Source organism: Olea europaea, chromosome 10 (genome assembly GCF_002742605.1).
Source record: "Olea europaea var. sylvestris chromosome 10, O_europaea_v1, whole genome shotgun sequence".
Classification (NCBI taxonomy): domain Eukaryota; kingdom Viridiplantae; phylum Streptophyta; class Magnoliopsida; order Lamiales; family Oleaceae; genus Olea; species Olea europaea.
In genome coordinates, this window is record NC_036246.1 from 17,011,800 (window position 1) to 17,083,888 (window position 72,089).

Here is a 72,089-nt window from a genome sequence, read left to right on the forward strand (position 1 = left end):
TCGGTTAAGGCTAAAATAAATAAAATTGAACTACTCTTTCTCTGTGGGACGATACTCGGACTTCTAAAGTTCACTTTATTACTTGTCACGACCCGTACACTTGTAGTAATTTAAATCGAAAGAAATATTTCGCGAATAGCGTCTGAGAGAGATACACCTAAATTTCACTATTTCTTCTACTTGAGAACATTTAAATGGATGAAGATATTATGACTACTACCAGCGAAAGAAATATTTCTATTTTTCTTAAAATTCTAGGTCTAAGGAATCAAGTACATACCTCTTTGATCATATTCATCTCGTTCCTTCAAGAACGTGATAATTAATCGGATAATAAACACGATACAAAAAAAAAAGATGATTGGATATGCACAACACTTGAATATTAGCGGGATATACACAATTAAGACAGATATGCAAAAAAAAAAAAAAAAAAAAAAAAAAAAAAAAAAAAAAGATGATTGGATATGCACAACACTTGAATATTAGCGGGATATACACAATTAAGACAGATATGCAAAAAAAAAAAAAAGAAAAGAAAAGAAAAGAAAAAGTATCTACTATATGTTGTGGCGATTGGATATTAAGACATCTATGCTGCGATGAAAATAATTATGCAGCTAGGTAGAAATTGCATGTAAGAATATCTGTCACCAATAGCATGTATATACTTCAAAACAAATAGCTAGGTAGAAACAAAATTTGGTTCATTCATTATTTTCGACATTATAATGCATATGCCTATAAAAAAAAAAATTTCACATGTCACCAAATTAATTTCAGCATACGTGACAAATGATTATGCTTGTAAAAATTATTACCTTCTAACTAATTCACTTTACTTTTGATATAATCGTGTTGTCAACGTGTTATGAAAAAGAGAGAAGAATGAAGAAGTTAATGGACTTGTGTGCATTTTATTAAGAACCAAAACCTCATATTTATAGGAAAGAATTAGAGTTGTAATAGATATAATTGTAATAATAATTAGGACTGTAGGAATATAGTTGTCATTCATTAATAAACATATTATTTACAATACTTCTGATGATTTTTTAAAGGGTAAACATATTCACACCACATTTTTTATTAACTAAACCGTGTTATATTTAAAATGAAGGTCCTTAACTTTTGTACTTGTGCTTTCAACTTTTTTTGTCGTATATTATTTTCAACCTTATTTTAATTAATACATCTTATTACAGACGATGACCAAAAAATATGTTATGAAGAAGTAAAAATATTTATTTATCATTTGCATTTTTAAGTACACTAGATGAACAACACTTACATAAGTTTGACAAAATATAAATCCCATTTTAGCATGAAATTTGAATAAAAATTTGTTATCAAGTACTAGATGTAATAATTAATTGAAGGGTAAAAATAAAAATGTAATGAAAAAGTTTATAAGTGCACAAAATGAGCAACATTTAAAGACTTTAATTATAACTAAAATGTAGTGCAATTCACAAAAATTATCGTGTGACTATAATTACCTTTTTTAAATGTAGACGATTTAAATGTTCTGTTGTCACACATTTTTTGGAAGATTAAATCGTTATTTGGTGGAAATTAAAACCAAAATTTTAATTCAAGTCAAAATCGACAATTACTTTTTAATTATACATTTCACGAGATTTATAATTTTTTAACCACATATCATATCAACTTATATTAAAATCAATTAAAAATTAGCCCTTATTTGTGCTCTATTTTTTCATTAAAATGTATTCTTGAATAGTGATTTGATCTTCTTTTAATCACACATTCTTTAATAAAATAATATTATATGCCAACTCAAAATATTTCTTTATTTTTAACCATATATCATCCATCATAATATTATTTTAAAATACATTTTTTTTTAAAAGAATTGGGCTCCAACTAATTTTTATCCCCCATAAAGAAGGGGATGGACGCGTTTGAGATTGAACTCCTGCGCAGATTTCCCTAAAATTTTAAAGCTTAGCTTTCCTTTTTCCACCGTCAAAAGCATATAGTTGACCGCGTGTCTCAAGTCAAATCAAAGCCCATTCAAAAATCCGTAGTACATGTAATGCAACGATAACTTTGGCTTCCGCGCTGTCTCTTTGCGTATTTATATGCAAGCAATTTAGGGCTCCCTCTCCCGCCGCCCGCTCCATTAGTTTCCTGAAGCAACTCCTATTGATTATTATTTGGTGGTAATAATCTGCTCCTGTACATATTTCTGTAACATTATTCGCATTCTGTTTCTGAATTTGCTGTTTATTTTTATGCTATGAAGAATTACTGCATTTTCCTCTTTGAATGATTTTCTTTTGTCGAAATTCCATATTCAGAGTGGTGCTGGAGGGAAGGGAAGTATATTTATTGGATGGCTCTTCGATTTGAGGTAATCTTTTGACAATTCTCAGCACACTATGTTGGTTAATTTAATGCCGAATTTAACTTGCATCTCATGAATGAGCTTATATTATCATAGTTGTTTTGATGCTTATTTCAATTAAATATATTTAAGAGAATTTTGGAACGAGAGATGTGCTCCGCGCATGCTTAGCCCACGTTTGACATCTTTTAATTTAATTTATTTCACGCAATGACTTTCAACCACATCTTCATGTTAGTTGGATGCCCTTCTTTTGAGTAGTATTTTGTAAAACGACATTGTGAATTGACGTTGGATTATTCGCATTTTACAATTTGAAACGTTTATCTAAGATTCCATAATCTTATAGAATATCACAAATTATATACTCGACAATTCGTGATGTGATCAAAAGTATATCGTTCACAATCATTACATAAAGTTGGACGCTTTATATTGATAAGATTGCATTTTTCTTATTAAGATTTGTATAGAATTTGGAACAAAAACAATAACGTGTTTTGATTTACATTGAACGGAACCGCGTAGATGAAAGATCATATACTCACAATAGTGAAATTCATTAATCATTGAGATGAGAGGATCGTTACTCTAAGGTATCTTCTATAGGCAAATTGAACTTGAGCTCAATAGTCTGATGATGAGATTGTTGGACTTTATATTGTGATTTGATCTCAATGAATTCGTCTTATGAAAATGGAATTTACAGGGTAATACATGTTGGACGCTTTATATTGATAAGATTGCATTATTCTTATTAAGATTTGTTTAGATTTCGGAATAAGAACAATAATGTTTTTTGATGTACATTGAACGGAACCACGTAGATGAAAGATCATATACTAACAATAGCGGAATCCATTAATTATTGAGATGAGACGATCTTTACTCTAAGGTATTTTCTATAGGCAAATTGAACTTGACCTCAATAGTCCGACGATGAGATCGTAGGACTTTATATTGTGATTTGATCACAATGAGTTCACCTTATGAAAATTGAATTTAGAGGGTAAATACATGTTGAAGGGCAAAACGGTCGTTATGCCAATTTCAACATATTGACGGTCAAATGGGGTTGACTTGTGGAACGATAATCAGAGGATATTGTTATTGAATCATAATTTGCTTTTATAACTATCACACGATTTGAGATTACAATCTCGATTTTTTGGTAGAATGAGTCGGGATTAATAGATGTATTTCATTTGGTCAAGAGTTGACTCAATTAGAAACATCTATTAGAACTTGAGTCATGTGAGTCCAGTTAAGCCCCTCTTTTGGTTCCAATAAAGGTGTGTGACTTAATTGGTCTACTACAATAAAGCCCAAGGAAATTCGTGCAATTTACAAACCCTAATTGAGTATTATAAATATGCCCTTTATGGACACATTTTCATATGCTTTTAGGGTTGGCCAAATTTCATTTCCCAATAAGGGGGAGGCACCTAAAGGAGAACAAGTGAGAAGATTTAAGGGAGGAAGCATTTGGTTAGACCATTAAAAGCTCCTTCAAGGTTATTCCCTTTAGGTGTGAGAATTTAAAATATCCAATGATGTCAAGCTGATCTAACATCCTTATTCAAATGGGTTTAATCTTTGAAGGAAAATTAATTTCCTATTGTGACGATTAAATTCAATAACCAACAATTCACACAATAAAATATTCTACACGTAAACAAAAAACTTCCAAAAAAATACTATTCAAAACAATATTTTTTGAGGTTTTTGGATATCTTATATTCAAAACGATATTTTTTAAATTTTAAGGATGTCCAACATGGGCTTAGTTTGGTTTATCAACAGAGAGTTATTACCATTTTAATTATTTTGGGCCTTGTTTTGGATGGTAATTCAAATCTAATTTTGCCTTTTGTCTATGGTCATAAAGTGGACAATATCAATTTATTCAATGATCTCAGTTTTTTCTTTTAACTTACCTCGATTTAATAAATTTATAAATCATTTACAAAGAGGAATAATAGTGTGTTTCACGAATTGTGTGGTAGTAAATGATTAGTAGTTTTGAATATGTGATTAACTTTTTTGTGTTGTTAAAATTATTGTTTAATTTTGACTAAATATATAAGCCATTTATGAATTGGTTTCCAAATGGAGGCTCTCTTTACATGCAATTAGTATATAGTAAGATTACTTCAACTGTTTCCTTTTTTACTCATATTTGATACCACATAAGCTTTAATTTTGTGCTTTCTATGTTAGATTCTTGGAAGATTTAATCGTGCTCGTGCAGCTCAACTGACACTTCCTCACTTTGTGTGCCAAACACCTCTATTCATGCCCGTCGGTACACAAGGTTAGAACTTCTATTATTCACATATTGCTTAGCAATGCATATATCTTCTCTACCACTTAATCTTTTACGTCATCATCACTAGACGAAAAAATAGGCACCTTTAATTGGTTATTATATATATATATATATATATATATATATATATATATTATTTTTATTTTATCATTTTTGTAGAAGACTTGGGATGATTTTTGTTGTTGTTTGGGTAAAAAAAGGTCAAGGAAAATACATTGGTTTGGAATATTACAAAAATAAGTTATATAGAGGGAGTGGATATTGAACTCTACCAAGAGAAGATTCCTAGACAGTTTTTAACTTTGCAAATTTTTCTTCGAAGTGTGAGGTTGCGACAGTTCATTTGATTAATGAAAATATTTGAAAGAAAAATAAATACAAAAAAAAAAAAAGACAGAAAAAGCAAGATTAACAAACTGTTTGGAATGGTCAAGTCCAACTACACCTATATCTACTACCATAGGTCACCTTTGGATTTACATAACTGCAATACTATTAACTTTCAACACCAATGCCCCTTTTGCACTAGTGGATCAGGACAACCAATTTATAGCAAAAAAAAAATACATTTTTTAAACAAAACTTGGTCATAAAACAACTATATTTACGCATCAGACATAGCTGCTAGGGCTTACACTAACTAAAATGCCTCTAACATATGCTATGTAACAATGAAAAGTGAAGACACAGGGGTTTATTATCTCTCAAAGTGAATATAAGAGTAAGGTTTGAGTTGCAGGTCTTAGAAGATTTTTGAAGAAAGCTCATTTATTCAAATTAAGAAAGCTATTTATATGAAGACTTGAAAGATTAAACTTCAAACATGAAATATCATTTTATAGAAAAATAATGTAGTTGAAATCAGAGATGATTACTTTGTATTTCGTAGTGGTAATACAACTCTAATGCAACCTATTTATAGTACATACTATGAATAAGAGAAGGAAAGAATCAATTAACTACGAAAGGAAAAAAAATCATCCTAAAACTTAATCTCTAATTAACAATAAATTACAACTTTCCATTCTTAGTATTTCTTCTCATTCTCGATTTTCTACACTCCCCTTGAAGTTAGCTACTGATGTTGATCATGTTCAACTTGCTACTAAAGCTGTGTAAAATGTCGAGACAATTCTTTGGTGAAGATATCTGTAGTTTGTTCTTTTGTAGCATCATATTTCATACAAATAATCCCATCCTCCACATTCTCTTCGATAAAATGTTTGTTCACTTTGACTTTTAGTTCCTCCAAGAGATTCTTTATCTATAGCCCTTCACATATACCTTTCGCAACAACTTTAAATTTAGCTTCAACACTGTTTCTTGCCACTACATTTTGCTTCTTGCTCCTCCAAGTTATCAATTTTTCCTGTACAAATGTACAGTAGCCGGTGGTAGATCTTCTGTCTTGAATTGATCCAGCACAATCTGCATCTGTGAATATCCCTACTTCTTTCCTTATATTTTTCCAAAGAACAGTCTTTTCCTAGAGGTGCCTTTTAGATATCCAATGATTTTGTACACAGCTTCCAGGTGAAACTCTTTAGGATACGTTGACTTGCCACGTTGACTGCGAAAGCGATGTCTGGCCTAGTATGTGATCGATAGATCAACTTACCAGCAAGCTTTTGTTATCTATCTATTTTCACCGGTTTTGGTGTTCGTTGTTATTTTTCTTGCTTCAATAGGCGTGTTGCTTGGTTTGCACCCCTGCATGTCGATTTCAGTCAAAAGGTCAAGAATGTATTTTCGTTGCGAAACACTAATTCCCTTCTTTGATTTTGCAACCTCCATCTCTAAGAAGTACCACATTTGTTCCAAATTCTTTACTTCAAATTCGATTGCTACACATTTCTTTAGTCTTTCCATCTCAGTTGTGTTGTCCCGAGTTAAGATCATATCATCAACATATACAATCAGAATTATCTTTGCCCCATCTTTGGATTGTTGAAAAAACATGATATGATTTGACTATCTTTGCTGGTATCATTGACTTTTCAATACCTTTGCAAATCTATCAAATCATTCTCTTGGAGACTGCTTGATACCATAGGGAGACTTCTTGAGTTTGCACATTTGATTTTCTTCATTCCTTTTGTTGAAGATTGGTGGTATGGTCATGAAGACTTCTTCTAACTCTCCATTCAAGAATGCATTCTTAGTAAATAGCTTTGCCGCCGGTGCAAGTGTTTCTATGTGGTCGATGCCATAAGTTTGTATATATTCTTTGGGAACCAGACGAGCTTTGTGCGTTCTTTTGTGACATGATATCAGCCCTGTACTTCATATTAAAGCCCTATTTGCACCTTACAAGATTTGCCTCTGCTTCAACATGAGAACTTTCAAAGGTTTTTGTTTCCTTGTTGGCAGTGAATTCTGCCATTGATTTGCTAGGTTAGAGGAATCTAGGCTTTGATATCATATAGTTGAAATCAAAGATGACTACTTTGTACTTCGTAGCTGTAATACAACCATAATGCAACCTATTTATAGTACATAATATGAATAAGAAAAGGAAAGAATCAATCAGCTACGAAAGGAAAAAAAAATCATCCTAAAAGTCAACTCTAATTAATAGTAAATTACAAATTTCCATTCTTAGTCTTTCTTTCCATTCTCTGTTTTCTACAAATAAATTTGGTGGTGGATTGTTAGCAGAAAACTGGCTTAAATTGGGCTCTTATAATGGACGGAAATCTGTGACATGGTGAAGATTAATGATTTAATAAACTGTCCTTATATTGATCATTAAAATCCATAATAGAAATGGTTAGGTGAAAAAAAAAGTGTCACTTCATATGTGAGTTTTAACAAAACGACCAGGTTTCAAAGAAATGCGTTTTTCGAGATTGTAACTGATTCTTGATATCTGGAATTGAGTTTCAGACTTGTGAACTAGTTTTACTTTAAAGTCTTTATGCAGACTTTTGAACCTTAAATACGTAGCTACAGGTACGAGTTTCTTACTTCCAAATTATGATGCAACTTCTGAAATGTACTCTCAAAGTAACAATTTAAGATGAAATGGCGTGGAAAAGTAAGGAAGAGAAATCGATGGTGAAATGACTAACCTACGTTATCCATCATAAATACGATTTCAGTTTTCAACCTCTGTTGATACATCTTCATCTTATTCTTCAACAGTCTACGAGTCAGTTCTCCAACTTCTTGCACCATGTTTCTGACGTATCTATATTTGGACCTGTGAAAATTATAGCACTTAACACATTGTTAAGACTAATTACATCTGAACTCTAATTTAGACATCTCGTTGGTTCCTTCGGCACTTCAGTTCATTTCATGAGTTTGGAGTCTGGTCTTGATTATCAATGTTTGTCCACATTTGAATTTCCTTTTACCTAATCAGAATATTTGATTGAAGTGCTATGATACATGCTATAAAGTCTGGACATCTTATTGTGATTGTAGACATTTGGGTCTGATTCTTACTACATTGACTTTTTAGACATTTGGACTTACTTATAACTTCAGTCTGGATGCTTGGTTGCATCATTTTAATGTATGAAATTTGGTCGTCAATCATCTACTTGAGGTTTTGAGTGATTTGATGTGTCACAAGTAAGATCTTGTCCAATTGATGGAAAGTATATGCCTTTGATTGGTAATTTTAGGATTTTTTTTTTCCATGGAATAGCTGATCAGCTATACCATGTTTTTTGTATAATAAGAGGTCAATGAAGCACTTACTATTTCTTTGCACCGATTTTGGACTGGTCCGCCTCCCTTTATTAGCCACACGTTTTAAGGTAATTGAATAACTTGTAACTCTAACCAATTTCATGGTGGTTTTAATACACCTGGGGTGGTATTATTGAATAAGATAGTTTGTTGAACATAAACCAGGTCAATGGTGGATCATGCCATATATTGGTCCACAATAACCAACAATATGTTGCATTCACAAATCAGATCATGCAGCATTTGGATTCATTGACATTATAAGTTGGATTTTCATGGTTCAGGGACTATAAAAGGTTTAACAAATAACCAGCTAGAGGACATTGGTTGCCAAATTATTCTTGGAAACACTTATCATTTGGCTCTCCGTCCTACTTCTGAGCTCATTGATGAGATGGGAGGTCTCCACAAATTTATGAACTGGCCAAGGGCGCTGCTTACTGACTCCGGTGGTTTTCAAATGGTTTGTCAATCATTATTTACTGTCTTGAATTTAAATAATCACTGTAATGGTTGTTTTACTGTTATTCTTCATCCGTCTCAGTTCCCATTCCCACTCAAAAGATTAAAATAAAATTCTCACTTTTCTATAGAACTGCAGTGTCCTCTTACTATTGATTTCTGAAATAAACTGTCTAATCTTTTATTATTATATCTTTGGCCAGTCACCTTTTTGGTTTGCTTTATGATATATACGACATTAAATGCATCATGGGTAACCATTTGTTGTCTCCATCAATTCTGTTTGTTTTGTGAAATTGAGTATTGTTGCATCATACCAAAACTGTCAGGACCATTTTATTTGTTTGTGTCTTCTTATGGCATCCCCACAAATGATGAAAGTGAATTTTAAGGAAATTTCAGGTGGTATTTGTTTTTTTTAATCACCAGAAGATGAAGGAAGCAAATACTACAATGAGTTAGCAATGACAGACACATTAAATTGTGACATTAATATGTAAGTAGTGGTAACTTGCTCATCAATAGGGGGAGATGATGGGGTTGTTGTCGATAAGAATATAATTAAAATAGTCTCTATTTTTTTCTCTGTGCCTTGCACTTGATTGAGCAAGCATTGGTATATAGATATTGATTTCCATAAGAGATTTATTAAAGAGAAATTGACTTATATTATTTTTCACTTAAATTGTACAATGAAGAGAGTCCATATATATATATTACAAAGAAAGCTGAAAAAGGAATAAAGATCTAATCCCCTATATTTAGTAAGATATCAAAAAATATATGATATACAACACTAATTACGGTAAGAAGGATCTCCTCCAATTTTCTTCAATCAATCCATCTCCTTCTTGCAGTAATTTCGGGATTTTAACACTCCCCTTCAAGTTGGATCGTAAATGTTGATTATATCCAACTTGCATATGAAATCATCGAATTTTTGTCGAGGTAGTCCTTTGTAAATATATCTGCAGTTTGTTCTTACGTAGGAACATATGTCATGCAAATAGTTCCTTCCTCAACCTTTTCCTTTATGAAGTGTGTGTCTACTTCTATGTGTTTGGTGCGATCATGCTGAACTGGATTTAAGGAAATATTGACCGCTGCTTTATTATCACAATAAAGTTTGATTGGGAACTTTATTATAATCCGCAATTCTTCTAGAAGTTTTCTTAACCACAGTCCTTCGCATATTCTTTGTGCAATAGCTTTAAACTCAGCTTCAGCACTGCTTCTTGCTACTACACTTTGTTTCTTGCTTCTCCAAGTTACAAGGTTTCCCCATACATAGGTACAATACCCAGTAGTTGATCTCCTGTCTTCTACTGAACCTGCCCAATTTGCATCTGTGAAGACTTCAACTTCCTTTCTTTCACTCTTCTTGAAAAATAGTCCTTTTTCCTGAGGGCCCTTGAGATATCTGAGGATCTTATAGACTGCTTCCAAATGACTTTCCTTTGGTGAATGCATGTGTTGACTCATGTGACTTACTGCGAATGCAATGTCAGGTCTAGTATGTGACAAATATATTAGTTTTCCTACTAATCTTTGATACCTCTTTATTTCCACTGATCCCCAACATCTTCAGATTTCTTTCCCGCTTTCATGGGTGTGTCACTTGGCTGCATCCTAACATGCCAGTTTCGGCTAGAAGATCAAGAATATATTTTCTCTGTGAGACACTAATGCCCTTTCTCGATCTTGCAATCTCCATTCCCAAGAAGTACCGCATTGTTCCCAGATCTTTCACTTCAAATTCAGTGGCAAGCCTCTTTTTTAGTCTTTCCATTTCCACTACATTGTCTCCTGTTAAAATTATATCATCAACATATACTATTAAGATTGTCTTAGTCCCGTCTTCAAATTGTTGAAGAAATATAGTGTGATCTGACTGTCCCTATCGATATCCTTGACTTTTCAACACCTTTGCAAATCTATCAAACTATGACCTTGGTGAATGCTTGAGTCATCCGATTTTTCTCATTCATTTTACAAAAATCCAGTGGTAATGTCATGAAAACTTCTTCTTCCAGTTCTCCATTTAAAAATGCATTTTTAATGTCTAGTTGTTGAAGTGGCCAATTCAAATTTGCAGCTACTGATAGAAGAACTCGAATTTTATTCAATTTTGCTACTGGTGCAAATGTTTCCGTGTAGTCGATGCCATATGTTTGTGTGTATCCTTTTGCAACCAACCGAGTTTTATATCGTTCAATAGTCCCATCAGCTCTGTATCTCACATTAAAAACCCATTTGCTCCCAACTAGTCTCTTCCCTTTTGGTAGGTCCAATACTTCCCAAGTTTCATTTTTCTCCAACGCTCTCATTTCCGCCAATACTGCATCTCTCCATTCAGGAATCTCCAAGGCTTCTTGGATATTTTTTGGGATTTCTGTACTGTCCAGATGAGATGTGAAAGCACGAAACTCAGTAGATAAGGTATTATAAGACATGAATTTTGAAATAGGGTGGAGAGTACATGACCGAGTTTGCTTTCTAAGAGCAATGGGTAAATCTGAAGTTTCTGATGCTTCATGAGGTTGTGGAGCTATCATCGGGTCTGACTCTTTTGGTGCTTCGGATGTGAGAGTCTCCTTGTACTTTGATTTTGGCTTTCGTGAATAGACTAGTATCTCTTTATCATTTTGTTTTTCTACATCTCTCCCTGAGTTTAAGTTTCCTTCTGTAAATGGCATATTCAATGGTGAAATAGGTTTTATGGGTGGTGTAGGTTCAGGAGGAGAAAGATTGAAATCTAAGAACCGATCTTCATATAAGTTCTCCCCTGAAGAGAGGTTTTTTCAAAATATGGTTTAGTTTCGAAGAAGGTAACATCCAGGTTGACAAAGAGTCTTTTTGTAGAGGGATCATAACATTTGTAACCCTTTTGAGTAGGGGAATACCCAATCAATACACATTTAATAGCTCGAGGATCAAGTTTACCTCTGTGATGGGAGTGGATATGGACAAAAGCGGTACATCCAAATACTCTTAGTGATAGATTAGAGTTGAGACGAGAGGTTGGAAATAACTTTTGAAATTTCTGGAGGGGTGATTCGAAGTTAAAGAGTACGACTCGGCATTCTGTTGATTACGTAGGTGGATGTCAGGATAGCATCTCCTCTGTGAACATTTTGGGCATATTAGTGGTAAACATCAAAGCACGAGCAACCTCTAAGAGGTGTCTATTTTTTCGTTCGGCGATCTCATTTTGTTGGGGAGTGTCAATGCATGAGCTTTGATGGATTATTCCATGTGTTTGAAGGAAATCTCCCAAGATGTTATTGAAGTATTCTGTACCGTTATCAGTTCGCAAAATTTGGATTTGTGTTTGAAATTGTGTTTGAACCAGGGAACGGAAATTGAGAAATACAGAGCAAACATTTGATTTCTCCTTTAGGAGGTAGACCCAACAAATTCGACTGTGATCATCAATGAATGTAATAACCACTTTGCATGATTACGGTTAGGGATTTGTGAAGGGCCCCACAAGTCACTATGGATTATAGTGAAAGGTTTAGATGGTTTATATGTAGACTTTGGAAATGATGCACGTTGATGTTTTGCAAATTCACATTTTCACATTGCAAATCAATAGGCTTTTTATTCAGAAAAATAGAGGGAAATACACGTTTCAAGTACTGAAAGTTTGGATGACCCATTCTAAAATGCCATAATATAATATCACTATCTCTAAAGACAGATGTAGAATCACAAAATGTAACTTGACGTTGTTTACTCACATCAGCCTTTTCAAAGTAATAGAGTCCTTCTCTTTCCTTAGCATTGCCAATCGTCTTCCCCGATAATAGGTCCTGAAAAACACAATGAGGTGGTAGAAATTTAGCAGAGCAATTTGAATTTTTGGTCAATTGACTTATGGACAGTAGATTGCATGATAAATTTGGAACCTGGAGGACATATTTTAAAGTTATAGAATCAGAGATTTTTATATTCCCTTTTCCTGCGACTGAAGAGAGTGAGCCATCCGCAATTTTAACTTTAAGATTACCGGCACAAGTGGAATATGTGGAGAATAGATGGTAGGAGTTTGTCATGTGATCAGATGCTCCCGAGTCAATAATCCATGGAGTTTTAGATTGAGTTATAGACTTCAATGCTCTTAAGAAGTTACCTCTGTGATCTAGCGAGCTCGTCGGGTTGTTTGTAGAGGATTGACTCGATGATTGAAAGCTTGAAAACAATTTGTAGAGTTACTCCATTTGTTCAGAATTAAACGCACTACTAGACTTGGATTTTTCCGTTTGATAATCAACTGATGCCTGGTATCCATGATTTTTATTATTTTGCCTCGGTTTCCAATCGCTCGGTTTTCCATCTATATCCTAACATGTGTCTTCTCCGTGCCCTGGTTTTCGACAATGCTCACACTAGAGCCGACCCCTTTGCTGTTTTGGACCCGATCTACTTGCTGGCCCTTTAGAATATAGGCCAATCATTCCCGGCCCAATGCTGGATTTATTTTGCCCATGATTAAAACCAGCTCCACCGTGCAAATTAGTAGGCCCAGTCATTCTAGGCCCGTTACCAAACTCATTTGGCCCATGATTGAAAGTTGCTCCTCTACCTGACTTAGTAGGCCCGTTATTAGAAGACCCAATTCCTTTAGACATCAATCCAGAGACTTCAACATTTGGAGCCCCAAACACACTGGTTTCACTCAACATTATCTTGCGTTGGATTTCTTCTCGTCGTACCTCTGCGAAAACTTCTCGCGGCGAGGGAAGGGGTTGCCGGCCAAGAATTCGCCCCCGAACGTCGTCTAAGTCGTGGTGGAGTCCTGCCAAGAATTCATACATGCGTTCGTTTTCCAGTTTCTTCTTGTACCGAACATTGTCTTCAGCACACGTCCATTCTTCTTTAGAACTTTGGTCGAGTTCTTGCCACAACCCATTCATCTCAAGGTAGTAGTCAGTGACTTCTCGTTCTCATTGCTTCATTTGACACAATTTTGATTTGATTTCGAAAATTTTGGAAGAATTCTCGGAATCTGAGTACATCTCTTTTACGGCCTCCTAAACCTCTTTTGCGGTTGGAAGGAAGAAGTATGTCTTGCCGATGACAGGTTGCATAGAGTTCACGAGCCAGGCAGACACCGTCAAGTTCTCTGACTTCCATTTTTGAAGAAGAGCGAGGCTGGTTGCGGCTGGCATCTTAGTTTCGCTTGTCAGGTACCCCAATTTCCATCCACAATAAGTTTAATCGATGGGGCCCACTCACGAAAATTCTTCCCGTTCAATTTTTCTACTGTAAATTGGAAGGATGAGTTTTCAATTCCTCCTATAGACGTTGCTTCAGATTCACTGTTGTATGACTCAGAGGTCATTGAGCCTCTGTTATTCTTGGTTGCTTCAGCCATACTCTGACTAGGCTAGAAGATACTGTGGCTCTGATACCATGAAGAGAAATTGACTTATATTATTTCTCACTTAAATTGTACAATGAAGAGAGTTCATAAATATATTACAAAGAAAGCTGAAAAAGGAATAAAAATCTAATCCCCTATATTTAGTAAGAAATCAAAAAATATATAATATACAACACTAATTACGGTAAGAAGGATCTCCTCCAATTTTCTTCAATAAATCCATCTCCTTCTTGCAGTAATTTCGGGATTTTAACATTTATCAATATCTCTTGATTCCTTTTTGAAATGATGGAAGACACTCATATTTGTTGATCTTTGTTCATTTCTCACGAACAAACTGCAAGCTGTTTAAAACTGGTCCAATATTCAAAATATTGGGATTAAAAAGCTGTCTTTCCTCAGTAATTCGCTATAAAAGTGAATGAATTCATCCGCTACCTAATTTTGAGAAGAGGTATAAGTACCATTTCTCCCAAGGACAGATGCAATGTAATTCCTTTTAGTATTTCTCTTTACTATCAAGTCGAAGAACTTAGTGCACTTGCTGCTATACTTAAGTATTCACATATGGCTTGTTGGTAGTAAAAGCTCCTCTCCGCTTCGTGTAAACCCATGGCAACTTTCCTCAACCGAGCAACCTCACTTTGTAATTGAAGATTGATTGGATCATCATGCAATTCCAGCCGAACCAATTCCAAGGACTTAGTAGCAAATTCAGCCCTAGTAGAAATATGCCCATAATGCTTATCATTTAACTCTGTAAGCACCCCTTTGAGACTTTTAAACTTTTTACAAAGTGAAAATTGCTTTGTTCCAAGTACCTCTTGATTCCAACAATTAAGTACAAGATCCCGAAAATCTTCATGGCTGGTCCACATATTGAAGACTTTAAATGGTTTCCTTTTACTCTCAACATGTTCGAAGAGTGAAACAATACAAGGGGAGTGGTTGGAAAGGCAACCAGAGGGAAGAAATTCAGCGAGGCTAATAAATCCCATGTGCAACCAAATATCATTTACTGGGCCCTATCAAGTTTACCATAAACCAAGTTATTAGTCTAAGTGTAAAAGCATCCAATAGATCTCATATCCGTAAGTCCAACATTTAGGGACAATTTTCAAAATCTTTCACCTCATACAGGGACCAAGGTAACATCTGCTCCATTACTTTTTTCATCAAACCTAAGTACATTGTTGAAATCGCCCATGATCAACCAAGGCGTAGAACAATTCAATACAAACTCCATGACGTTATTCCACAATGGTCTCCGATTCACAATAGTATGAAAAGCATAGACAAAGCTAACAAGAAATGTAAGTGAAGTTACCTTACAAGTGATGGTACAATGGATGATTTGTGGTGTAGTCTCCACCACTTCAAAGTTGACTTTCATGGAATTCTACAAATCCAAAATTCGGCCAGCTTTGGGAGTGGCAAAGTTGTTGATTTGCTTCAAATCACCAAATTTATTCCGCATAATCCAGTCCAACTTCGGCTTCCCCAATTTAGTTTCCAAAATACCCAGTGCATCCATATCGTGTTGCTTCATAAAGTTACAACCCCGTTTTGTTCTAGGGACAGGTTCAAGCCCCTAATGTTCCAAGTTCCTACCTTCATGATGATGAAGGTAGGGAGATTCACTTCTTCTTATATTTGACGTTAACACTTTTCTTTTTCTCGTTGAGCTTCCCCCTTAAGCTTCTCATTGCTAGATGCCTTAGAAGTCATGCCTAGTATGTTTGTGGACCCATCTGCCACTGACTTTGCCCTGCAATTGCTGTTGTTACCCACTGTATGGTAAGGAGTTCGTCTCCCATTTTTCTACCCATTGCTCAAGTTCTTCTTGCCAATAAACTCAATGAATAGTTCATCAATCTGTTCTTCCAACTGTTGTTCCTGTGAGACTGTTGTGGATTATTTTGGCCACAACTGCCTGAGACTTCCCCTCCACAGCATTCTGACTTTGTTTTCCAGCCTGAGTTAGCATACCATTAGCCTCCACATTCTGATTTTGTTTTCCAGCCAGCTTCTTAGAGTTGCATACAGCTGTCATGTGCCCAAACATCTTACAAGTTGCACAAAACTTCAGTTTGTGCTCATATACAACAGATTGTACTCTCAATTTACCTGTAGGCAAGATCATTTCAACAGTGCGTATCAGCTCCTTAGATGCATCAATTTCCACAAGGACCTGAGTGTAAGACAATCTCCCTTTGGTTTGAGTGAGCTTTTCCATTGAAATTGGTTTACTGATCTTCAAAACAATCTTTCCCAAAACTTTTGGATTCCAACAACCCAAAGGTAGGTAATTTTACCCGAGTAGCAGCTGAAGAAGAAGATGTGGAGAAGAAGCCTCGATATTCTTACCTGGTCCAAGAGACAAAGCAGCAGACTTTTCCATTCATGGCCTGGACAGCCCTGGTAGTCATGTCAGGAACCTGTTCCTTCCCGGGTATTATCCTGTCAATCTCACTTGGAGTAGATGAAGAATGATGACCGGATTTTTTCTTGCCCATACTTAGAAGAAGAGAATAGTGGGGAGAAGGTGAAAAACTCAGCCAGAAACGGCCGTGTGAGCTGGAATGAGGTGTAGAGTTTTTAAGTATAGTTCAGCCTATAGATACAAGGCTGGACAGATAGTGCACACATTGGGAAATAATTTAAAATATGGCTAAGCAAAGTTCAAAATATTTTTTGTAAACAAAATAGGGAAGCTACCCCTGCCAAAGCTGGAAAAATATCTGGAAAAGGCTAGGGAGAGTAAGTGAAATTTGAAAATTCAGACAAAAGGAGGGGGAATCAAGATTTGAATACTCTACCCAAAAAGGCAAAGAACACTATGTAGATGAATATGAATCTCCATAGACTAGCTATAGGCATCCTGCCAGTTTACTCCACCATGAACTCAACCTCAAAGCTTCAAGAAAAAACACAAGTCTTACACCAAAAACCACAAGGAAACTGGGCGACACAAAGCAAGAGGAGAGTAGTGAGGAATGAAATCACCTGAACACTGCTCCACAAAACTACCAAAGCTGATTGACTGGACTCAAAAACCAGCAAACCAGGCTGTCAGCCTGTCACTGAATCTGGCCGAACAGAGCAAGAAATTGAAAATACCGACTTCAATTTTCACTAAGAGAACAAAGTGAAAATCGAAAAAAGATGCTAGCAAACAACCAAGTAATCGAGAAATCTCAAGAATGCAAGAGGCACTAAAGTGAGTTTTCTCTCACTAGAGTTGAGAGCTTCTTTCTCTACTTGATTATATTTGTCATGGGGGCCTGTTAGTAAGTATCATGATTTCTGAGTGAAAGGAACTTAAGCTGCTCGTGTGTGGTATTAGGTTGTTCTCCCCTTATGGTATATATGTTATTCTTCAATGAAGTCCTAGAAGTTTACAACGACAAGAATACTTTTATTACCTATATTCATTTCATTCATTGTTTATTTCCTCTTGCACATTTTCCTTTGTTGAAGAGTTTTTATTATGATTTTCTTCTGCCTTTTCTGAGCGTTTAACCTGCTTTTCGTCCGTATAGATCGTTTTCCAAAAGCTTTAAAATTTATTTTAAATGGACTGTAGAGTGATTATATGACAACTAGGTTGCCAACTTCTCTAATGCTGTTAGGTCTCCTTATTGCATTTGGCAGACATCACAGAAAAGGGAGTCACGTTTCAGGTAATTATTTTCGTTTCAGTGTGCTGTTCTTTTATATCAATACACCTATTATATTCAAAGTTTTCCACTTCCAAGTCATGATGGTTTAGTGATGGAAATCATGTCAGTGTAGTGCTTAAATACTGTAAAACTAATTTGTTTCACATTTAATCTCTACACAAAGTAAGTTTCTTTATTTTGCATTTTTGCATATAGCAATATGTGGGAAACAACAATGTGCAGCGTCACCTCTCCGTTTGAGCTTATGCGTTCTTATAAGCATAATTTCATCAGAATGGTATTTGGAGAAGGGAAAATGGAAATCCTACACACCACTTTCATGTATCCCCTCTGCCCATGGCACCGGAGAGAGAGAGAGAGAGAGAGAGAGAGGATGAAAAGACATTGTTATCTTTGTTTGACCCATTTTCCTTTAATTAATTTGACTCAAGTGCAGAATATTTACGCTGCTTGTAATTAGTACATCATTTGCATTTTTTGTTTTTTTCCCTTTTGCAGTCACCGGTTGATGGGAAGCCAATGCTACTTACACCTGAAGAATCAATACAAATACAAGTAGGAATTCTTTCAATATATGCATCTCATCCTGTAAATTATTTTGTGTAGGAAGTATGTGTTTGCCTGTTTCAATTTTACTTTATCTTGTATTCAATTCACAGCTGAAAAATGATCCAGCTATTATATTGTTTAGAATTACTTTTCTGTTATCCTCTGCTGTCAGTCTTCATTTAATTTTCTTTTATTTCCTTGAATGTAATAATTGATTGAATCACCTCATTTATTTGTATTATACACATTCCCTCAACTACTGGATATGCTACCCAAAAGTTATGCAGTTGGCTGATCATTATACCTTAGTTATAAACAACTTTACACCCCTGCAAATTGTTAAATTAACTAGGATTCAAGGCAGTCTTGGGTTGATTTGAATTTGTTGGATCACAAGGGTTATTCTATATTTTATGCAAAGGTCTTTGACTTTCAGCAATTTCTGAGCTTGTATTATCTCATCTGGATCTGAATGTTCCAGATTAAAGAGAGAGTCAAGAAATTTAGATCATTGAATTGAATTATTTTCATTTTTCAATTGATAATACTTTTTGAAGGAATAGAAGGAACAGTCTGTTTAAGCAAGCCATTGCTATCATTTTGGCTGTGGAAGTGTTTTAGATCTGTCTCTCCACCTCTAGTTATTTTATTAGTTTCATTTCTAGTCCATTTCAAATGAGTGAATTGCTATGTAATATTTTCATCTAATCTATGCTATAATATCAACCTACGCAACAAAACGTTTACATGCACAATCACTTAAAGAGTTAGAAAATTGCTTCAGACAAAGGGTAATATCCAGGCGATGAAACTGACTTGATTATGTGGTATGTAATAGTTGCTTTCTTAAGCTTATGACTGATAGAAACAATACCCAAAATGTATGTTTTTCTCTGTTTCTGTGTTTATACAAGAGATCTCACATCCTACCCTACCACTTGGACTAGTACTCGATAAAAGTAGGATTTGCTTGTTTATATACCATTCTTACACCTCTCTCTCTGTTTCCCATGTGCAGCTTTCCGATAGAAAGATTCCATGTATTGTGCATTATTTTGATGCATAGTTTGAAGTTTATAACTTAAACAATCTTATGTCTTTAATTCTGGTGGAAATAGTTGTGCTATTTGGCTAGAAAAATATGATTTGTTCCACTCTTGCATTATTGTGCTAAATAAAACATGGAAGACAAATTTTCAACTTCTGTAAATTGGACTTCTCTTTTAGAAAAAAAGTAGGATTTGATTTGTTTATGCACCACCATCTCATCTCTGTATTTATTTATTTATTTTTTTATATTGTGCTGGCAATGAATTGGATAGTATTGTTGTACTACTATAACTTGAAAAGAGTCTTATTTTTTTACTCCTGGTAACCTTAACTATGTTATTTAGCTAGAACTATAACTACGTAGGAGTGTATATTTGACAATGAACAATTAAAGATTAAGAAATGAAAAGGGTGCAAAGAAGAAAAGTATTGAGGGCAAGAGGAAATCTGTTTTATTAATATAAAAAAGGGGTTGTGAATTACAATGAATAATCCCTTTATAAATAGAACAAGAAACTCGAGAAACTAAAATTAAAGACACTTCTAATAAACTAGAATCTTATGGAAATATCAAATCTAATTTAATCTAATCTAAACAATCATAATTATAATTAAACTCTATTTTAACCTTCTATCTAAAATATATCTCTATTTTGATCATTTCTCTCCGGCTGAGAGACTTGACTCTGAAGAGGTAGAATGGAACTTCATACTATAAAGAAGTCGATCTTTTGTCTTGACTAAATGCTTGTATTGAACCATGGACAACAACATATATCTGATATTATGTTAAGGGAGTGATCTTTCTTATGAACCAAATATCGGAATTGCTCAAATGATGACAATTAAAACTGCAAATTATCTCGAAGAATATGGGGGAGGATATCTTTTTCTAATCAAGTATTGATATGAAACTCTAAAAAGCAAATTATGTCGAAAAAGATGGTCTCATCAAGGAGGACAATCTCTTCTTCTAATCAAGTATCGACATGGAACTCAAAAAGCACAAATTTATGCTACTCATCCATAAAATTTTCAATTGATTGCACATAATGAGGCGCACAAGGAACTAGAGCTGTAGACTGATCTACAAAAAAAATATTGCAACATCAAAAGCTTGAATGGTCCCTGATAAGGAAACAATTTTGCTATATTGAAAATATAAATTTCATTCAAGTGTGATGGCCAATCAAATAGATTATCTTATATGAATGATCCATAAACTTTTTCTCAACGTTTTTAAGAAATCGAATGAAAGAGATACGTAATAAAGCATAATTATTATCAATAGAGTCTTCTAGCCTATATTGCACATCAAAAGTAAGTTCAAGAATTTTGTAATTAAAAATAATTTGTCCTTTTTAATTTTGGCATAAAATTTAGGAACATTGAAAAAAAAAAAGAATGGGCTAACACCATATGCCTGCAATTAGTAGACAACAACGTAATATCAATGCGAAAAGTATGCAATCGAACAATGACCTTGAAAAATAACGTGGTAACTCGAGGAGTATCGTGCAGTAGAGAGAACACTAAAATATAGTAGAGATGAGATCGAAGAGGTGGAATGTTTGACTTTAGCGGCAATGCTAAAAGTAATTTGTCAACTATGTCAATGTTAAGTGTATTGATTATAGGTGTGATTACGATATTGGACATTATACCCTATTTAGAATCGTCATCTTCTCACGTTAGCTGTAGTCTCAAGAATCCAAGTCTCTTTGCGTAAAAGTCGATGGATTTGTCAATGAGAGATGCAAATGATGAAATAATTAATGGAAAAGTATCATGTATAATCTCATTACTATGAGGAGTATCGAGTGCCATGATACAGAATATTTCACTATGGCAAGTAGCAGTGTAAGCAAAATTTGGTTATTTTAATAGCTCATCAGAGATCAATGCTTTGATAATATTAGAAAGAGATGTGAGTATGGACATATCAGGTGATTGGTCAACTCGTGAGAAAATTCTCAATTTGTTCAAGTAAATATGGGAGTTCATTAAAAGGCCAAAAATTCATTTTTTCCCCCAACAATTGGACTCCTAATTTTGATATTCACACCATAATTTTCTGTTTATTTATTTTTAAAAAAAAAAATAAAGTAACTAAAAATTTAAAGCAATTTTTTTTTCACTAACTGAAAAGAGGAAAAAACTATTGCTGCTGCTGAGACGATTCTTCTTGTATTTTGTATTGTTCTAAGGTTTTTTATATATGATAGATAATTATAGGTCTTGGATGAATGGTGGAAGGTGGCAATGTATGTATGGATTGGATAGAAACGTTTATTTAAATCTTAGGCCATAGGAGAACGAATCGGTCTGATACCAAATTGATGCACGAGCATATATTTGACAACGAACAATTGAAGATTAAGAAAAGAAAAGGGTGTAAAGAAAAGTATTGATGACAAAGGGAATTCTGTTTTATTCTATAATAAATGATTGTGAATTACAGTGAATTAAATTATTTATTTATAGAGCAAGAAACTAAAGATAAACAAAAATTAAATGAACTTCTAATAAACTAGAATCTTATCGAAATATCTAATCTAATCTGAAGTCTAAACAATCATAATTGGAATTAAACTCTATTTTAAATTTTTATCTAAACAATATCTTTGTCTCCATCAATAACTCTTTTGACTCTTAGCACTTCTGCATGACTTTTTAATTACTTAATAGGTTTGAAGAGCGTGATTCTGTCATTATTTTGTGGATCAAGGCATAGAAATATGTTTCATTCCTTGGCATAAAACTGTCAACAATCTACTTAGTTTCCTGTCTCGCTATATATTTTTCTATTATCTCATTAGCATATCATTTCACAACTGTTGCAGAATAGAATTGGAGCCGATATCATTATGGCTCTTGATGATGTTGTGAGAACCACTATTACAGGTCCAAGAATTGAAGAAGCTATGTATCGCACTCTTCGCTGGATTGATAGGTGCATAGCAGGTAGATATGCATTAGCACTTTTCTAGCCTGCTTGAATTCATGTATACTTCAACTCTTCTGTATATAATTCATGTATGATTCGACTCTGATGCATATAATTCATGTACACCTCAACCCTTATGCAATATAACTCATTTATGCTTCAACTCTTGTCTTGTGCATATAATTCGTGCTAAATAATACTCTTATCAAGGGGGCTTCAATGTTTAGAAAGATTAGTGGATAGAGCGAAAGATTATTGTTTGTTGAGAGGTTTCAAATAGGAAGAGAGGAAAGTAGCTTCTATTCCTTGGTTACCTGGAATTTAGTTGTTAGGCGTTGAGAAAAGGAGGGTTGCCAGGTTGGGAATTGGTAATTTAATAGATAAAAATTGACTCTTATGGGAGAGTGATTTTGGACATTTTACATGGAACTGAACTCTCTTTGGGGTAGCTTAAGAAACAAATATGGTCTTCCAAAAAAATTAGAATTCTAATGTAGCATCCAGAAGCTCATTTAGAAATTCTTGTAATCTTACTTCTTAGGGAACTAATTCATTTCTTTGTATCAATAAATGGGCCATTGGAATCAGTGACAATTCATGCATGGTACTTTCTCAAGTTAGACTGTTGGTTTGTGATCATTGTCCAATTGAATCATATTGAGAGACCTAACTCCATAAGAGGTTAAATGTCATTACATGATGTCATTGATGCTTTGTTTCATCGTCATTTCATTTATGTTTATTCACTGTTTTTTTTTTCTGTCATTTCTCATGTTATTATATGACATTTATGACACTAATGTTCGTGGACAGCTCACAAGAAACCACATGAACAGAATTTGTTCGGCATTGTACAAGGTGGCTTAGATCCAGTTTTGAGGTTACTTAGAAATTAATCCATGAAAATTCTTATATTTCACTGCATATTTATGCCATATGGTTATTGTTCTTGCTTACTATTCTTTTTCATCATAATCTCTCTTGTTACAGGGATATATGCGTCAGAGGTTTAGTGGATCGTAATTTGCCCGGGTATTCTAAACCTCTTTCATCTTTTAGATGTTGTAAATGTTGGCCTTGTGCATTGTGTCCTCTCACTGAATTTGTAGAATACTTTTTGGAAACTGTAATGTTTAGATAAGGTTTGGTTGAACTTTGATTAAGGGATGGTCTGTTCCTGTGCCTATAATGCTTTTCTTCTATTTAATCATTGCTAGAAATGGTCTGTTGTTGCAGATCAAGTATATTCCCTCTCCCAAATGTGTAAAATAAAGTAATAAATTCGTGGCTTGCCATCCATAAGAAATAGGGTAAATGAAGAAATTAAAAGAAGAATGTTGCAGTTGTGATGAGAAGTTCGGAACCTGGCTTTAAGATATTATTGTTTATTTGGTTAGAACCAACCACCCCCCTCCCCCGGTGCTCATTTGTTTTTTGCCTGCTCAACGTTTTTTCAACTGATGTCAGATATGTAAAGGAATTAATCACTACATCAATTTACATAATCACTCCAAAAATACTGTGATTTACTGATCAATGGGCTGAAACGACTGAATTTGCTTTTGTGACAGCTATGCTATTGGTGGTCTTGCAGGCGGTGAAGATAAAGATTCATTTTGGCGAGTTGTTGCTCAGTGCACTGCTGCTTTGCCTGAGGATAAACCAAGATATGTTATGGTACTAGTCAATTTTGATTATACTTAAAACTTTTTAATATCTAACGTATCCTTTGCTATCGGCTTCAGTTTCTAAAGCATTTTGATGTCTGTCTTGCTCTCTCAAGGGTGTTGGCTATCCACTAGATGTTGTAGTTTGCAGTGCTTTAGGTGCTGACATGTACGACTGTGTCTACCCTACACGAACTGCTCGCTTCGGCACTGCTCTTGTACCTGAGGTAATGCCTTATTCTCTCCTTTACATCTTTATAAATTGATGTCATCTGATCTCTTAAGACACAAACTGTAAATATCCTCTGGATTACTGGAAGGAGTTGGTCTAATATCAAGACAAAATTGATCTATTCATTTGCATGTAAGCATGTTGCTATTCATTCATATGCTTGCATGGCTATGGTCATTCCAACCATTGATGGACGGTTACAATATAATTCTAGTGTTGCTTGACAACATACAAGAGAACAAGCATCTTGTGTCTCCAGAATTTGTTCATTGTAACTAATTAATTTCCACATCAAATAGTTGAACAATCTTCATGATTTCATTCATTACAATTATAACTGCTGTTAGATGAAGTTGTTGTGAGGTGGTTTCACATATGCAATGGTTTTCCATTACAGTGTCTTGCTAGACAGCTAAGTAAGGTGTTACAACTATGCTTTTGTACCAGATTAAAATGATGTACTAGATAGGAGAACCTGAATATTGTTTAGGCACAGGAACAGGAGGTACTTCAGAGGCTGTTTTGGGAGATTATTAGGGACTGAAGGGATTGGGAAGATGCTAGCTTTTTAGGGGGTTCCGGACAGAAAAATGCTGAGGCTCAAATATGCCATGAAAGTAATAATTATGTAGGTCATCTTATTCTAATTTATATGATTTTTAAGAAATAGTATGTTTTAGTTGACATTGTTGGTTGAAAGAAATGATATTTTCAGAAGCAGCATTTCACTGTAGAAAAAAGTAAACTATACTGGTCTATTGTAGAAGAGTAGTAGGTAGAAATTCCAGCTATGTATCTAAGAATAAAATTCCAAATGTGTGGCTGAAATTAAATGTCAAACAAAGCTCCAAAAGCTTCACAGCTTATCATACTTCTGTATGCCAGTTGAAGATTTTGCATACCATAAATTGTCAGGCTGCATGATATGAAAACTTGGGGAGCTATAATTACAAGAAAGCCCTTTAACTCTACTCAATATATATGATGTATGAGTCCTGTAAGGACTAGAAGGAGATAAGTCGAAATACGGAAAGATCCCATAGACAATGAAAGTGACCTGGCTACTTATGAAGACAAAAATAACATAAGATGGAAGAAGATAAGTCAAAATACAGCAAGATCCCATTGACAGTGAAAGTGACCTGGCTACTTATGAAGACAAAAATAACATAAGCTGAAGCCTGAAGTACATATAACTAGTTTCAAATCCTTTGGTATATGTAGTCGGGATGTGCCCACATCAATCTGGTTTTCTTTGCCTTGAACAATAACAGTTTAGTACTTGTTCAGTAGACAACAATGTTTCTTGAAAATACTTCCCATAATTGAAAAGGTTTTCTTCCTCTACAAGTGTACGAGTTTCTTCTTAAACTATTGTTATGAAGCTGTGACACAAGTTTCTTTCCTCCTTTTTATTTTTTATTTTTTTATTTTTTGTGTATCTCAAGTTTTTAGCTTTTTAGCAATTGTCTTGAGGAATTAGCTCACAATTGGTCATTTTGACGTAGAAGATACACTTCCATCTGCAGTTGACTTGCCATTAATTCATTATGCAGGGCGTTTTAAAACTTAAGCACCAGGCAATGGCTGATGACACTCGTCCTATTGATTCGACATGCGAATGCATGGTATAACCCACTCTCTGTCTTGTTTATCCATTTGGAATATATAGCATTTGGGTCTTGATATTCTATTATTCGATACAGGTGTGCAAAAATTACACAAGAGCTTACATTCACTGTCTTGTTACTAAGGAAGCTATGGGATCCCAACTTTTGTCCTATCACAATTTGTTTTATATGATGAAGGTAGCAACCCACAGTATTTTTCCGGAAAAGTTCTCTTGCCCTTGTTGCCCCATTCAAGTTTAATGTCCATTAACATAATCTTGCAGCTTAGCAGAAATTTACACTCATCAATTATTGAAGGCCGGTTTCCAGAGTATGTTTCTCCAATTATTATGTGAATAAAGTTGCTTGTACATAATGGAGTTAAATAATGATTTACGTAAAGATGAGTTGTCAAAAAGAGAGTGAAATTTCCCATCTTTTTTTTTTTTTTTATTTGGTTGAAGAAATTCTAATCCAATCATATCTCATCACGTCTTGTGTATGCAAACAATTATGTACATGTAGGCTGTAGCACATATATTATTTTATCTACTTTATGTCTTCTGATTGCTTCAGTTCCTTTTTTTCTATCTTGCAGGTTCATTTGCAAATTTCTGCAGAAGATGGTAACTTTGATGAAATTTATTCATCTATGTCGCTTTGTGTTATGTTTCATGAAAAAGTTGAAAGTTAGTTCTTTGTGGTGATTTTGTAGTTCCCAAAAGGCGACGTCCCTGAATGGGTCTGCAATGCCATGGAGGTTGCTGGAATCAACATTTCTTCATGCTGCGCACCCCTTCCCGTCATCCAATCATGAATTATTAGCAAATATGCAGAGGAAGGAATTAATTTAGTGAGAATTCTGCAGCTTGCTTCTTACATTAAAATGGAGGATAGGATACACACAACAAGGCAGCATAAAGTTTTGTGCTCAATATGCTGGCAAAAACCTTTCAATTAGAAGAAAACCAACACAATGGATCAATGTTGTTGTTAGTTTAATTTGATCAAGTAATCATTTTTCCTAGTTTATTCAATATTAGAAAATTTCTTGATGATGAATATGTATTACGTAAAATCATCAATTCATACATATGTCAACATGTAAATAAGATTATATCTTACTCATATTTCTAAATTTGTTACTTTTAGGGATAGTATTGCATGCACAACTCTCAAAGCCGAATTGAGTTGTGAAAACTAAAGTAATGGTTATTCACTTCAAGCCTTAGCAAACTAAAGAAGCTGAGCTGAGTAAAGTTGAAATTCTAGACAAGATAGTGCCTTCATTTGAAGGATTTTACCCGCTTGTACAGCATTGTAGCAATTCGATTCGATCATGAAGATGGAGCCAAGCATTCAAGGGTCAAAGTACCGTTTGAAATAATCACACTGAGTAATCAAGAAGTCGAGATTGCACTGGATATTGAGGAACGGATCCAAAACGTTCGTTGGTGCCGTAAAGCCCTGAATTTTCTTTAACCATCACAATGGTCAGACTTCCAAACCCATAATTATTTAAACTGGAAAATCTACCCCACTCACCCCCCCCCCCCCCCCAAAAAAAAAATATATAGCCTCATATAAGCTAGCTGATAGTCAAAATGAGCATGGTGAAAGTCCGAAGCAGCAGCGGAAGGGTGAGGTCTAAGAATTCCTCTAATGCTCAGATGACACGAGTCTCATAGAAATCCCATCTACAAAGTCCAGGAGTGTCTGGTAGGCCCTTACGGCAACGTATAAAGTCCTAGGAGCAAGGGGATACGTTTCACGATGAATAAGGAATTTTAACATATTCAATTTTCTAAATTGAAGTTGAATTTACAATTTAGATTGTTTTAGAATAAATGAAAATTTTTGGGCAATTTTACTGTTTTGGTTTACCAAAGAGCGATTGCAGTACCAATAAAAAAGACGATTGTCGCTACTGGACGACAAAAAGGGCCTTTCGAACAAAATCAACACAAAGGGGAAGTGGCATCCGTTGATGAATGGTTATACAACTGGGGTCCTTAACCATAATTGGACCCGAACAACTAGGCAATATTCATTTTTATTAACTTTTTTCAAAAGAGGTAAGATCCAATGAATTGGAAACAATTAATTAAATTTATTTATTTATTTTTATTTATTTTGAAATAGACATATCAATATGTGTGGATCATACCTTTTGTTCATTTATGATCTCTCCAAACAAGCCCAAGGGTCATTATGCTCATTACTAAACTTGTTGAAGAGATAAAGATAATGTATTGGCAAGAATGTTACTTGAAGCTGGGACACCATAATTTTAACAAAATTAAGAGTACGGGTGCAACAATAACAAGTACAAGATTGAATGACCCACTTAGCCCTTGCCTTGTGATGATTAAAATTAGTTTTTAGTAAATTTTGACAAAAGTCAATGAAATGTATGATTAAAAAGTTGTAAATTCCATGAAATGTGATTAAAATTAATTGTCGTTATTGACTCTCAAACACAGGCTTATGAAATGTTAGGCACCGACTTGGAGGTAGGGATGATATGGTTTGATTTGGATGATTTATGACAAATTTTTAAACCAAACCACTTAAAACGGTTTAAGATTTTTCCAAACTAAACCAAACCAAATCAATTCAAACCACTTTTTCAATTTGGTTCGGTTTAAAACCATGGTTTAATAAAGAAAAATAATATATATCAAATATGATAAATCATAAATATTAGTTTAAAATTTCACATGAAAACATAAATAGTATTATTAAAAAAATTAGAAACCAAAGTTCTATAATTCTAATAATTATAATGCAATAACATAATATAAACATTTTAACATCTTAGTTGATACTAATTAGCGGAATATATGTGATTTTAACATATAGCCCCCCTTTGGTCCCCATCTTTTCAAATAAAAATGGATGGGATAGTATTTTTTTTTTGGAGAACGAGTAGTTGAAAAAGAATGAAAAGTTTTCCATTTATGTGCTATATTATTTTATGGAAAATTGTATGATCGAAAATAGGAGAGAAAAAAATAAAATTTAATTTAATGAGAACCAAACAGGGGCATAATTGATTTGCTCCATAAAAATAAAAATATAGTTCATGAATTCATTGATTATAGTTAAATGATATAAACAATTAATAAAAGAAAATGAATATAAACATTAAATATGATAATACCTTCAATAACTTTTTATGATCCATCCAATATTTATACCTAGACGTTCCTTGTTACCATGTAACCATTTTTTAGGGCGAACCACCGTCTCAATTATGATTGCACTTAACGAACTCCTAAAGGAATCAAGCATATGACCACTAGTGGTGAATGTAGACTCATAAATAATTGTGGATAGTTGAATAACCAACACTTCTTCAGGAATTTGGGGAGTAATCTTGTATTTATTTGCATTCAATTTTCACAAAAGTAATATTTTTAAAAGGTTCATTGGTCAAATATTCAAAATGATCATTTATGTAATCCACCAAATCATTCTAATAAATCAATAGTAAACTCTAGAAACTAAGTTAAAATGTAAAAAAATTAATTGTGTGTCGTGATAAAAAAATTTGACATAATGATAAATAAAAAATATTGTCTGTTAAAAATATAAGCGAGTTAGATACAAACTAGAGCAAAACAAGACAGTTATCAATAAGTAAACAATTACAAAAAAATAAGGATATTTGAATGAATTGACTTAAAAATTTAGCTGAACTTCGAGAAAATTATTAGTAGAAGGAAAAAAATGTGTAAGTTTAAATTAAAATATAAAATTAATTATTTATTCAATTGTAATGGATGGTCGATGAATATGATTCAGTAGTAGTTGTTCAATATCAATACTTCACATGTACTTATACATAATAGGTTGACATGTATTTTTCACTATTGTTTCGATACTTCATTTGTATGTAAACTATTATATAATTGCTTATATATAAGTAGCATTATTTATTATCTAAATAATTAATTGGGATAAATATTGTCTAATATGGATGTATCTTCTTAATTAGGATGCGTTTAATTTTAATTGAGTTGGATAAAATTTAAATTAATTTATTTTCATTTTTTTGGTAAACGTTTGAAACGATATGTAAAGATTAAAAATTAAATCAAAACAATTCAAAGCGGTTTAGTTCGGTTCAAAATCAAAATGTTGACGGATCTACTTGGACCAAAACCAACATTTTAAAAAAAGTGATTGTGATTAGTTAGCGATGTCACCTAAAATAATTAGGAAAAGAAATCAGAAAGAACAAGATAGAACCAAAATCCAAGATAGGATAACAACATATCCCCTATATATTAAAGCACTCCACACAGACCATACACGTTCTAATTGAGTCCATTTATAATCTTTCTGCTTCCTGTCCACCTCCACACACGCAGAGAGAAGAAATGGTGCTACTTTCCTTCATTTCAACTGTACCTTCTTTGCTTCCATCACCATCTACTTATACCACCCTCTCCAGATGCTCTCGTCATTCTGTATGTGTTTCAATTTACTTTTATATGCGTGTATATACATGTACATGTGTGTGTGTGTGTGTGTGTGTGTGTGTGCGCGCAATATGTATGTATATGGGTTGGTTTCATTTTCTCATTGCAAGGAAATTTCAGGGAGTAATCAATTGCAAGGTTGAAGCTAATGTTAACAATGCGGATGGCGTCAGTCGAAGGGACATTCTACATTGCTTTGTTTCCACCATTAGCATGGTTAGTCGTTGGTTTCTGTAATTTGTTCCACTTTTTTCTTTGTCTAATTAATGGGTAAATTGTTTAATCAGTTTAGAGCACATAAATAGGGATCTCTAGATCCTGTTGGTAACTATGAATTTGCACATTATGATAAACCTCATTTGGGAATTTGTCCACATGTATATCTTCTATCATGGATAGTTTTAAGGAATTCCATTGGAACGTTGTATATTGAACTGCAGTAGTGTATTCACCGGATTTAAATGTGTGAAGTTAATATGCCAGTGGAACCTGCAAATACTAATGTGTGTTCTGCATCTGTTTGAGAAGTGTTTGGAGTAAGAAAGGGAAAGAGAGGATTCAATTTAAAAGTTCGAATTCACTACTTAAATTTTCTATTCTGCAAAAGTAAATGTGTGAAGTACATATGCCACTAAAACTTCAGATGAAATCGTTGTCTTGTTTGTCCATTTGAGAGTGTTTGGAGGAAGAATGGATTCATGATGATAGTTCGAATTCACTAGTAGAAGTTCTTCTTCACGCTCATGGATAATTCTTGAGATGTATAGAAAATTTGATGGTAGATTTTCTTCATATCAAAATTATTGTTCTGTTCAGTAACCCACCAGAAATACACACAAAAGAAAAAAAGGGCTCTGCCCCTGTCATTTGGATTGGCCTTATAAACTTGTACCATTCTTATCAACAGTATTCATGACTTTCACTGAAATTAGTTAGCACAATATGATGAGAATTTCCTTTAATTCTGTTTGCTTTGTAGGACTTGATTGCAAGATCCACTTCATTTGTTGAAGTGGCTAATGCGGCCGATTTGATACAACGAAGGCAGCGTTCGGAATTTCAATGTGAGCTCTTTGAGATCTTCAGTTCCTTTTTATGAATTATCACCTATATCTGTTCTCTTCTGCTGAAATGACATATTGTGTTTCAACAGCTGCTATTAAGGGAACCCTTGCTGAATCATTGAAGGTAAAACCTTTACTTTCACGGATTATAAATGCAGATTGGAATTGATTCAGTGTGTACCTTAACTGCAACATATTAGTTGTTTTCTGAATGCATTTAGGGGAATCCAGATCTCATCCCATCCGTATTAACTTTGGCACTTAATGATGCTATTACTTATGACAAGGTCAGAAAAAATCTGTTATAAATTTACATGGTAAAGATTGAGGCAAAGAAGAGACTGATGCACATATTTTTTAAGTCTGCAGGCAACAAAATCTGGAGGCCCCAATGGATCAATTCGCTTTAGGTAACTTGACTTAACCTGCAATAGAAGCTGCTTCTTACTAGCATGTAATGCCATTTTACTTCTGCCTCTGCTCTTTAATAGAAGTTGGGGACTTCTGTGCAAAAGTTCAAAATGCAATTTGTTATAGAAAATGAGATTATGATCTCATATTTATCAGATATAATTAACTACTCAATGATGGTACGGCATACTTACTACTTATAGCTTTTGTTTTAATACCACCTTTAATTTTCGAGTCTTTTGAAGAACCCAGAATTTTTGATCCATAAAAAATCACAAAATATGGAAACCCTATGGAATTGCCAATTCTGAATAAATTTGGTCATTTTTGGCCAGTACCTTTGTTGAATTTTAGCTACTTTCTTAGCGTTACCTTGGTTTATGTTGTGTTCTTTTTCTTTCTTGAAGCTCAGAGATAAGCAGACCAGAAAATAAGGGTCTTGCTGCAGCTTTGAATTTGTTGGAAGAAGTAAAAAAGGAGATTGATTCGTACTCCAAGGGTGGTCCTATTGCATATGCAGATCTTATCCAATGTGCAGGTTGGGCATATGAATGTGAAAGAACTAGAAGTACATCATTTTTACATTCTGCAAAGGCCGCCTGTTTAAATATTACATCCAATTGTAATGTGTTAATTGAAGAATAATATTATACTCATAGAACCCTATATAAGACCTAAGTGATTTTTAAGTTAACCAATGTAGCCTTGTTTTTAAGTGCCTTGAAGAGTAAATGTTGTCAATCTATTTTTAACTGTGCCAGTGTGAAAAGGATCAATAATTTTGTGAATAACCGAATATAGCTGCTTTGTTCTTTTGCTTGTTTCTTGTGATTGAAGATTTTTGACTTGGCCTTTCTTTTTCCCTTTCCATTGCAGCACAAAGTGCAATTAAATCTACCTTCCTGGCTTCAGCCATTCGAAAATGCGGTGGGAATCAGGAAAAAGGGGCCTTATTGTACTCTGCATATGGTTCAACTGGACAGGTTAGATTTTCCGTAATATTTTCCATTCACAAAGTCGAGCACATTTTACTCTTGAATTTCTAGATTATCTGCTCTTCATTTTCCTAAAACATCACATGAAGTAAAACAGTTAGTATGGCATTATGTTCAACTGCTCTTTATCAGTGGAACACTCGATATGAAAATACATTATGTAGGTATATTAAATTATGTGCAGTCTAGGTACAACCATAGACACGATCATCTATGTTCTACTATGCTTACTCCACAGTAAACAATTTATATCTTGCCTGCCTGTATTGTCTACAATTTAATCTCTTTATACAGTGGGGCCTCTTTGATAAACAATTTGGAAGATCTGATGCCCAAGAGCCTGATCCAGAAGGGAGGGTGCCTCAGTGGGAAAAAGCAAGTGTTAAGGAAATGAAAGATAAATTCTCTGCTATTGGCTTTGGCCCTCGCCAGGTAAATGGTTTCATTCGTTTAAAAGATCCTATTACAAATGATGCATATTTTGAGCAGATTTATATTGTAAAATAGAAAGGAGAGATATAAAATGGTCTAGCAAGTGGGAAAGGGAAGAAAAAATAAAAATGCCAACAACATCAACAAGAGCATGATTTTTAAAAAGAGCAATAGATAAAGAAAAAAATCAATAAGCACTATTTTTGTTCCCTTATTTCTTGGGCTTTTGTCTTACAAATGTATAACTAAAAAGTTAACCAGTCCAAAAAATTGAGACTAAAGAGCAAGAGTTACAGAACTGTCTCATGTGCCTTCATTCATGCTTTGAATCACCCTAGATCTTATTACAAACTTCGTTGGCTCCTCATTGTTCAGCTAGGAATAAGTCAGTGAAGGTCGAAAACGATTTTATATAGTTGATTACTTGTGGACAGAGAAAAAAATTGTTGTTTGGTTCATTATTGGGTTTTAAATAAAAACCGATACTGAGAATGAAACCGAAAATGAAAATTACTAGTTGAAAATGAACAAGGAATATTCAAAAATGTTGGAATTCAATCTCCGCCGTCACTTTTTTCTTTTATGTTAATTTTAGTATGACCATTATCAATCTAATTGAAAAAATAAAATAAAAATCTAGGCAAGTACAATCTTAGTGAACTTACGAAACAATTTAGGGAGGCAACCACACACACAGCAACATTAAAACTGCAAAACAACTGAATTGAAATATTATTGGAGTCTATAGTAAATTTGACATGAAAGCAATCCTTATCAGCATTTTAGTGTGTTTGATTGGCTTGATTTTCCATGAAAAATGTCGTTTTCCACCAAAATTCCTACTTTTGGGGTGTTTAATTGACAATTTTTCCAACTTTTAGTCACCTAACCATATTTTTCTTTAAAAAAAAAAAAAAATTTTGTTTAGGGAGTGGTGATTTTTATTTTTCAGGTAATTTACTCTCTTTTTCATCTATCTCTTCTCTTTTACCCATCAATAAAAAATTGACAAGTATAATATTTTCTAAATTGAAAACTAAATCAATCAAACATATTTGATTTATGATTTCCATACAAATAAGTTCTGGACAATTGGATTGTCTATAAATTATTTTCTTTCATGCAAATTCCATGCTTGCAATCAAATGCACCTTCAATTCATTTTGCGTAGTATAATTTTTGCAAACTTCTACGTAATAAAATAGGAAAAATGAAAAGCCTTAAAAAGAAAATTTCGCAGATGCTAAAATCTACTGTTGACAGTGTGAACTTCCTCCAAGAACAAGTATGATGTCTCAACACAGACACTTTGACTATCAAGTTTGGATTGACAATTTAAGTAGCAATTTATATGATGTGAGTATAGTAAATCTCTCTTTCCTTGCATGGTGTTGATTGTGATTGACTGATAGATCCTTCTAATAGACTTACTTTCAGGGAAGCTTTCTTTTGATGGAACATGTTTATGGTTACTTCTTTCCCACTTCTAGTTTTGAGGTTGTAAGTGAGGCTTATTGGGTCATGGTGAATTCTCTTTGGTTTGGACCGTTCTTCCTTGCCTTGCTATGTTGTTTGTATACTTGGTCTTTGGATAGAAAGGCTTCACGGTGTATTTCATCATTATAATTGGGCTGGTGAATGTATCTCAATGTCATCCCACTTGACATAGCAATTCAGACTTAGTTTATAAGTGTATAATTGGGCTGGTGAATGTGTTGATGATTTCTGATGACCCTGAATGGCTCCCTCCCCACCCCTGACCCCATCAGTTTCGTGCATTTTGGCGTCCATGGCTATAACCATTCCTAGTTAACATACAGATTTAAGTTGACAGATGTCTAAGTTCCTTCCAATAGAGTATTGAAATGATGAAATGGAAGTCTTTGATTGCAACCATGATAAAGGTCATTATTTTGGAAACTTTTTCTATGATATTTGAGAATTCTATATGTAGTAACAAGCAAAGTTGTTGGGTACGTTATCTTCAATCTATCTATGACAGCTAACCTGACTTTCCCCCTTGTCTTTCTCAGCTAGCAGTTATGTCTGCATTCTTAGGCCCTGATCAAGCTGCAACTGAGGAAGCACTTGCCTCGGACCCGGAAGTTACTAAATGGGTTCAGAAATACCAACGCAGTAGGGAAACTGTGTCTCAAACTGATTATGAGGTAAGTAACACACTTGTCATCTATAAAGGGACCGATGGAAAAATGTTAGCAAGTTCTCGGTACACTTAGCAAAGGGATTGGAGGGTAGCAGAAAAGGAAAGAAAAGCCTAATAGAAATTTGAGGGGAATAAACGAAGTGTTTGCATTTATGAATTTACGTTGCTCTGCTATGTCTTATTGGAAATTCAATCTGCAGGTTGACCTAATTACCACTCTTACAAAATTGAGTTCAATGGGGCAACAAATCAACTATGAGGCATATACATATCCAGTCAAGAAAGTTGATTTGGGCAAACTCAAACTATAGAGAGGTTGCAACACTAATTTTTTTTTTTTTTTTTTCCCTCAATAATTTACAAGTAGAGAGGACAATTGGGACACCACATGCGTTGTATTTGAAGTATTCAAGGAAATATATATGTTGTTTACTGGCTACACAATAGTTAGAAATGGAAGAATACCAGCCCAACCGTGCAGTGGCAAACCCAGAATGGGGGTAGGGATTTTCTAGTTATTCGGGTTATTGAGGAGGTGGAAGGACAAAATCCCTTGCCGTGGGTTGGAGATGAAGAAAGTGGTAGTGGGCAGTGCAACAAAGCTACGGCTACTGAGTATAGTGTTGAGGAGGGGGACTTGCATCAGGTTAAAGCCCCTTTTATCTTTATGAGTAAGCCCTTTGGTGGAATACATAAAAAAATAATAAAAATTCTACTAATCATTCGGTCGATTGGTGATCCTTCTTTCGTTTCAGATCAATATCTAATATATCCACACGGAGAATGTAATTTTATTCTCCCTGCATTATAGTGAACACAGAGGTCCATCCTACTATTCCACCGAATCGATATTTTTGCCTTCCTCAACTATCAGCCGTGTAGGAGGATTCACCCTAGCTAGCCACTTTAGAGGCAGAGTTAACTCTTTTGGTTGCTACCAAGACAGTTTATTTATGCCCAGTCCCCAACCCAATACTTATTTATATAACTAATATTTTGACCATATTCAAAGACTTTTAAAAAATAAATAATTGATTAAATGGGAAATTAGGGTAGGGAATGGGGATTACCAGCTCACTTTATGTGGGGATAGGGCATTGAAATTCAGTGAGAGGTTCACCTCATCCTGTTGTCATTCCTAATTCCTAGTGAGATGACAATCGCTTTCAACCTTTTATATGTCCAGATTTAATAATGACAAATTTTTATTAGTAAATGTTCAAAATTTCACCTCCACAACCATCGTTACTCATTAATAGAGCATATTAAGTCTCCAGACACACAAAAAATGTGAAAATGTGCCTTTCATACGTGGCCACACCTACATATTTCATAAAGAAAATCTCAAAATTGTTTTTAATTAAGTAAATAAAATAAGAAAAATATTAAACTTCAAGACAAAAGACAATTAACAGATTGCCATAGTTCATTTATCCTCTTCAACATTGTTCATAAAAACATATTTACTTATAACCTGTAACTTTTAAAATTTGATGGCAATGAATATGTATTCCCAAGATTAATGTCATGAAGTTGTAATCTTGAGTAGTAGGATTTTGGTCATTCATTATGACACACCCTCTTGAACATCCACTACAAGATTAATTCTAGGAGTATCGTAAATAATGAATGCACACAATCCTATTATCCAAGAGTTACAAGGTGATGACTATTACATATTCGTTAGAATGATGTTATCTAGTATTAGTGACGTTGAACATTAATATAGGTTGATGTATATCATAAGTCTTATTAAATGAGTCATAATTCCTTGTATTTAATGAGTTAGAAATGTTTAATAGTTTGTTTGATAGATTGTCAACTGACAAGATTTCATTAAATTTTGGACAAAAAACAAAGTTAAATAAACCAATGTAGTGTTGCCACCTCATCGTCTGTAATGCTTTCTGTACATTTCATCTATGCAAGGAGCCTAATTCTTAATGAGTAATGCTATTCAACATTACTAGTATCAAATATCAATCTAGATGACAGCTACATGACATTAAATGATAGATTCATCTAAATGCAATGTTATGTGATTAATTTAATTGAATTATCAAATGTGACTATTCAGATTGGTATTTAGCACCGCTGGTTCTTGATAATATTATTTGTATATAATTTATCCTATAATTTAATGTAATTAACACTGTCATATAAATTGATGTTAAATATCAATGATGTTAAACATCATTACTCTATTCATTGTCATCAAATTTTAGGAGTTATAAGTTATGTGTATATATTTGTATCAACAATGTCGAAGAGAATAAGCTAATCATAAAAATATATTTCTCAACCTTCTACTTAATATTTTCTTTTACTAATATATGATCCTAGCGAGTGCATCAAGATTAAATCCCCTTCCATGTGCACCTCGTGTTTTGATGTATATCTTATCATATTTATATCAATTTAGTGAGGGACAAAGCATACTAAATTTCGTTCCTCCATGTCGAATGTTTGGGATAATGATGCATGTTGTTGACGACCCCATGGATTTAGTTGCTGCATTTGCGAGCAGATTCTCTTACATTCATGCTAATTTTTCTAGACAAGAAGACGGAGCTTCGTGCTGACAAAGTTGTTATGAATTAAAGTACATAAAGCAAGGAAAAATTAAGTTCAAGACACAAGTCGCTAGGAAAAAAAAAATTCATTTCTCATGACAACTTAGAAAGCAGGGTCCGTTTGATAACACCCAATTCCATGGAAAATGTCACATCTGAGGAATTCGTTTTCTACTTTGACTGTTTGATACGAAAGTAAAATTGGAGTTTGAATTCCAAAGTACAAACATTTAAAACATATTTTTGGCTAATTCCATGGAAATCGAATCCTTAATGTTTTTTTTTTCAAACTTACATGAAATTGGTTTGCCTTTTTCCTTTTTACAATTAAACGGACCCTATTGAACCTCTATTGGGATTTTGCCTTTCTTCAAGAGGAAGATAGAATACTTAGCAGCATTAATAAGATCTTCAATGTTGTCAAAGGATTGCTTCTCCGAACACAACAAGAAAATGGCTCGAACCTCTGCTTTCTTGGCTATTCTGGCTGCCAAGTTGAGTCGTATATCAGGTGAACCACAACTCCGTTTCTTGCCAAATCCTCAGATGTAGTCCATACCAAACATTTGACATTTCTATCTCACCTTGCGAATCCAGAAGTATTGTTCGGTCACTTACCTTCTTAAACCCTTTTCACAGGTATTGTTATTTGTACAAATAAAATTTGAGTCTTGGTCCGAGTGGGATAGCATTTAACTTCTACGTGTCCATGGGATCTGTGCAAATACAAAATACGGTTTCGATATAATACAGAATGAGGATACAAAAAGGAACCATCCAACTTAATGCTGCTCTTCGAATTCCACAATATCAATAGACAATTAATGAACCAAAATGGAAGTGGACGATAGTGCAGATTTCTATCAAAGCAGTGTCATTTGGAAATTTTTATTGCACTTTATCTGTATTCTTGCTTCTTAAAAGTATTTTCAAAGAGCTTCAAAATCTGGAATATTGAAGAATTGATAGTATTTTTCTAGTATTATTTTTTCAATTCAACAAAATGCAGTAAGATTGCAGTACCAAAGCAATACATGTACAAGTATGTCTGTAAAATATATGAACTTTGAACAAACAAAACTGTGTATATATCAGTTATAAAAAAAACCTGAGTATTGAGAAGGAGAAATGTCACATGTTTTGCTAATCAGAGGACGATTTTATACAGTAAATAATGATCTTTGAAAGAAAAATGCTTTTCAAAACTTGTCAAAATCTTTGGGAAATTGTCACAAATGGTCCCTAACTATTGATATTGGATCTACACTTTTGTTGTCAAATGTCTAATATTTTTGTTGTACCTACTTCAAGTCTAAGTTATGGTCTTTATGTGATTAAAAAGTCTAGCATAGTACGGTCATGTATAAGGTAAGGGATGCTGTCAATAGGTAAGGTTGTAGTAGGTGGAAACTTGTTGACTAAAGTATGCTAGAATCCTTGTGTAATTCATATAAGATGCCAGCCGTGCATGGTTTTAAAAATAATAGTAAGTTAATTTTTTCTTCCTCTTTGTACTTATATATCCATCAGTGGTATTAGAGCCACATGATCTTAGAGGTAACTACAAGGGTTTTGAGACAGGATTGGGAGAGAAAACAAGTAAGGAACCTTTCACTAAAATAGTTGAGTGATTTGTGAGTGTGTGTGATGGCTTCAAGTGTTTTTGCAGCACCATTACCTTCTATGTTTACAGGAGAAAATTATGATTTTTGGGTTGCAAAAATGAAGGCTTATGACATATGGGAAATCACAGAAACATGAACCGAACCACCACATCTTAGAGCAAATCCCACTATTTCTTAGCTGAAGCAACATAGTGAGGAAGTTGCAAAGAAGTTCAAGACATGTTCTTGCATTCAATCTACCATTTCAGATGCAATCTTCACTAGGATTATTACTTATGAGACTGCTAGAGAAGCCTGTGATAGATTAAAAGAGGAGTTTCAACGCAATGAAAGAACAAGGCAGACGCAAGTTCTAAATCTTAGAAGGGAGTATGAAACCTTGAAGATGAAACAATCAGAAACGGTTAAGGATTTTTCTCATGGGCCGATGAAAGTGGTGAATCGAATAAGGTTGTTGGGGGACGATCTACCTGATAAGAGAGTTGTGGAAAAGGTTTTAATTAGTTTGCCCGAAAATTTTGAGGGAAAAATCTCCTCTCTTGGAGACTCAGGAGACCTATCCATCATAACCTTGTCTAAACTTGTTAGTGCACTCCAAGCTACCAAACAGAGGAGGTTGATCAAGTAGGAAGAAAAAGTTGAAGGAGCTTTATTTGTCAAAGGAAAAAATAAAGCTCAAACAAGCTTTAATGTGAAGAAGCGACAACCTGAGAAGAAGACGTTTGAAAACAATGAAAGTGCTGGCAAAAATGATAGTTATCCTCATTGCCCTCACTGCAAAAGATCTGGTCATTCTCCGAAGTGGAACTTGTATAGATTAGGAGTTCAATGAAGGGCCTGTAAGCAATTTGGGCATGTTCAAAAGGTTTGTAAAAATTTAAAAGAGAAACAATCACAGCAGCAAGCTCAGGTTGCTAAAAATCAGAAACAACAACAGTAGGAGGAGTATTTATTCACAGCTGCAAATTACAAAATGTGTAGTAGTGTTGGAACTTGGTTGATAGATAATGGATGCACGCACCATATGACTACAAATTCTAGCATCTTTGTTGAACTAAACATCCCATACAAATTAAAAGTAAAGGTTGGCAAAGGAAAATATGTGAAAGTGGAAGGAATTGGTGTGATTGCTGTGCAAACTCCAGCAAATACTAAACATATTTCTGATGAACTTTTGTCCTGATATAGACCAGAATTTAGTTAGTGTAGGCCAGTTGATTGAGAAAAATTATACCTTGATATTCAAAGATAGTGGCTGAACTATATTGGATGCAAATGACAATGAGTTGATGGCAGTTGAGATGAAACAAAGAAGCTATCCTTTAGAATGGAAAAACATAACCACTCATGCATTCTCTAGTATTGTTGTGGTGTCTACACTTTGGCACAAATGATTTGGTCATGCAAATTTCACTTGACTCAAGCATTTGCATAAACTAGAACTAGTTGAAAATCTGCCATACATATGTGATAATGCCTGTGTATGTGATGTTTGTCAATAAGGGAAGCAAACAAGATTGCCATTTCCTAAAAGCCAGTCAAGAAGAGCTTCAACTAAATTGGAATTAATCTAATCAGATGTGCGTGGTCCAATGAGAACACCTACTGTAAATGGTAGCAGATATTTTATTCTCTTTATTGATGACTTGACAAGGATGTGCTGGGTTTATTGTCTAAAAATGAAATCTGAATTAGCAACTGTATTTCAAAAGTTTAAAAATTGGTTGGAAAATGAAAGTAATAGCAAAATCAAGGCCATCAGAACTGACAATGGGACTGAATATAGATGTGAGCAGTTTGAAATATTTTGTGATGCTGTTTGGATCAAACATCAATTGACAATTCCTTATTCTCCTTAGGAAAATGGAGTGTGCGAGAGGAAAAACAGGACAGTGATGGAGATGGTTAGGTGTTTGATGATTGAGAAGAATGTTCCAAAAGTTTTTTGGGTTGAAGTTGTGAATACAACAATATACCTTCTCAACAATTTACCTACAAAAGCTTTGGGAAAAAAAATTCCTTTTGAAGCCTAGTATGGAGTTAAGCCAGATGTTTCACACTTGAAAGTATTTGATAGCATATGTTACACCTACATTCCTGATGCAAAAAGAGATAAGCTAAGTCAAAAGTTGTGTTTTGGTTGGATATTGTGGTAATGCTAAGGGGTATAGAGTCTATGATCCACAAACCAAAAAGATGATGTCCAGTAGGGATATTAAAGTTGATGAGGAGTCTTCATGAAATTGGGAATCAAGTACCTTGAATAAGTTGCAAATTCAAAAGTTGGTTTTACAAGAAAATGATACCTCTCTCAATGAGGACGATATTATTACCTTTAACTAATTTTATGTAAAAATGAATTTATTCACTGGTATTTCTTTCTAGCCTAGTCAGTCATTCCTTGAAAGGAAGGATACCCCACATTCATGAACTTAATCGAACTAGAATCTGATAATGATTCTAACATTGAAAATGCTATGTTTAAAACAAGGTCACTTGCATATGTGTATGCTAGATGCAATTTAGTAGTATTGGAGCCTTCAAACTTCAATGAAGCAGTAAATTCACAAGGTTGGATGGCTACAATGAAGGAAGAGCTAAGTATGATTGAAAAGAATGAAACCTGGGTGTTGGTTGATAGGCCAAAGGATAAGAATGTGATTGGAGTTAAATGGGTGTACAAAACCAAACTGAATTCTGATGGTTCAATCAACAAACTCAAAGTCAGGTTGGTTGTGAAAGGTTATGCTCAGCAATATGTTATTGATTTCACATATACATTTGCTCCAGTGGCCAGGTGTGAAACAATCAGATTATTATTTACTATAGTTGCTCAAAGAGGTTGGAAAATACATCAATTTGATGTTAAATTAGCCTTCCTAAATGGACACTTAAATGATAAAATTTTCATTGAACAGCCAGAAGATTTCTTTGTGGTTGGAGAAGAAGATAAAGTGTATTTGTTGAAGAAGGCTTTGTATAGTTTGAAGCAGGCTTCAAAGACCTAGTACAGCAGAATTGATGATTACTCGGGCAGCCTTGGTTTCATCTGAAGTGTTAATGAACAAACACTCTATATAAAGCAAGTGGAGGAAGAAATGATCATCATCTCATTGTATGTTGATGACCTTTTGATAACTAGCGCAATCAAGCATTAATTGGAAGTGTGAAAGGAGAATTGAATAGGCATTTGACGTGACTGATTTGTGGAAAAATGTAAAATTTTCTAGGAATGGAGATAAATCAATCACAAGAAGGAATTTTTGTTTACCAAAGGAGGTATGCTAAGGACGTCTTGAAGAAATTCAATAAGGAGAATTACAAACCAGTAAGTATTTCTTTGGTACAAAACTCAAAACTGGTGAAGGAAGTTGGTGGTAAGAAATCTGATGAAAAGATCTATAGAAGTTTGGTGGGATGCTTGTTATATCTAACAATCATAAGACCATATATTACATTTGCTGTAAATATTCTGTCCAGATTCAGACAAGAGCTAAGTGAATTACACTTTCAAGCTGCAAAAAGAGTTCTAAGATATATAAGAGGGAATAAGGAGTTGGGAATCTGGTTTAGGAAGTTTGAAACTCTACTTTTAACTGGTTTTACTGAAAGTGATTGGGCTATATCTCTTGAAGACTTGAAAAGCACCTCTGGTTATGTGTTTTATTTTGGCTCAAGTGTTGTGTGCTGGAACTCAATGAAGCAGAAAATGGTGGCTTACGCAACAGCAGAAGAATAGTCTATTGCTGCATCAAAAGCCACTAATCGAGCAATTTGGTTGAGAGAAGTGTTGGAGGATCTTAAGCACAAGCAAGCTGATGCAGCTATTATCTATTGTGATAACCAATTTGCTGTGGCAATGGTAAAGAATCCAGTGTTTCATAGAAGAATAAAACAAATCAAGATCAAGTACCATTCAATCAGGGAAGCTCAGAAAAGATAGGAAGTAAAGCTTGTGCACTGCAATTCAGAGGATCAATATGTTGATATTTAATGAAATCTTAATCTAAGGCCCCGTTTGATTACACGAAATTTTCCATGGAACTTGGAATTCGAATTCCAACTTCCACTTTTGGCCTGTTTGATTGACAAAATTTTCCAGGGAATTGATTTTCCATGAATTTTTAGGTACAACACCTTAAAGCGTGATTTTCCAACTTTTTTTTTCTTAGGGGATAGGTGGTTTTTGGTTTTCCACCTTATTTTTATTTTTTATTTTTTAATTGTTGGCAATGGGAACAAATTTTAGGAATAATTGTAAAAGAGGATATCCCTGAAATTGACAATTTCCACGTAAAACAAAGTCAAACGAACATCAAAAAATACTTTTACTTCAACATTTTCCACGTGAAAAATTTATACAATCAAACACAATAATTTACAATTTCCATGAAAATAATTTCTAGGTAATTCAATTCCCTGGAATTCATTTTCTTTCCATGTAATTTTCCTACTTGTAATCAAACGCACCCTAAAGGAAGTTTGAAACATTAAGGAAATGTCTTGGTGTTTCCAGTAAAAGTGTCAAAGAAGAGTATTGATATTGGATTGACATTTTTGTTGTCAAATGTCTAGTATTTTTGTTGTACCTAATTCAAGTCTAAGTTATGGTCTTTATGTGATTAAAGAGTCTAGCATAGTATGGTCATGTATAAGGTAAGGGATGCCGTCAATAGGTAAGGTTGTAGTAGGTGGAAACTTGTTGACTAAAGTAATTTATATAAGATGCCAGTCGTGTATGGTTTTAAAAATAATATTAAGTTAAGTTTTTCTTCCTCTTTGTACTTATATATCTATCAGTAACCTTTAGACCTTGTGCAATTTTGATCCCCATTCTTCTAATCTTGGCAGTGACATCCTAGATTTATTGATTATGTGCACCATTAGTCCCTGTGAATTGTTTCATCCACTTTATCCATTAAGTATGCAAGTGACTCTTACATGACCAAAATTAAGGAGGGTAAAATGTCCCAGGATTTTGCTTCCTCTTATAATGTAACATAAAACAAAAAGAAAAAGAAAAGAGTAATAAAATAAACGCAAAATAAATGACATTCTTGTCTCATCGGCAATAGTTCTTGGAAGACTTAGATCGATAACATAATTTTGCATCTAGATGTAAGTTGTCCTGTATAGATATCTTTAAGGAGAAAAATTTGTATTAATTGTAGAGTTTTCTTAATGCATGCAATTATACTTGACTTAATAATAATAATAATAATAATAATAATAATAATAATAATAATAATAATAATAATAATAATAATAATAATTTCATATCCAAGGGTTTTAAAATTGACCCTTTTTTAGCTGCTAATTAACATAAAATTATAACGGATGAAAACTTGTTTTCTATATGTTAGTCACGAGTACTAAATAGCTTGATCAAATTTTAATTGCAAAAGTAAAGACAGTATGGGAAATGGAAAGGACAAGAAAAAGACAAATGAATTTCAGCAAGCATATCCAACAAGTTCATGATATAATGCAAAGGGTAAGCACTGAACGACAAGCATGATTTAAGAACAAATAAGAATTTCAGTGTAAATAAATTAAAATTGCAGCTTCTTTAAGTTGGATTGCCTTAATCTGCACCAACATTCAAATTCGTACCATAGCCCTGTCAATAATCAATTTTAACTACAAATCAAGGGATCTACAAATTTTCAACTACACATTCCATATCAAAATCTACAAAAGATTTATGTTTACCTAAGCCAAACAAAAGCATAATCTTCAACTAAGAATATTACAAAAGATCTGACTTTTACCTAAAACAAAAGCATAATCTTCAACTAAGAATATTCGCAAGAGAAAGTTCAACAAGGGGAAAAGATCATGTGAAATGCAGAAAGAAGCATGTTTATTCTCACATGAACGTTAAAAGAATAAGGAACACAATATTAACATAGATCATTATGAATTAACACAAACAAATATAATTAGGAGTTGCAACAGACAGAAAATGAGATGTGAAGACCCAAGAAACTGAGAGAAAAGGGAATAACTAACAGTAAGTTCTTAGGCCAACATAGTAATGCAATGGCCAGAGAGACAGACCTTGGTAAAAACTTAAGGCAGTTGAGAGGCAAAAAGTAACACCAGAATGAGAGAATCGTATTGTTGTTCAAGAAAAGTGTTAGGTTTTGAGTTGACAATTCTGTGAACAAAATGATCAAATTGTAAATGGTCAAGGATGGAAGGTCCATTACCCTTGCATCGTTAACACCGGCAAAAGTGTATAAAGACCAAATTAAACTAAAAAATGAAAAAGAGAGGAAAGTGAGAGAGTTAGAGAAAAAGAGAGAAAACAGTGAACCAGTGAATAAGAAAGAAAAAGGTGAGATGACCAACAAGAGAGAAAATAGTGAGTTAGTTAGTAGAGAGAAAAAGAGAGTGAAGCCACAAGAGCGAAAAGAAAGAGTCTTCCGATAGAGAGAAAATTCTAGAGCTTATTTCTTTGCAAAAATGAGTAAGCTGAGGAAAGCAGTAGTTGAGAGAAAAGAGATGATTTTGTTGATTTATAAAGAGTCACTCCTCAATCTTGAGAAATCTAATCTACCCCTCTCTAATTTGGCTAAATCTTTGTTGCAAGAATTTGAAGACATGTTTCCTGAGGACGTGTTAAGTGGATTGCCACCCATTTGAGGCATTAAGCACCAAATTGACTTTATACCTAGAGTTGTCATTCCAAACCGACTAGCTTACCAAAGTAATCTCGAGAAGACAAAGGAGTTTCAAAGGAAAGTGGATGAACTGATGAGTAAGGGCTATGTAAGGGAGAGCATGAGTCCATGTGTCGTTTTAGTGCTACTTGTGCCAAAGAAAAATGGATCCTGGAGAATGTGTGTGGATTGTAGAGCCATCAACAACATAGCAGTAAAGTATCGTCATCCTATCTCTGGTTAGATGATATGCTAGATGAGTTTATAAGAGCTGAGCACAATGAAGAATAGTTCGGGAAGAGACCTGTTCAATATTGAAGATAGACCGATGACACATTTAAGGGCAAAGCGAGTAAATCAAGTGATGGCGCTATTAGTTTAATCAACAATTAATGAGACGATGATCGTGGCACAAAATGAAGCAAGTTTCATGTTGGAGTTGAAGGATGAAACCAATTGGAGCAACTTGATTCAAGCAGCCGAAGTCGGGATGGATTTTCAACATTATGCGTCTGTATAGTGTTGGACACCATGCAGTCGCATGGCAGCAAGCTGAGACTAAAATGAGGGAGTTGGTATGGCTTGTACAACCAAAAGCTAATGTTTCATAGGGTCGCATGGTATTGTGTCGAGACAAAAAATTCATTTTTTTGCGAATTTGCTTAATTTGTTAGAGTTTTAGCTTTAACAAAATTCTTGTAATCTTCTATTGATATTTTCCCCTTTTCACTAGGGCTAGTATAAATATCTTTTCTCATAATTCCATTGAAGATCTTTTAACATTACTTTGAGAAAAATAAAATAAAGGCAATCTTTTGCTTTTAATCCTTTGTTCTTCTTGGAACTATTTGAAATTATCAAGGTTTAAATCTTTTAGCGTTCAACATCGGCTGTGAGTTATGAATTGTGGAATCAAAAGGTCCTTCAAATCATTGTATTATGGGGTTACTTGGTTCATATTTCTTGATTCAAATCTATATATCGGGATTAACTTTGGCTTTCTTGAGTTCGACAATATTTTGTGGGTTTTGTAGTCCCGTTACCATGCGGGTTCACATCGGTTGGTATCAGAGTTTTGGCTCCAAATTAATAGAGATTATACCTTTTAATTTTCTTTGTTGAGTCTTTAATTTTTGTTTTGTTTCTTATTTTTTTGCGTTCAATAACGAAATCCTTGGTCAAGATGTACTCATAAGTCAAAAATTTGTTGTCGACTTATATTGATTTTATAGTGAAATGAAAAATATGATCGATAATTGAGATTGACATTATAACGCCCCGAAAATTTTACAATAAAAGTGTATGCTATATTTTATATTTTGAAAATTTGAGGACTAAAATGGAATAGCTTTTAAATTCATATTTTACTTGGGCTAAATAATTAAGTATCGATAGAACGAGATTTTATATATCGATGTTGGGCTTGTTATGTAGCTCGTATTAAATAAAGTACATTGGACTCGAGAAATAATTATTCCGAACAGGTTATGTCCATGTTTTTGAGGCTAAAACATATTGTCTAAATTTATAATAAATTATTCATTTTAAGACTTTCCATTCCCACGTGAGCTATATTGTTGAAAAAGAAGAGAGAAATTTATTTCCCAATTGGTCATGATTTGATGTTGATAGATGAGGAAGTTTCATTTTTAAAATAATTTATTTACCTTGATTTGGGGGAGTGACAAGAATTGTCAATTATTATAAATTTAATATTATTTAATTACATTGATTTTGCGAATTTCTATATCACATATAGATCTGTGTAGATTGGATATAGTTAGAATAAAGGAATCTTCTCTCTTTTATTGTAGGAATGATATAAAAATATTATAGTATTGTCAACATCCTGGAAATACATGAAAATCATATCTCGTACTCCCATTACATCAATTGTATTTGATTGAGATTGGTAATTTCCTTGTTTGAGTTAAAATCAATTAGTTGACCCGTGTGTAACTAGGAGGAAAATAAGTAAATTATGGAAAAACGTGTGACTTTATTATGTCATATAAATATGATAGATGGTACAAACGTGGAGAAACTTTGTCTACCATAGTAAGTGTTTCACGTTAGGAATAAGAGAGTTGTGATATATTTTCTTGAACAAAAAGAAGAAGAAGAAGAAGTCTTGAACGGGAATCTATTGTTTTTCTTTCAAGAAAACTCTTTTCATCATTTAAGGTAGGATTACAAGGTGCAAGTGGTTAATCCCGTTTAATTTATTTCTTCATGTTGATAAATGTTATACTAATGAAAGTTATGATATGATATAAAATGGTTATCCGGTACCAAAGATATGATATGATATGAGCTCTTACTGGAATCTAAAGATATGGTATGATGATATGATTATTTTGATGCATGATTGAATATTTATTCGGGATCGCACCATTAATCGAGTCCAACTGAGTATTCTTTATACTCATCCCCTTTCCCTACCTTACAGGTTAGTACGGGTCGTGTCGGAGTGCAGCTCGATGGTGTGGTTGTGCCTCGTTTCATGGGACAAAACTCTAAAATCTAGCACGTAACTTTATTTCTATTTAATATTATTGCAATAGACACTTATGTTTAATTTAATTATTTGGACAAGTTCACTAAAAAATTAGTTGCATGTTTTCTAGGATATTAACATTCCCATCTCTTTAAATGTCTAAATTGCACTTCAAATTTCAATTAAGATTTATGATATTTGGTGTAAATCTCATCTTACCAATCTGCCGTTTTAAAACTATTGAATGCTGAAACGAACAAGTGGCTGCATAAACGTCAACAGTTATATATTTTTTATGGTCACTTATCATTAAAAGATTTAAATTCAATGATTGAATACATGTATGGTGCTGTACACTTTTATAAAAACCTGAAAGTATGCATGAGGCTACATACTTCAATTAACATCAGGCATGTATGTTTTAAAAGTTGTAAAATACATTGTGGTTGCGTCAATTGTATAAAAGGGATGATAGGAATATATGTATTAAAGCTTTTACTCTTTCAGTTGACACTATTTTATTTTGGGATAACATTATTATAAACCCCTTTATTTTTGAAGAAACGTTTGGTAACGACTTAAATTTTAAAGAGAAAAAAATTGGGACGTTACAGACATATATCCATATTTTATAATTGATCGGATCATATTGATGAACAAATTATTGTTTCACAGTAAACAAACAAGTTTGGCTTTGTTATACTACATGACATTTTTGTCACTTGTATTTCGTTGACACATTGCTAGATGTTAACTTAGGACGATGGATGTGAATTGATGATAAATTAAGGGATATTTTAATTTATTGATTTTGATTGAATCAAAATAATAATTCATGTTGTTAGGCGTCATGATTGGAAACCTAATAGGTTACAGATAAAAGAAGAAATAGAAGAATAAGATTTACAAATTTATTAATTGACAAGTGTTGGATAATTAATTGATTGAGTTGCTTGTTAATAGGGCCATATTAATTAATTGAATTAATTAATTCATGGACCAAATTTAATTAATTGGATTAATTAAATATTGGATCGGATTAAGTTAAGAGACGAGTCAAGCCTGTTTGGACTTATATTAATAGGTTGCTAGGGTTTGAAAAACTGTAGAGAGTATAATTCATATTCTTCTTAGTACAAGAAAAGTAAAAATTTTAGTTCTCTCAATCTTGTTCCCTGTTTGAATTTTTACTAGAGCCTAGACAATTGTTTAGTTTTGGATTGTAAATCATGATTGTTTGTATTCAAGAAAAGCAAATGGGTTCATAGAATTCAACAAATGTATAATTTTTATCACAATTTTTTATCTAAATACAAAGCAGATCCTTGGTGGGAATTGAAATTTATTTTATTTTTCGTTGTACAAGATTAAGTAAGTTTTCAATAGTGATATCAAAGCCTACTTTGTGTTTGTTAGAAATTTTTTTACATTTTAGAACAAACAAAAGTTGATTATTCATCTTATTTTCTTGTTTCTAAAAATTACGAAAATAAATTTTCATCTTCGAAATCTGATTTTAAAAAAGAAAATAATTTTTTTTTGGATCGAAAGTCAGGTTGGGAAGCATGGTTAGCGGTGATAACCACCTCAGCCGTAGTAGAGAACTTGCGTGGTTGCACCCAAGCACAAGCAACATCGGCACTGGACGCCGCTGGAGGGAGCGACATTGTGGGGGCGCTGTTGCTATTGTAGTAGCAGCCCCGGTTGCCATACGCAGTAGCGTGCGATGCTGGTGGAACAACACACGATGTTGTGTCGCTGCGTGGGCTTGTAGTGCACCTTTATCTGGCTACCCGCGAAGCTGATTGCCTGAGAAAAAACATGGTGGATTTTAGGGTTTTGATTTGAACGAGTTTGGTGGATTTGGGTACGGGGCCTCTCTTATAATTTGGGAAGTTGGAGGCCCCTTTTTGCAATTTAGATATAAAAGTCACGATGAAATTTTAACGTAAGGGCCTGATTGTTATTTATGAAATTTCTAAGGCCTGTCTATTAATTTTGAAATTAGGGTCATGTTGCCAATTTCAAAATGGTTTTGAATTTAAATTTTAAAAGGGGATTTTAAAATTGTATTTTTAAAGGTTTGACCCAAAATTCTATTTTGGCTAGAATTATGATCTTGACCCGTTTAAAATTTTATTTAAAATTGACGATTTTTATATTATAATTAAAATTGAATTTTAACTTAAATATTAAACTTTGATCCTAAATTGGATTTTATTTTATTTAGGAGTTTTACCCTAAATTAAAATATTAATTCAATTTAATTAGAGTTGGACTCTACTTTAGTTTTTAACTAAAATTTAATTTTAATTAATCATTCACCCAATATATTCTTGAAATTAGAGTTGGACACTAATTTAACATTTAATTAGAATTTGACTTTAATTACATTATCTTGTCCTAAATTTTTTCTTGGGATTTGATTTGGACTCTAATTTGGTATTAAGCTAAAATTTGATTTTAATTAAATAAGTTCACTATAAATCTTGAAATTAGAGATTGACTCTAATTTTCCTATTGAATTAAAATTTGACTTTAATTAAATTCAACCACCTTATGCTTTGAAATTAGAGTTGGACTCTAATTTGATATTTAATTAGAATTTGATTTTAGATAAATAGTTTCGCCATATAATTATGGAATTAGAGTTGGACTCTAACATCAATTAAATTAATTGATTAATATGATTAATTAATTATTTTATTATTTCGATTCACTTATCTTAATGAGTTTAGATGACCTTAATTGCCAGAAATTTGAAACATAAATGCACATATATTAAATATTATAAGGAATGCATTTATTTGATGAATTCTTTCTTTAATGGATGATTATGGAATCAAACATGTGGATGGGTTTGATGATTAGTTTTATTTTTGTTGTTTCATGGGCTTGTGAGCTCTTATTCGTTTCAGACTTACGAGTCTGTCATAATTGTTATGGGCTTGCGTGTCCAATTATTTAGACATATGTGTCAACTAGTATATGATATATATTGCAGCTAGACTAATTGAGAAACATGTGTGATGCTTGCAACTTAGTCACCTGACTTATAAAAGTAAGATTGGAGTATAGATGATAACACATGAATTTTTATTTCAAAGAGTTGTATGATGAATAATCGCACATGGAAGGATATGAGACTTCTAAGCAACTATTGGTGCAAAATGACAGAAGGATTTTCATTCAGTGCTCATGTACTAAAGATGATTGGCATTAAGAAGTTGTCTCAATTGGTTTCAGTCATGAACTAAGTATTAACTTTGTGTTGCAATCCCTGTCAGAGAGTTATTTATGGCTAATTATGAATTCTGATATAAATAAACTCAAGTGTACACTCATTTTGTTGCAGAACATGCTTAAGACTATTAAGCCCAATATCAAAGTTAGTAGTGAGCAAGCCATTGATTCCTTTAAGGGTACTAAGAAGAAGTTTTAAAGGGGCTTTGGGAAAACATCTAAAATAGCTAAGATAGTCAAAGCGAAGAAGGACAATACCAAATATAATGACCCTTGTTATCATTTTGGAATGATAGGTCATTGGAAGAAAAAACTGCAAGGCTTATATATTTCATTGCTTTTTGGGCATTAGATACCAGATATGGATCTCATACTTGTATAGATATGTAGAAACTAAATAGAAGTATACCACTAAAAAGGGAAGAAGTTGACCTGCACGTCGAAAATGAGGAAGGGTTGCTTGCATTGCTTGTAGGAGTATACTTTTTCCTCGTCTTTAGGTTTAGTATTGGAATTACAGAAATATTACTTTGTACATACTATTACCAGAACATTAAATATATTTCATGTTTGGACATGAAGTATTTTAATTTTGTTTCCTTTTATCTTGATAAGATCTTAATAGTTATGGTAAATTATAAAGTGACATTTATATTTTAAATACTGAATATTGTATAATGAGTATAGAAATTGAGAGGCATAAAAGTGATAATTTGGATAACACCTAAATTTGGCATTGCAGACTTGATCATATAAATGAAAATGCAATTTTAAAATTACATAGAGATGTATATTTGAGGTTAATTGATTTTGAATCATTTGACAAATGCAAATCATGTTTATTAGGCACAATGATCAAATCTCATTTTACTTGAAAAGAAGAAAGGTCTGCATAATTCTTGCCTAATGCATAGTGATGTATATAGACTCATGTCAACTAATACCAAATGAGGTTTTTGTTCTTTCATCACATTTGCTTACGACTATTTCAGAGATGGTTATGTTTGATGAAATTCAACCATGAAGCTCTTGAAAGATTCAAGGGTAGCTAAAAGTAGAGAAACAAATAGGTGAAGATATTCTCACACTAAAATCCATCGAGGTAGAAATATTTTAAAAATAAAATTTTAGATTATCTAAAAGAGAATGAGATTCTCTTATAGTGAACTTCTCCACATACACTGCAACATAAGGTATATCTGAAAGGAGGAATCATAAACTACTAAATATAGTGTGATTAATAACAAGCCATGCAAACCTCCCAAAATCTTTTGGAGTCATGCACTGATTGCGATGTGCTACACACTAAATCATGTCTCATCTAAGTCGGTTAACAAAAACTCCATACGAGCTATGAAAGATAGTAGTCCCAATTTATCTTATATGAAAGTTTGGTGAAGTGCACTGAGTCGGATAAGCTTGAGTTTATATTCAATAAATACATATTTTTAGGATATTCAAAATAAATATTTGGATATCAATTCTATGAGAAGAAAGTCTTCATCTCATGACATACTATCTTCGTAGAGAAAGAGTTTATTCTATGAGAGAATAGTGAGGGTAAAATAGAACTTGAATGAGTTTAAGAATCTACAGATATAATAAAACTTGTAAGAGTTCAAAAATCCACAGATATAGTTGACCAAGTAGATAAACTTAAGTCTGATCCCATACCCATCGAGGTACATACAATTGATTAGGAAGTAGAGACTTCTGAGGACATGTCAACTCCATGTAAATCCTATAGGATCATTCGACCTCCTAGGAGATACAAATATATGATTATTAATCGAAGATGATGAACCTACTAGTTGCACAGAATCAAAGTCAAGTGTTGACTAAAAAATATGGCAATATACATTGAATCCAAGATAAACTCGATGTATGTGAACAAGGTTTAGAATATAGCCATGCTAGATTTCATTCGGATTTTGCTCGTAATAGCTACATACTATGACTATAAGTTATGGCAAAAGGACGTCAAAATTGTATTCGTTAGCAGAAACTTGCAAGATAAAGTGTACATGACAAAACTCGAAGGTTTTGAATCCAAAGAAGTCAACAAGGTATGCAAGCTTGATCAATTCATATATGGATTGAAGCAAGTTTCTTGGAGCTGAAATCTTCAATTTGATTAAAAAGTTAAAAGGTTTGATTTTATCAAAAACGGAGAAGATCCGTGTGTTTACAAGAAGATATTGGGAGCGTTGTCATATTCTTCATATTATATGTAGATGACATATTATTAACAGGAAACTATATGTCTATGTTTCAATTATGGTTGTTAAATGATTTCTTCATGAAATATTAGGGAAAAAAAATTAATCTATAAAAATAGATGTAGAAGATTGCTTAACTTACCGCAAGATTTTATATGGAGAAAATGAATTGAGAGTTCATGGATATATTGATGCTAACTTTGAGTCGGACTAGAAGAATGGCAAGTCTCACTTTGGACATGTGTTTACTTTTTAATATAGAGCGGTTAATTGAAAAAGTTCTAACACTTGAAACTATCGTCGATTCAATAGTGAAAGCCTAACATAACATCACTTCAGAAGCAGCAAAGAGTTGCAGTGTGGAACAAGAAGTTCATTAATGAACTTTGAGTAGTTCCTAACAATGTTGATCACATACATTTTGTATTATGATAACAATGGAGTGAACGAGCAAACAAAGAAACTAAGGTCTCATTAATGGTCCAAACATGTGTTAAGGCAGTATCATCTCATCAAAGAGATAATATAAAGAAATAACCTAAAGAAAAAACGAATTTCCATAGTTAAAAATATTGCAGATCCATTGACAAAGAGTTGTCATGGTATCAACATAATTGTCATATAAATTCTTATGACATTATATACAAAAGTGATTAGATTTAGTGCAAGTGGGTGTTTGTAAACTTTAGACACAAACATTTTTAATATATAACTAATGTAATTTTATGGCAGATCTACTATTTAATTAATACTCAATTAAATTAAATAATATAGACAATAGGTTCGGATCTTAGTAATTTGTTAATCACAAAAAGTTACGATAGCGAGATACAAATTACTTATAACTGAATCTTAAATCATCCATGATCATAAGTAATAACGAGATATGGATTTATTATTGCGGATAAACCATCACGTGTGGTATTTCTGACTTATGAAGTGAGTATATGATCTTACGGGCTAAAATGTGGTGATACTTAAATGAACATGTGGATATTTTGTTATAGAACAAAACATTGGAGATCTACTGGGGAAATTCCACATGGATAACTATCTAAGTGTAGTAGTTAATCTCTAACGTTCGGTAGTGGAAATGGTCCTTTGACTTGAGGTCATCATAGTACCTTTTATGATGATGGTCATACTTTGGTAATGTTGGACGTTGTTCTGTCAAGGGCCACTGATACGACATCATTTGGGTATGTCAAAAATCATGTGAAAATTGTGAATGATCAATAGAGGATTAGTCAGTTTTAGATAGCAAGCGATTATGATCTACATTTTATTTAATTAAGTTGATAACAAAATCCTTAGCCAAGATGTACTCATAAGTCAACAATGAGTTGTCGACTTATATTGATTTAATAGTGGAATGAAAAATATGATCGATAATTAAGATTGACATATATCTATATCTCATAATTGATTGGATCATATTGACGAACAAATTATTATTTCACGGTAAACGAACAAGTTTTATTTTATCATACCACGTGTCATTTTCATCACATGTATTTCCTTGACACATTGTTAGATGTTAATTTGGGACGACATATGTGAATTGATGATAAATTAAGAGGTATTTTAATTTACCAGTTTCGATTGAATCAAAATAATATTTCACTTTCTTAGGCATCGTGATTGAGATCCTAATGGGTCACACACAAAAGGAGAAATAGAAGAATGAGATTTACCAATTTGTTAATTGACAAGTGTTAGATAATTAATTAATTGGGTTGCTTGTTGGGGCCAAATTAATTAATTGAATTCATTCATTTATGGATCAAATTTGATTAATTGGATTAATTAAATATTGGATCGGTAAGTTAAGAGATAAGCCGAGCCTATTTGAACTTATATTAATAGGCTGCCACGGTTTGAAAAATTGTAGAGAATATAATTCATATTCTTGCAAGTGTAAGAAAAGTAGAAATTTTAATTCTCTCAATCTTGTTCCATGTGTGGGTTTCCATTGGAGATTGGACAATTGAACAATTGTGGATTATAGATCTTGATTATTCGTATTCAAGAAAAGCAAATGAGTTTATAGAATTCAACAATGGTATAATTTCCATCACAATTTCTATCTAAATACAAAATAGATTCTTGGTGGGAATTGAAATTTATTTTATTTTTTGCTGTACATGATTAAGTAAATTCCTGACATTGGTATCACAGCTCCAGTATTTACAATTTATTTGGACAAAGAACCAAACAAGTAATAAATCTATATTATATTCTTAAAAAAATGATAGCTAAAATGAAACAGATGTTGTTGCATGCAAATCTAACCAAATTTACCTCAACAACTAGGTATTCGGGGCAAACATTTGAACGAAGTTCGGAAAAAATGATCAAAAGGCAAAATGCATTATCAAATGAGGAAGCAAGGATAAAGTATCGCTAATTTCATAGAAATTGTAAAAATTTTAAAAGAGTGTAAAATTGTTACCTTCTATAATGTATTCAGAGCCTCTTAAGTGGAATGGGTGGTTTTTTCGTGCAACAAGTAAGGGCTGATTTGTTCTATTGTGCATTCCTTTCCTTTCAGCATGGAAAAATACCCTTCCCAAGTTGTCCAACTATTTGGAGTGAGTAATGCTATTTGCATTCATTCACAACTGTAAGTAACATACATGTGACGACTAATAGTGTTGCAGGCCTTGACGTATTCTCTTCTTTATTCTACCTGTACTAATGGGCTACTAGAAAGGATGATCTGTATGGTACAGTTATTTACTTCTTTGAGGAAGGTCATCTATCATGAGGTTTTGCGGCTAGCTCGATTGTCTTACTCCCGAAGAGGGAGAATGTCTGTAGATGGATGGATTACGGACCTATCAGCTTGTTTACGGTGTTTAATAAGCCTATCACTAATATGTTGAATACCAAATTGAATTTATTGCTGCCTCGTATCATTTTTCCTCAACAGATTGGTTTTGTCCATGGTCGGCTTAATTATGTTTTGTTAACTCAAAAGCTCCTCTATACGTTGGATGATAGAGCGCATGGAGAAAATACTATGTTGAAGCGATATGACAAAAGCGTATGATCGTATAGGCTGGGGATTCATTTACTCTATACTAGATCCGTTTGGTTTGTCCGCTAGCTATGGACCAATAGGATCAAACATTGTATCTCAGAGTGTTGATTTTCATTGTTCCTGAATGGTCATCCATGTGGCTTTTTCCCTTCATCATGTGGGCTCAGACAGGGAGATCCTATCTTCTTTCCTTATTTATTATTGCCGTGGACTACTCTCGCCTGCTTACTTAGAGATTTCGGGCATATCTTATATGTAGTATCGGCATGGAGGTACTATGCTTGTTTCCCATATTTCTTTTGCTAACGACATTATTATATTAGCTAATGATCAGAAAAAGGCTATCAGAAGGATAATTGATTGTTTGGAACACTATGAGGGGGTCTCTAGCCAATCGGTGAATGGAGATAAGAGTGGTCTTATACTACCTCGATGGGCATCGGATATACAGATACGAAAGCTAGTGATCTTGACTAAATTTTCACATCATCATCAACTATTCACATACTTGGGAGTCCCTTATTTAAAGGGGCTAAGAGGATATTTCTTTTTGATGACATATTATGAAGGCTAGAAGTAGGATTTCAAGATGAGCATCCTGGCTTCTCTCTTATGGTGGTAGGATTACTAAGATGAGTTCGCTCATCTTTACCATTATACCTCTTTCAAATTATGTGGCCCCTCAAGGCTATATTGAAAAAGTTAGAGAGTATATTTGCACCATTCCTATAGGATTCGAAGGATCATGCATGACACTTACATTGGCGAAGTTGGAAGGAAATTTGCCTCCCTACTGATGAAGGTGGACTGGGCTTCAGGAGATTACAGGATATATGGTGGACCATTCTCCCTAAAGCTATGGTGGTTATTTAGGTCTCAGAGTTCTCTTTGAATTCAGTTTTTGATGGACAAATATTGTAGAGGGACACATCCGTTACTTACATTAGTTCCTCATTCAGCCTCTCCTATATAGAAGAGACTGAAGAGATTGCTCCATGTGCCAAGCCACATTTTACGTGGCATCTTGGGCAGGTATGATTTTCTTCTGTTATGATTGTTGGATGAGTGATACTACATTGGCGTCTATCTCCTACACAGATAATACACATCTGTGAGGGTGTAGGATTTTTTCGAGGAGACTGGGTAAGACTTTGGACGGTTACTATATACTCGTCCACCAGTTTTGGCAGAACAGATTGTGGCCTTTTCGCTTTATATCGACACCCCAGATTGTATTTTTTGGAAGGCTACATCAGATGGTATATTCACAACCAAGTAAGCTTGGTAGTTGATTCACTCTAGTAGGCCAGTGAAGGACTTGTTTCGTCTCCTTTGGAGCCCTATCATACCTACCATAATCTTACTCTTCTGTTTGAGATTAGGTAGGATTTGATTTCAGTAGATGCTGTTATTCAAAGGAGAATAGGCAGTCATCTAGCTTCTAGGTGCTAGTATTATCTGAGGTTGAGACCAACAATCATACTTTCACTGGTAGCAGTTTATCGGATCGGGTTTGGTAGCATTTTGGCCGTCTTTTCCAGATCTCTATTATTGCTGGTGAGAGCGTCAGATAGAAATTTCTGAGATGGAAATATTTAGGACAATTTGCATGGAGTGGGCATATTCATATCATTGTTCATCTACTGATCTTTTGGTTTATATGGACAAAAAGGAATGATACAAAACATAGGGATATACCTATGAGACCAAGACGAATCATTTGGAGAGTGTATCCTGTGATCTCCTTTCTTCACACTGGTGGTTTCTTTCGACCACTTCATTGGCGTACTGACACAGAACTTGTTCCATCTTTTGGTATTTCTATGATTTTTTTCTTTTGCTCCTCTCTCTCCTATAGTTTGGTAGCATGTTCCATCGTATGGATCTTTCAAGATCAATACTGATAGATGTGTTGAGGATGGTATTGCGAATAGGGGAGGTATCATCAAGGATCATGTAGGTAAATGTATTAGGGCATTCTCAGCTTCATATGGATAGCATATGATATTAGAGGTAGAGCTTAGAGCTATTTTCGATAGAATACTATTGGCTAGGAATCTTGGGTTTTCAGGCATTTGGTTGAGTTAACTCTGTAGTTATTCATTGTATTACCAAAGGCGTAGGACCATGGGATATTCAAGGCTTACTTAGACAGATTATAGACATCATTTCATTTGATAGAGACAGGATTCCCCACACTTATAGAGAAAGAAACCAAGTTGCAGATGCACTTGCTTCAGATGGTTGGGATCATCGAAATTTTTGAGTAGATGGACCAACAAACTTACCACGACACATCATAACACTTGCACAGATTGACAAATATAGATTGCCCAGCTTTAGATTTTGATCTTTGTAATTTTCTTTTTGTTCACATTAGCATTTATTATAAAGGAAGTAGTATTTACTTTTTATTGCTTTCCAATCATTGGTTGCTTTTATTGCAAGAGAAGTAGTACTCTCATTTATTTATTTCATTGATATCATATGTAACCACGGCATTCCTCCACCATAAGTGAGGTATATTAACAAAATCTTAGAGGTAGGAAAAATTGTGAAGAATAATCTCTATGATATATTTCCAATTGTGTAGGATTATTTTTCTTAATAGTTGATTGTGTGATTATCACGCAATCTTTCCAATTAAAGTTATTTATTTATTTATTTTTACTTTGTAATAGAAACACAAGTTTATTATATAGAATATTATAGTATCAGATTAGTTGCGATCCTAAACAAATTAACCTTTGAATTTCGTTATCGGAGACTAGCCTTGTGCCACTTCTCTGGTTAGAAATTAATTTTTTGTTCATTTCTTTCGATTTTTTATTATTATTATTAATTTTTTTTTGTGGGCATATTACCATTCGTGCCGACTTTTGCACTTGGCTATTGATTTATTCATAAGATGGGTCCTTTAGGTGGGTGTTTTTGATTGGGTATTGTTACTCTTGGCAAGTGGTTATGGGTCTGTGCTATTTATGCTTGTCGTTGATATCTTGGGCTCGTCACCTGAACTGATTTTGCTGGAAATATTTGCATCTTTGGATTGCCCAGCTTTAGATTTTGATCTTTATAACTTTCTTTTTGTTCATATTAGCATTTATTGCAATGGAAGTAGTACTTCCTCATTTACTGCTCTCATTGATATAATATGTAACCACGGTATTCTTCTGCCACAAGTAAGAGTATATTAATAAAATCTTGGAGGTACTGTCCTTCTTCCACAAAAAGTGACATACATGTGACGCTTAGTGATTTAATGCATGTGATAATTTTTTATTGTTTCATGCATCATATTATAAACCGCAATGTGTATGCCGGTGATTATGATAGTTAGTGTTCAAATAGAATTATTCATCTAGCATAAATTGCTTCATTACTCACCCTCCAACTTATACTCTAATCACATTTTACTCATCAAACTTTAAACTACTTTCTGATGGTCACTCATCTTTGAGACGTTGCACTCTAATCAAATTTCATTACTCGCTTAGGATTAAGGTACTACGTACTATAGTCAAGTGAAATTAAATTCAATTGGTCAATTCCATAAATTAACTTCACGTGGTGTCAAGGACCGTAGCTTTACTTAGTCCATTGAGACTATCGCAGCCACAGTTTGACCAACTTGGGTCGCACATTGTAAATATTAGTTCAAGTTTGAGTTGTAATTCTCTTTTCATTGTAATAGTTATTTCAGTTATAAAATAGCTCTGATATTAGTAAATATTTATTATAATTCCTCGTCTTTTAAACGTCTACTCCCGTCACTTAGATTTTTCTTTCGAATGCTATTATAGGAAGTATTAGTCATTCAAAAAATTTTCAAGCTCACTAATGTCCGCCCCTGTACTAGCAATTGTAATTTTCCGTTTTTGTCAATTGTAATGTTCAGTTTTCATCGATCAATGTTCAATTTACTTTCAATGTATTTAAATTCTTTGCTTAAACTTTCTACAAAATTGTAATCAAATTTCTTTCGTCCCGACGCAACCGAGAAAAGGCGAAGGTAGTCTAGTGGAGCAGACTACGGCCGCACAGTGTCCCTTTCTGTGCCAAGAAGAAAGGCACCCCGTGAAACGTGGTCCTGTCCAATACATTCCATAACGTACAATAAGTTTTATTGCTAAAGTCAAGATCAACTTTAAATAAAATTGAGATAATCTTATCAAAATAAAGTGTTCGTCTTTATTTACCGATTGTGGACAATAAACTTTAGATCGAATTATAAATCAAATCTTTCCGTGTTTAACAACTCAAACACTTGATTTATAATATCGAGTCGATTCATGAACAAAATACAAGCTGAAATTAATACAAATAGTTTACTGGAAAAAAAAATTATTTTTTATTTCAAAATGTTACGAGGACAAGTAAATTTACTTGAAGGGCAAAAATTAAACTAACACATATAACGGGTTGAGTGCGGAAAATATGATTCATAATACCAGTGTCAACATCTGTTCACAGTCCGTTATCAAAGTCAGTTTATTGGATGAGGACATATTGACGTTTATTTTGTAATTTAATCTTGAGGAGTTTGATTTATTTGATTTGTTAATTTTATTCTCAAACATTTGTGAATAATTTTGATATACCACCTCCTAATATATTTTACCTTGAGGTGCCTGTCACGTATTAAAATTTGTCACACGGCCACGCCCAATATTTCAGGGGACGTAGAGTGGCTAATCAAGGTCTTACGAGAGCTAGTTATGTGTTCGTTTATATCGTATGTATATGTTTTCGTGACTATTAGTGATATGGATTTAAATTCATTTATCGTTCATCGCATACTAATTATTTACTATTAATTTGTCTAAACATAGCTTCAATTTAAACTATAGTGAATATCATGGTTTAAATAATGAATTTGAAACTAAAAACTATACTAAGTTATAACTAACACAATCAATACTCAAATTTACAAAAGATTTTACGGGATTACGTTGTTAGGATTCCAATTTCACCTAGATCCCTAAATTCATCAATTGACGATAAAAAAAATAAAATTAAATCAAGCACACAATAAGCAATTAACACAAATAATTATAGACATGAAGTCTTCGGATTAATTAAACACGAATAAACTAAGCTATTTAGTTCATCATAACAATTGAAGAAAAGATTAAGCACATAACTAGTTCAATTACAATGAAAGGAGAAAAAGAATCTAATCAATTTTGATCTTCACCACACGAACCCTAGCGGTGGACCTTTAGCCTTTCTTTGGACCTTGCAAGTATTCCGATAAAATTATGTTCTCCGGCCTTCAAAAATCCCGAAATCTTTTCAAACTTCTGAGTTCTATGGATGAATATGTGCTTTTGCTCTCAAGATTTGGTTTGTGCTTCCGGATGCTGTAATTTACCCTCATGCAATTGTAGCTAGTTTAGCTTGTGATCGCAAGGCTAAAATTTCAACTCTTTTGTAATTTAGTCCTTGACTCCACTTTTTAGTTCAGCTCAAGTCCTCCATTATTGCATTGTAGGTCTTTCAACTTTCAAAACGACAGTTTTTTCCCAGAATTTCATAAACTGTTCTGGTTCAATCCTTATTGCTCAACTCTTGTTCCTTTATATCCTCCAACATCTGATACTGAATCTTCTCCTAAACAATTATTAAATACACAAAATAAGTGAATAAACTATAAATGCATTCCCAAATGCCCACATTTATATGCTTGAATAAGTGTAAAATTACACTTATTAAACACCTCACCTACTTGGATATTTATTCATCCTCTTATAAAGCAAAAAATGACTGAAACAAACACTCGAAACAAATACTCAACTCGGCATGTGTTATTCAATGTTTATTCAAAATGAATATATATCTCTCAAAATTCACGTTAATAAGATGCAAGAATGATTTGTTATTTCAAAAGCTCCATATATCGTATATTTAGCTTTTAAGATATCATGATTCAATTTAGTTACTTTCATTGGACAACATTTCTCTTGCTCCATCTCGAACAGTATATGGAAAAAGACTTAACTTGATTGGTTTGTCCAACGCACGATGAAAATTGTAATTTTGGTACACGTCCAAAAGGAGCAAGACGTGAGTTTTGTGGGTTCTCGTGTGACTTTTCATAAAATGATAACCCATCTTGGAATAGGAGAATAAAATGATATGACATCATGTCTTGAACTTTGAATGCAAGAAACCACAAAATAAGAGAGAGACCAAACAATTATATGAAGGCTAGAAATAACAACAAATTAATTCAATTAAAACAGTCTCGACAGCGACACTAAAAATTTGATCATCTAAATCGAAAATTTACGATATCCTAATAAGTAGGAATATAAATTTAAGTCTAAATATCATTCCTTCAAAAACTAGTTATTTTCTATCAATTTTTAATCTAAGCTTAGATTTACTTTACAATAAATAAATATCAACTAATGATTTAACTAATGAATTTGAAACTAAAAATTATACTAACTTATAACTAACACAATCAATACTTAACATACTACAAACCTATTTATGTGTGTCAACAATCTAATTATATAATTTAACTAATAATCTATTTCGAGTAAAATTAGCCTTATATTTATGCACAAATTTACTATATTTTTATGTAAATTTCAATAATGGAAATCTAATTAAAATTGCGTAATATATATTATCTCTTGATCTTTTATTGGGGAAATACATGAAATTGACCCAAATAAAAGAGGCCATTTTCCAAATCAACCCTTGACTTTTCCAAACAATTGTAACTACCTAAAATACCCTTAAAAAAATATTAAAAACAACCTATTTCATAATAAAAATATTCTATCTAAGTCCTTAAAAAATTAACAAGTAACTTTTTTAAAAATTTGAAAGAATTATTAATTTTATGAATAATTATAAAATGAAAAAATCCAAATATAAGAGAGGACCATATAATATAAAAAAGGTTGTTAAAAATTAAAAAAATTAAGTTTGAAAAAGAAATTGATATAGGATATCAAGAACAATTATATGCATCACAAAAAATATTAAAATGTTTCAAAGAAAACTTAGTAGAAAATTTTGCTAAAGGAATTGTAAGATCAATAATCATAAAAGATATACAAGATATCATAGATAAATTAGAAAAAAAGAAGAAAAATATCTCAAAATACGATATACCTTTTAGAACAAACATAGATATGATAACAGACATTGATATTATAAATTCTCAAACATTACTTGACTTTGAAGAATTACTTAAAAGTTTATGAGAAGACCAATAAAAAATAGATTACCACAAGCATACAAAAAATTAGTTTTTAACCTTACCTTAAGATTTTATATACGCTTAATAACAAATAAATTAACTAAAACAAAGATAAAAGAATTTTTAGAATATTAGAATATTAGATTTTTAGAATTTTGTTCGCTCATAGTAGCATCCATCTTGGTATTAGAGCCATATAGATCATGGAAATCATAAAAAAAAATAATTATTATTAATGTATTGAAGAAAAAAGATGTTATATATTTTTCAACCCTATCCCTAATAAATTAAAAATAATATCATTATATGTCACTAGGAATTTACCTAGAGAAATAAAGGAACAAATATTACATAAATTAATTGTAGAATTTATCAAAGATAGACGAACATATGAAATAATTATCGAAGTATTTGAAAATGAATTATACTATAGAGAAATATTTAAATCATCATAAAAATATAATGGAAGAAACTAAAAATATTTTAGAAAGAAAGTTAAGAAGAATAAGATTAATAAATAATAAAATTTTAGATGTATTATTAATACCTGGAGATATAACTAAAACTCAAGAAAAACAAATATTAAAATTAAAACAGGAAAGGTATAAAAAAAAAAAAAGCAAGGTATTATGAAAAATTAAAAGAACTAACAAATATTGAAATTATAAAACAAAAGTATAATAAAATAATAAATGATTGTAAAAATGCTGAGTATATAGCATTTTATTATTGTCAATCAAAAAATCGATAAAAGAAAATGTCAATTAGTGAACATATGGAAGAATTAAAATATTTAATAAGAACATTAATAAATGATGTACAAGAAATGAATAATGAAATAAAAGAAGCAAGAAATTATATAAATATATTGAAACTTGAAGTCAGAAAATTAAAAGAAAATGAAGAAAAGAATAATAGAATAGATAAAAAATTTATAGAAAAAGAAATAACTAGAATAGGGAAAAAACATATTGAAAGAAAAAAATATAATAATAGAAACATGAAACATGGATGATGAATTTAAAAAAATATATATTACCTAAAATATTAGAAGAAGAGGAATCTAGAGAAAAAATGATAGGTAAACAAAAAATTGAAGAAAACCAAGACAAAGAGAATGAATGAAGAATTAGATATACTTATAGATAATTTTGATCATTTAAGCTTAGAAAATATAGATGATGAATACCAAATCTTAATGAATAGTGGAGGAGGACCTAATCCCGTAGGAACCTCTAAACAAGAATCAATAGATCCAGATGAAAGTTATACTCCTATGTATAATAAACCATATAGACAATTTTATGATAAAATAAAAGAAAAAAACCGTATAAAGGAAATAAATATAGTAATAGATTTGAATTAAATAATAATTATGATAAACCCGTTAACCATGAAGGAATAAAATTAGACTTAGATTGCAAAATAGACACTAAGAAAGCCTTAATAATTTGGGCAGACTCAATGATATTATTCTTTTTATATAATAAAGATGATACATGGGAAAATACTGAAAGAAGAATTGATTTTTTAATTACATCTTTTGAAGGAAATATTAGAAATTGGTGGGAATGAATTAGTAGTGATACAAAATCATTAATAAAAAGAAATGTACAAACAGAAATAATAAAGTCAAATAAACTAGGAATAGAAAAATTAGTAGAATATATTGCAGATTAACTCTTAGGAGAAAATTGGTTAAGAAATTATGAAGAAGGAGAAAAAGATAATGCAAGAGTTAAGTTAATTAATTTAACAATTTGCGATATGTGTAAAATTAAAGAATATGCTTGTGAATTCAAGAATTACTATTATACTCAATTTTATAGAAATGAGAATCAAGAAGTATATCAAGACATGTATTACCAGGTTCATGGGAAATATATTTTAAAATAGAATTTGAAAAATATATTAAAGAAATTATAGGAATACCTAGAACATTAGGATCAAGCATAAATTTTTTGTTTGAAATACTTGCATATATATGTCAACAAAGACAATTATTGAAAAAATCAGGAAAATTAACTAGAATATGTTGTGAAGATATGGAAAACCCTAGAAGATGAGGATGTAATTCTGAAAAAAGAAATAAAAGAAAGTATAAAAATAGAAAGTTTAAAAAATACAGAAACTTTAAGAAAAAATACATAAAACCTGAAAGGAGATATTATAAAAGGAAAAATAATATACCCAAAAATAAACCTTATAAAAAAGATAAAAAAAAACAATGTAAGTGTTGAAATTGTAGAGAAATAGGCCATATAAGCCCTGACTGCACAAAGAAAAAAGTGAAAATATTACAAAAGGATTATTTTGAAATAGAAAGTGAATTAAGTGAAATATCTAATATTGAACATTATAATAATCAGGAAATACTTATAAGTGAAGCAGATTCAGAAGATTATGGATCAGAATCTGAATAGAGAAATTGAAGAAATAGAAAATAATAACATAGAAATCCAAGAATATGAGGGAATAGACGGTTATGGATTAAAAGTAACTTTTGATAATAATAAATTTAAGAAAATACAGAAGTTATCCTCATATTTGAAAATAGGAAAATGGGAAATTCTAGATAGAATATGGAGAAGAGAAAGAATAGCAATAAATGAATACCATAGGATTGAAAAAATTATAAATGTTAGAACTACTCAAGGAACACATAAAATAAACCTTTTAACAAAAACTACAGTATCAGAATTATTATAAAAAATAAGTAAAAAACATAGTGAAAAGATCCAATATGTTTATTTAACAGGAATACAAATAATGTTTAAATCCTTATTTAGGAAAGGAATAGATTCACCATTAACTGTAAGTTTACATGATGGAAGAATTATAAATCTGGAAGATGGTCATGTAGGAACTATAGAAGGAAACTTAGCATATCAAAAGTTAATATTTACTTGCTACCCAAAATATTGTGTCTCATTGAAAGATAAAAACTTTAATGAAGTCTTAGGATTACATTTCAAATTATATAGAAATGATATAATGGAACCAGAAGACCAAATTATGACTATGGAATATAGGGCATTATATACATTTACTAATTCTAATTATGGGAATATTTATTCCAATAAACCATACATAGAAATTCATAAGGAATGTAAGGATATTAGTAAAATAGTGGAACAGAAGAATATGAATTTAATATAACTAAAAATAAGCATGAAATAACAGAGTTAAGAGAAGAAGAAGATTATAAAATAACATTTCACAATGGAAGGTTGATAAAGAAATCAAAAAGTCTTAAACTACCTAATAAAAAAGAATATTTAGGAGAAACTAGTGGTATAAAAGAAATAAAATCTCATTGAAATATTGGAAATATGAAAATAGAAGGAAAATATTTCAACGGTAGAAGATATATAAAAGGACCAAATATATTAATAGATACAGGAGTTGGTGAATGTCATATGGCTGCAAATAAAAATGAGGGATTAATGACTTACAAGATAGAACCATATGAATACAGGAATTTTGATGGACAACTATATATTACAGAATTAAAAGTAAAGGTACCAATAAAAATAGGAGGGATTGATCTTTTAGTACCATGTTATTTGGATGAAAGTATGGATATTGAACCTCATATATTATTAGGAATGAGTTTCTTAAAGGGATTAGAAGATTATAGTATAAAAAGAGAAGAGTTATATATAACTCATAAAGGACAAACTACATTATGTAAAATAGGAAGTGGATGAATAATCAAATAAGTTTTTCATTAGCAGCATATATACAAGTTACTATAGTAGAAACAAATATAACAACTTGTACCTTAATTGATACAGGAAGTGATATAACAATTTTTAAAAATTTCTTAATAAAATCATGGACTGGAAGATGGTCATGTAGGAACTATAGAAGGAAACTTAGCATATCAAAAGTTAATATTTACTTGCTACCCAAAATATTGTGTCTCATTGAAAGATAAAAACTTTAATGAAGTCTTAGGATTAATAACAGGAGTGAATGTAGAAAGCACTCAAATAATTGATAGTGCTGAAAAAGTTAATATAATACTTGGCAGTAAACATGTTATAATAAATAAAGTATACAATTATAATAAACTAGAATGTGATATATTATTAGGAAATGACTTTATCCAACAATTTCAATATTATAAACAAAATAATTACATGATAATGTTACAAACACCTTGTCCACATCTCTTAAAAATACCAAGAGAATTAAGACCCTACAGAGTTCAGCCAACTCAGCGTGGTGATAAATGGGAAAAAAGACCAATAGTACAAGATGAACTAAAAAATAAAAAATTATCATATAAAAAGATCCTAAAAACTGAAATAGAAATAAGTATGGAAAAAATAATAGAATAATTAGAGAAAATTTATGGAGAAAATCCATTATTATTTTGGAAACCATATCATTCTAGAGCTAAAATAGAATTAACAGAAAATGTTATAATAAGAGTTAGACCAATGATGTATACCTTACAAGATATGCAAGAGTTTAAAATTCAAATAAAAGAACTATTAGAACAAAAGTTAATTAGACCCAGTAATGAACCTCATAGTAGTCCAGCTTTTATAGTTATGAAACATTCTGAACAGATTAGAGGAAAAACTAGAATGATAATAAATTATAATGAATTAAATAAATATACTAGATTTGATAGTTATTTTTTACCAAATAAAGAAGTCCAAATAAACCTTGCAAAAGGAGAACAATATTATTCCAAATTTGACTGTAAATTAGGATTTTGGCAAATAAAAATGGAAGAAGACAGTAAACAATATATAGCTTTTAGTACACCTCAAGCAAAATATGAATGGATAGTTATGTCAGTTGGTTTAAAAAATGCACCTCAAATATTTCAAAGGAAAATGGATAATATATTCAAAAAGTTTAGCGATTTTCTTATTGTTTATATAGATGATATACTAATATGCTCTAATAATAAAAAAGAATATAGGAATCATTTATTACAATTCATGAATGAATGCAAAAAGGAAGGAATTGTACTTTCTAAAAAAAATCTATAATCGAGAAACAAGAAATAGATTTTCTGGGATTATCAATAGATAGAAAAAGAATAAAATTACAAACTCATATATCTAAAAAGATAGAAAACTTTCCAAATGAATTAAAATCCAAAGAACAAATACAAAAAATTTTAGGATGTTTAAACTATGCTGAAAGATTTATTGAAAATCTCTCAAAAAAGAGACATAAGATACAAATTTTACTTAGGAAAATAAATACTAAAGGTTGGAATAAAGAGCATACTGAAATTGTTAAATTATTAAAAGAAGAATGTAAAAATTTACCAAAATTAAGGTTACCAGATGAAAAAGATAATCTAATTGTTAATACTGATACCTCAGATAAATATTGGTAGCTATGTGAAAAACAGATTTAAATGAAATATGCAGATACTCAAGTGGAACTTTTAACCAATCATAAATAAATTGTATTATTCATAAAAAAGAATTGTTAGCATTTATTAGAGGAATAAAAAAAATTTCATTATTCCTTTTATCTAAAAAATTTATTGTTGAAACTGATAATTCTCAAGTTGCAGGACTTATTAGAAATAAGTTACCTATGGAACCTCAATATAGAAGGTTACACAGATGTCAAGCATATTTATCATTCTACAATTTTGATATTGTTCATATTAAAGGAATAAATAATTATCTTGCAGATTTTTTAAGCAGGAATATCGAATTTGGAGATGGATAATATCAAAAATTCATTAATGGACGAATGGAATTCCTCATGGAGGAATCAAAAGATATAAAAATTGGAATTGAGCAAATGGCAAAATCTATCCAACAAAATGTCAAATTGCTGGTGGAAATCTCTAATTCTCATTCCAAATATACCAAAAAATTGAATGATAGAATTGATGATATTATTTCACAATTCGAGTCATTAAATACCAAATAGGAAATACCAATAGATACAATCTCAAAAATACAAACAGGTACACAGCCAAGAAGCAGCAGTGGACCCAGCAATATCAAACGAGACATAGCAAGTCCCCGGAATGTGACTATAAAAAATGGTGATGAACATACAAGAGTTATCAGGATCAAAACTGATGAAGATGATGTTACCCCTTTTATCATCAAAAGAAGAAGAATATAGATCATTTGCCAAAATTGTTTATGAATTGGAAGAAAATGAATCATAATTTATTACATCAGGAGATCATGCTTATCCCAAATTAATAATTACCAAAGATGCAGACCCTTTCATGGTCAAAATAACAGCAGATTATGGATTTCTGGATTTAATTTATCCAGGAAAAGATCTAAAAGAAATTGAAAAATTTGATGATATACTCAGGGCAGAAGTTTCAAAAATTGCCCAAGGAAGATAGATTTATATCAAATTTTATTCAATAAGTCCCGAGGTTGATGGAAGAATATACTACCATGTTGAACATATTATCACAATTTGATATGTTGGCCGAGATTTTCAGATTGAAGTTGGCCAAAATAATAAACCATTGCCTAAAATCAATAAATCATGGATAAAATCCCGAAGAGTTTTGGGGATGAAAGTTCTTTACAACATTGCAACAAATTTATATGAGAAAAAATTCAAATGCTCGTGTCAATATGAAGGATGGACACTCCTTACGAATAATGGAAAAGAAAAATATACTATTTTGAAAAAATATATCCAGAAATTTGATACTCATCAAATTAATGAAAGTCCTACAACAATCCAAGAATCATGCAGATTGAGGGAATGTCCCACATGCAAACAAGACTAAAAAGATTGATAAAAGATGAATGGAAGGGGACCTACCACTACCAAAGCATCTAGCCAGCTGCATATGGAGCCAAAGATGGAGAGACAATAATAGAGGAAAAGATGTCCCTTTGATGAAAAAGCAAAAAACGCATGTGAAAATGCAGACCCCATGAGGAAAAGAATAGAAACGCATGTGAGCCTTTTTCAAATTCTAATGTATACAATGATGTAATATACTAATAATAGCAAGTTTGAGTCATGTATAAATAGAGGTCTTTGGAGAAAGAATTGGGCATCTTGAGTTAGAAACCATTATCTTTCCTTAAACTTTCTTTAAAACCAGTTTTTCTAAAAACCCCTTGTATACAATAGAAATCTTGTATAAATCCTTATAGAAATAAAATTCCAATCTTTTGATATCAGAAAAATATGAGTTTCTAAACTTCCTATCCCGAAGATTCTTGACAGATTGAAGAAGATAATTTCTTTCTTACTTTAACAAAGAGAGAATTTTCTCTACTTAAAATCCTTAATTTTAAGTCTAAGAAAAGATACAGTGAAGGCAAGAAGCTGAAATAGCAAAATTCCCATTAAGGCAAAAGACCGTTTGAGGGAACAGTTTACAGATTCAAAGTCTGAAAGTCACTCGATTCTAAGAATACAGATTTAAGATCAAAAGTCAGGTAAAATTATTATCTTTGTTAAATTTAGAAAGAATTCTTCTAATAT

At 32.6% G+C, this 72,089-nt stretch overlaps 2 protein-coding genes across 2 annotated transcripts; both read left to right on the plus strand.

Moving 5' to 3' along the window:
- The first annotated feature begins 1,939 nt into the window (after positions 1 to 1,939).
- Positions 1,940 to 27,139, plus strand: LOC111401390 (queuine tRNA-ribosyltransferase catalytic subunit 1-like). Its single transcript, XM_023029102.1, has 16 exons — positions 1,940 to 2,186; positions 2,325 to 2,377; positions 4,592 to 4,685; positions 8,684 to 8,862; positions 17,883 to 17,933; positions 18,432 to 18,488; positions 22,376 to 22,496; positions 23,293 to 23,359; positions 23,470 to 23,511; positions 24,051 to 24,156; positions 24,263 to 24,373; positions 25,935 to 26,006; positions 26,085 to 26,186; positions 26,273 to 26,319; positions 26,587 to 26,614; positions 26,704 to 27,139. Exons 2-16 carry the CDS (start codon positions 2,360 to 2,362, stop codon positions 26,803 to 26,805), a joined length of 1,197 nt encoding a protein of 398 aa, XP_022884870.1. The 5' UTR covers positions 1,940 to 2,186; positions 2,325 to 2,359; the 3' UTR covers positions 26,806 to 27,139.
- A 3,159-nt stretch (positions 27,140 to 30,298) lies between these two features.
- On the plus strand, positions 30,299 to 35,980 carry LOC111401391 (thylakoid lumenal 29 kDa protein, chloroplastic). The gene is made up of 11 exons (XM_023029103.1): positions 30,299 to 30,463; positions 30,596 to 30,691; positions 31,455 to 31,539; positions 31,629 to 31,663; positions 31,761 to 31,826; positions 31,909 to 31,949; positions 32,358 to 32,488; positions 32,827 to 32,933; positions 33,240 to 33,377; positions 35,411 to 35,545; positions 35,742 to 35,980. Exons 1-11 carry the CDS (start codon positions 30,374 to 30,376, stop codon positions 35,850 to 35,852), a joined length of 1,035 nt encoding a protein of 344 aa, XP_022884871.1. The 5' UTR covers positions 30,299 to 30,373; the 3' UTR covers positions 35,853 to 35,980.
- Positions 35,981 to 72,089: the final 36,109 nt, after the last annotated feature.

What these genes read in the sequence shown, in the direction of transcription:
- LOC111401391 (XM_023029103.1), top strand. Translation starts at nt 30,374, where the DNA reads ATGGTGCTACTTTCCTTCATTTCAACTGTACCTTCTTTGCTTCCATCA. An exon ending in TTGTTTCCACCATTAGCATG is followed by an intron (nt 30,692 to 31,454) that starts GTTAGTCGTTGG and finishes TTTGCTTTGTAG; the next exon opens with GACTTGATTGCAAGATCCAC. An exon ending in ATGCTATTACTTATGACAAG is followed by an intron (nt 31,827 to 31,908) that starts GTCAGAAAAAAT and finishes TTAAGTCTGCAG; the next exon opens with GCAACAAAATCTGGAGGCCC.
- LOC111401390 (XM_023029102.1), top strand. An exon ending in CATGCCCGTCGGTACACAAG is followed by an intron (nt 4,686 to 8,683) that starts GTTAGAACTTCT and finishes TTCATGGTTCAG; the next exon opens with GGACTATAAAAGGTTTAACA. An exon ending in GATTGATAGGTGCATAGCAG is followed by an intron (nt 22,497 to 23,292) that starts GTAGATATGCAT and finishes GTTCGTGGACAG; the next exon opens with CTCACAAGAAACCACATGAA.